The sequence below is a fragment of the Pinus tabuliformis genome, chromosome 4_2 (genome assembly GCF_031772625.1).
Source record: "Pinus tabuliformis cultivar Carrire ecotype Pingquan chromosome 4_2, CPIR1, whole genome shotgun sequence".
In the NCBI taxonomy this organism is placed as follows: Eukaryota; Viridiplantae; Streptophyta; class Pinopsida; order Pinales; family Pinaceae; genus Pinus; species Pinus tabuliformis.
The window spans coordinates 475430781-475502869 of record NC_142304.1 but is presented as its reverse complement, the minus strand read 5'-3'; positions in this window follow the sequence as shown (position 1 = coordinate 475502869).

Here is a 72089-nt window from a genome sequence, read left to right as displayed (position 1 = left end):
AGCTTTTCTCATAGATAGCTACTCTCAAGATAGAACTTGATACATTTAGGAAGAAACTAAACTCAAGGATTTAACACACAATTTTCAAACCAAATTTAACAAAAAAGTAAAGACATTCTCCTCCACTCATAGGAAAGAATCTCATTGTTTATTATTTACATTCCTTCACCATCCCATAGACATTCAGAAATGACAATGGAGGTATACACATCACAAGGGAATGCTTCTCTAATATCTACACCCCCTTACCCCTCCCTCTTTTAGTGCTCTTTGTGCCACACACAAACAATACGAATCCCAGTCCTCATCGCCATCCAGTCCAAGGAAAAAGCACTACAACACATTCAATTCTTGTTACACAATCTGTTGCTAATTCTCATGGTAATTCAAATTTCTAAGAGAGGGGTGAAAATTGAGTGTATGAGAAGAATAATAGAGTAATTCTTATATGAAAGAGGAAAAAATAAAAAATATCCTCAACGAATTTTCATTTTTTTATAGACACACATTGACACTTTGTCTTCCAAACCATAACATTAAGGGAATTATTAATTCAAGTTATGTTTTTCCTCTTAATTCAAGTTTTCTCCCTCCCCAAGGCATCATAATTTGTTGGTTGTACCCTTCCCTTAGCTCTAGTACATCTATTAATAAAAATAAACATTACATCATATAATAGAGCTTGACATCATAACATCAATTCTCTTACCATAGCATTATATGTTCTTAATCATGTTACAAATTTTGGTGTCAAGAGAGGGGTATCCGATGAAGTATCCTATTTAAAACAATTTGGTTAAAATATAGTAAATAAGTTCATTTCACAATAATATGGAGCATCGATGGAATCCACATCAATTGAATCATAATTATCTATATCACATCCATATTTTTTGTTGGAACCTATGGTTCGTATCTTTCCAACCTCATTGGGGTGAACACTTTCAAGTGATTTGTGCCATTTTGGGAAACCTTTTTGAAATGGTCCAATTTTGTTCACTAAATGAAATGGGTTTGAATTAAGTTTTAAACTTATGACTCTCTCAATCACATCACTTAGAGGATCTCCTTCATCTAAATAAATGGGAAAAAATTCATAAGGGGGAGACAATGTTTTAGAAGGAGATTCCATTGATTGATCCAAGATACCAATATCCCCTTCAATATGCAGAATCTTATTATCAAATTTATGATATGCTTTGGCATGATTGAAACTATCCAAATAATCATGTTGTCAATCAACAATGTTGTTATTAGGTTATTCAAGAACAATTACAATTGCATAGAGATTACACTTCTTATTTATCTCACTATAAAGACGATATACCATTTTAGTATATATATTCCCCAACAAAATTCATTTATAACTCCCTACATTAATATTGCTTATTTTTTCCTTGGGATTCAAGGCATAATAAGTAGAACTAAGGACCTTTAGATGCCTTACAAAAGAAATGTGACCATACACAATTTCATGAGTATTATTTATTAGACATGATATGGACATCTATTTTTCACATATAATGCACATGCAATAGAATCAACCGAAACAAATAACTTTACATTTTGAAATAATATCATTGAGAAAACTATACTCAAGACATTCCTATCCATTGTTTCAATCACACCATTTTGCTAAGGATTGTATGGAAAAGTAGTAGTAGGTTCAACCCCATGTTGAAAGATATAGTTTTCAAAATCATTAGTAGTATATACTTTTCCATTATTGGTATGAAGGGAGCCAATATGTGATTTTGAATCATTTTCAATCCGTACATGAAAATTTCTAAAAGTTTCAAAATATTTTGATTTTATTTTCAACAAATATACCCAACAAGTCCTAGTGTAATCATTAATAAAAGTCATAATATATTTATTTTAGTTTACAGAAGGAACATGCAAAGTTCCAGAAAAAGGATAAAGAATTAGTGAATTTTTTATATGTCCTCTGGAAGTATAATCATGAGACGATGATTTGCTATGTTTTCCTAGGATACAAGCATCTCTGCTAGGAATAGTTGATAAAAACATAAAACCATTACTTTTAGTAAACAACTATTTTCATGATTAATATTTCTAAGTATTATATTCCATAGAAGACTAGATAACAATGCACCTTCATTTTTATAACAGAGGTATGTATAATTTTGTGCATGCACAAATACTCCTTCTAGCTTCAGTAGTACTTTCTCCTCTACTCAAGTCATAACAACCATGTTGTTAGAGGCTTTCCTTATTTGTCTATATCTTTGAAGGGTAGAATACACCATGAAGAATAAAATCAAGAAGGCTAGATAGTTTTAGCATAATGGTGCCAATTATTTAGGGCTTGAGATGATTTTTCTACAAAATACATTGCTCCATCAACATTGTATCTAAAGTATTCAAAAAAGTAATTATGGAAGTTCATATATAATTTTACACATGTATGAAAAAAACATCAATATCTCTAACAAGAAAATGAGTTTTGAAACAAATATTCAGTTACTTCAACATTGCAATGAAAAATAATATGGATATAATGTTTTACCTTTCTCTTGTTTCTAGTTTCAACTTTATTTGATTCTCTCCTAAGGGATTTTGAATATTGTTTTATCATGTAAATCTCTATGAAAACAAATGTTTTGATGATGAGGTTGTTCTCCTTAGTGGTGTTATCCTCCCATGCATATGAAATTTTGTCTTCCATGTTCTCTTCTAATTCTAGTTATTTAGGAGAATCATGCGACTAATTCTTCCCTTTCTAAGAAAGAGACATTGCTTCTTTGAGGGGATTAGTTTTTGTCTTCTTCTACCTAAAATATTTCTCTTCTTCTCCATGCTTCTTCACCAAGATGTCAAATGTAATGAATTGAGTTGTGCACTAGCCTGCAAAGTTCAAAGATAATGAGACTATATGTGGTAGAGGGGTTTGACAAAGGTCACTATGAGAGGAGTTTACATCTTAACTCTAGTAGAATCTATATGATGCATGATGACTCTAATTTTCGCGGCAAGGCTAGGGAGTCATTATCTTTCAACTCACGATTGAATGTTTTGACCATTAATTGAACAACGCACAATTATGAGTGTGAGCCATAGATATCATTCATCTTTTTATAGCACGATAAGAATCTGTAATTGAAACTATATGATGACTCACCTCTTCTCTTACATAAATAACAATCAAAGTATAAGCGTTGTTATCGTTGTCCTACAAAATTATTAACTCATTATATGATGTGGGTTTGGTAGGTGCATTATAGTCCCGTTGATGCCCCAAAAATCGTTGTATCAACATTGGGGGATAACCACCCGGTCCGGACCTTAATACAACTCCTTTTCCGTTTGGGATGGTGGCTCCGAGTGGGGATAATGGGACCAGTTTCCTAATAATGAATAAAAGGGGATGGATGAGTGATTGGTTTCTAATAAATGATAATGAATGGATGACTTAATCTAACAGTGAAAACATAAATGACTATTCTATCCCGGGAGGCTTCTATTCTTTTAAGTGCAACGCTTGATGATCTTTGTTCATTGATAGGCATATAGATGACTCTACACAATAAACATAGACATTTATTTACTTAATGATTGCTTTGTTCAAATAGTTGAACAAAGTGATTAAAAAAACATTGTTACACTTATCCTTTTATATTACCGATACATATATGATAAAAGAAAAGCAAGCTGTAAACATCCAATAGTGGAAATTGTAAAGAATGTTGTTGAAAACACACACATATATCCGATAATAGCAAGAGAAATCAAACAACAATTCACATAAAAAGAATGAACTCAGACATAGATAGTAGTACCATATGAGCTGCAAATCATTCCCAACATCAATCGCTATTTCAATTCCTTCTTCCGACGCAGAAATACTTTTAAATAAAGGAAGTAGTGCACATCCACATAAAAGCTTCGTTATCAAAAATTGGAATAATTGGCCCAGCCTTTATAAAAATATGCCTGAAGTACAGTAGTGCAACTCCAGGTTTAAGTCATATACAAAAACTTACGACCCTTTCCAATGCATTGAAAGGGTCTATAAATACTTGATTAAAACTAACTAACTATGAAATTAAAATCCTACTTAATTGGTACAACTTGATTTGGAGTATCTTCCTCATAGCAATCTGGCAGTCGACAGCATGATTCATCACTTTGGCTGTTTGCCTTTCGACCTGAGTTGGCATATTGCTAGCATTGGTTCCACTTTTGGAGGTTGGTTGAGACGAGAATTGAGTTGGGCAGCATAGGTGGAATCTTTTATATAGGGAATGATAAACCCGATTGCATCTGTCAGGCACTTGAGGGCGGCTCTCTGGCTGTATGGTTTTACTAGGAACAACCAATAGGTGTCCCAAGTCAAACTGTTAATACCTGTGATCAATCTCCCATTGTTCTCCAGCTCTTTATAACATGATTGCTCTAATGTTTTAGCCGATAGTAATTTACCTGGGGTACATTGAGAGATCATGTTAGATAAGTAGAGAGTATCATTAATCAATTCAACCAAATTACTTGTGGTTAACTTGCATCTGGAAACCGCTCTCTCTGCCTTCATTAATTAGGACTGTCATTCCATAAATAGGATCTCTTTATGGGATTCTAAGATTTTTGGCAAATTAGCTGCCTGTCCCTCATCAGTGTCTTGCCACTCAAGAAAATTGGTCAAGGTCTCATTGGCCTGCTCCAAGTCTGTTCTAGCATCAACCGATTTATCAATTATTGATGATGTTATGTCACATAAGGGTTCTGCTTGAGCTATTTGTTGACATAACAGCCTTATTGGTGTTACCAATGCTTTGTTAATCTGTTGTGCTTCTACTCTGAACTCTTCTGGCTGCGGAATATTCTTTGACTTTTCTATTTGGGCTGATAATTGAGCAATTTGCTCATCTTTAGATTTCCCCATTTGTTCATGCATTGCTTTTAATTTTGCTAGCGCTTCCGACAGCTCTTTCTGCTTTTGAATGGCACTTGAATCAATTCTTTGTTTCTCTTCCTGCAATTGTTTATTCAATTGATTGTTTATTTGTTGCTGTGTGGACAACTGCTGTTCAAGTTGCTCTGCTTTCTGTTGTGCCTCCGATAACTGTACTTGTAGCAAGGCGATTGCTTGGTCCTTTTCTCTTAATAGATTAGTCACTTTGGATGCCTTGTCCATGGTGACCGCCGAATAGACTCCAGCATATTGGGACAATTTTGTAAGGTCATCAGAAGGATCAAACTCCTCTTTCCAGACCACATTGGCTGTCACTGTTTGTTCAGGGAATAGGGAAGGTTGATCAGTCCTTCTCCTTTTCCGCTGTCGTTTTACTACAGCCCTGTGCTTTGGGCTGTAAAAGACATCCAATGGAGGTATATCCTCCACTTGCAAAACGATCTAATCCGAAGGATCCTTGGGAATTATCTTTATTCCTGTAGAAAGGGGTAGGCCGTTGGTTCCACTTGGAACCTCTTTAGATGTTGTATCCTGTGTGTCAACTGCTTTTGATGTATCGGCTTCCTTTGAGCTCTCAAGATTGCTTATGATTGAGTCGAATTGCTGCCATTCCTAGAGCAATTTCGGGTCAATTTGGGCATCTACATTCACGTCCGTGCTACTCTGCTACTGCTCTTTCCTCTGTATTTCATCTTGCTCTTTTCCCACACTTCCTCATGCTGTTTTGTTTGCACATCCTCCTGCTCTTTTTTTTGGATTTCTCCAGCGATTTCTGATGTAGCAGGAGGTTCATTAGTAAGTCGTTGCTTAGGCTCGCTTGATTGTGTCATCGAGGTCGTTGCTAACAGATCTAGAGGCAGAGTTTGCAACCTCTGTTCTCTAAGTCTGTTAAATTCCACTAACCTTTCATCATGATATTTCATTCTGGCTAGTGATTGAACCTGGAATAGCGACTTGGCTGAGGAGAATAGGTCATCAAAATCATCATCTTTATGGTCAAATTTAGTGAGTTTTGCCTGTTCAAGTGCATTGTAGGCGACTTTGTTTGGATCAAATCGCCTATTAGGAAGAGTGGCGAGATTCAATGCCTTAATCTTATCTACTTCTTTCTCTGCATGTTTAAAGTCATGCAGAGCTTAGACACCACATCTTAGAGGAAAAGAAGGCCAACCCTGCTTCTTTTTATTCCTTAGAGTCTGTGTAACTCCTTCGGGTGTAATCTGATATGCTACCTCTCGGGCTAACAGTTTGTCGGGTATATACAAAGGGAGGACATGAGGCTTGGCATGGCTACTAAAAACTATTACATAGGTGAATTTTTCTTCTCCGAACCATCTCCCTATGGCTGTCAAGTCAATCCCTGCTTGTGAGGAAATCTTAGGAGCAGGTTTGTCAAAAATGGCATAGTGAATGGGTAACATAAAACCATTGCAAACTTGATATAAATGGTGTTTATAGTGGGCTTTCCATAACTTCTGGTGGTATATATGAATGGGCATGGGGTCTTGTGGAGTCCATCTCCACCCCAACACAGGAAATTCGAAATTAAAACACAGGGTGTCCAAGATGTAGGCACTATAGTAAAATGGGGGAATAAACCTTTCAGTAACGCAGGATTTGTTTCTGAATTCAAGAACCGCAGTTGCTAACTTATCAAACAGTATATTTCCCCAATCCATTATTTCACTATTGCATGCTGCCTCCATTAAAGGTACCATCTCTATAGTGAAGTTTGAGGAATCATGTAACCCCCACAACCTACACATCATTACTCTGGCATAACAATAAGGAGAACACAAGGAATCGATAGAGTACTTACCTGAAGACTCATGCTTGTGTTTCGCTAGGTTTTGCCTCCAATCCCGTATGGGTTCTGATTCAATGTCATTTTCATTTTTTAATTTCTCCAGGAATGCTTTGTTGTACTTCTTCTCCGGTGTAGGCAAATGGTACATTTGCCTCAAATCATCAGGTTGAAACGAGCCGAAGATTCTCCCTTCCATGGTGCAAAATGTTCTGTTTGTGATTGGGATTTCTTCAATTTCCCATCTCACCACATCTGTATATGGGAGAATTTGTTCTCGGGCTACTATCTGATGAAGGTAAGAGTCGGCTAAATCCTTTAGAGTAGCATCAGACTTCCGAGTCGGGTCTGCTGTGGCTTGCATTGTTGTTATCTCAGGCTCTTCAGCCTCAATCAGATTGTAGATGCTCACCCAAGTAGTTTTACCGAGTCCTAGACATGTGTTTTCCGATATCAGTCCCTTTTTGCTTGATCCTGGATCGGAAATATGTTGTCCTGTAACTGCCGAAGCGGAATCTGTTAGAGTTTTCTTAGATTTCTTCCCCATTTGCCTTGAATTTGCTGCTTCGGAAGAGCTCTGCACAGGAGAGAAAATGAACGTAATGCGGAGAATTGGTGGTGCAAACAAAAGATGAACGAGATATATTAATCAATGAATAATGGAGGATTTAACTTAAGGTGGCCGCGGATACAATCTCTGAAGAGATTTTAGCCTTACTGTTTCATTAAATGGCCGTTTAAACTTGTCAATCCTTTAAATTCTCATCATATCGTTTATTGGCCGAATGATTCATTTAAGCATGGCTTTGATGTTTTGATGGTTGAGCGTAAGTGAATCACTATCGGGAAGAGAAAGACCTTTAATACTAAATAATCATAATATATCTCAGCCTTATCAATCTTTTTTGAAATATGCGCTTAGCTTTATCACAATCGGCGATCGGGGGAATGCTTAAGTTGTTATATTGGTGTCCTTTCGGAATCACCGGTCTTTTATTATGGTCGCTTGCCTTCCCGATATCCGATAGCCATTTGTGCATTGTCGCATCGGGGAAAATCAATGGGTCTTTAAGTCATGCATCCTTGGTTATTGCGATATGCGATCTTGCGATCGCTTTATCGCAATAATAAAAGATTATTCATTCTTTATTATAAGACCGATTAAGTGATTTATCAAAAAGGTTTATAATGTTTTATTTCTTTTCGGACCTTTTGAATAATGATAAGTTGATACCAAATTAAATGAAAAGGGAACCATTTCATATTATAGTTTTGAAAAATAAAAATTGTATGAAATGGGGGGGGTTGTTGTAGAGCAAAAAAATTGGCGATTCACTAGGAGAAACAGTTATCTCTGAGAGGTAATGAAATGCTTACACTTTCATAAAATAGGAATCTTATCAAAGAGGAAATTTCTAATATAACTAGGTATATATGTATTCCGAATAAAATAAAAGCTATTTTTGCTAATTTATTCTCTTTTTTAAAATTAGATACATTCTAAGTTTTAAATTGGCCTCTATTGGTTGATAATGATAAAAAAAAAAACCTTTCCAAATCAACCTTTTTAATTGACTCCTTTGTCATAGGTAGAGCCTCTGTTGCCAGCAAACGTTCATAGTTTCGACAGGGATACCTTTTAACCATGTTATTGTCCATTATCGCATCCATCTAAGAGTATGATTAAAAGAATGAATTCAAAATTCTTTCATATTTTATATCTCTTTTTACTTTTCTATTATTTTGTAAGATAAAAAGCCATTGTCCTGGTTTTGTGGCCAGCTGAGTGACAATGCCATTCACTGGTAGTAATCTAACCGAAAAAGCTAGCTCGTGATGAGACCCCTTGTCTTATGATTCTAATCCATTAACCTGTTTTGGTATGCAGTTTTGGTAATGTCGGTTAAACTATTTCCCTATGATCATGGTAAGCAAGCTTGTAATAAGACCCCTTATCTTTTATATCAAATATTTTTAGAATTACACTCTAAGTAATCACAAACTTTGATGAAATGGGATGGAAAATTTTCTCCTTAAGAGCAAATGGATGACAGGGTAAGAGTTGAAGATGGTGAAGTTGGATTAGTTTCTGTTTTGATATTGATAACATTTTTTGCGACCAATTTGAAAATATAAAATGATTTACAATACTTCTAAACCTTGAGAAGAGTTCACAAAAATTGAAATGTGGTTTCAGAATGCGAATATACCTAGTTTCCTAGAAATTGTCCCTTTTGTTTAAGGCTTCTATTATTTAAAAGTAAACATCAATACTACTTCTTTGAGCAACTTTTAAATACAGCAAAGTTCAATGGAAGATACCTTACAACTTTATTTCCTAATGGCCCTACAAACGACAAGTTCTACTAAACTAAAAAAAGGAGAAGGGGTTACATCCTCAATTGAAGAATTTCTTTAAGATGAGGCCATTAACAGGAAGATAATCTCTCTTACCTGATAAATCTTGTAATATGAATGTCAAATGGCCTATCTTCTTGCAGATCTAAAACAGTCCAAGCCACATTTCCTAGAACTTGGTGTGTTTTCCTTTATCGTCATGGGATTTGTCCCATTTCAGAACTAGATCACCGACTTGCAACTGTTTTGAACGGATGAAGTTGAATCAAAGGATGACTTGATAATTTGCTGATATTTTGCATGAGTAATTTTGGCCCTTTCTCTTTCCTCTTCTAATTTTAAGATTTGATCATGTCTAAGTTGAATAGAAGAAGAAGGGCTTTCTTCAATAAACTGAACTAGGCTAGAGAAGGAAGGACAAGATTTGTTGGTAGTACTGCTTCTTTCCCATATGCAATATTGAATGGAGAAGAACCTATGGAAGCCTTCTATGTTATCCTATCAGCCCATAGTGTGAATATTAAATATTTGTGCCAGTTTTTATGATTCTGTTCGATAGTTCGCTTAATAATTTTAACTAGATTTTTATTGGTAGATTATGCTAAACCATTACCCTGGGGATAGTAATTGGCAAAATATTTCAATTTAAACCCTCTTTTAATAGCGAAATCAAACATAGCATTCCTAGAGAAATAAGATGCATTATAAAAAACAAGTGCATTTGGGACACCAAACCTGGTAATGATGAATTGATCTATGAATTCCATAATTGCCTTAGAATTTGTTGTCTTTAAAGGAATGGCTTCAACCCACTTAGTAAAATAATCTATGGCAGTAAGGATATACTTATGTTGTTTGGAAGAATGTGGAGTGATTTCTCCAATGATGCCCAATCCCCATTTCTCAAATGGTTGTTCAACGTTGACTGGTTGCAAAGGGAAAGCTGGCTTTCTTTGTTTTCCACTAGAAGTTTGACAATTTCGGCATTTCCTTACATATTCATGAGCATCTCTGAACAGGGTGGGCCAATAGTATCCAACATGAATGATCTTGTGGGTTGTTGTGTCAGCTCCAATATGTCATCCTGCTAGTCCATCATGTAATTCCTGCAAAACCTTTTGTGCTTCAGGTTTTTCTAGGCATCTTAATAAAATTGAATCATAATTTTGCCTAAAAAGTACGTCATCAATGATTGTGAAGTTTCTTGCTTTTAATCTAATGACCCTTTTGTTTTTATAAGACAGGTTAGGAGGTGCATATCAATTTCTCAAATAAGAGATCAAGTATGCATATTGTGATTCAGAATCAGTAATACTCATCTGGTTGATTTCTTCGATATGTTCTGTATCACCTGGTTGTGGAATGTTGGATGCTCCTGCCAATAACCTACAAAAACCTTGGCCTCTAACAATCTTTGATGGCTTGATTTCCAAGTCATATTCTTGAAGTGCTGTAACCTAGTTTTCCCTTTTTTCACCTAATTCACTTTGGATTAATAGTTGCCTTACTGCAGGAAAAGGAACTATAACTTTTGTATGGGGTTTTAAAAGGAAGGGTCTGTAATGTTTGACAGCTTTATACACAGCAAAGGCTTGTTTTTCTACTTTAGAATAATTCAGTTCAACACCCTGCAGGTTTGAACTATAAAATGAAATCGGTGCTTCCAAGTTGTGATCATTAATCTGAGTGAGTACTGTTGCATAAGATGAATCGGATGCGATAGTATACAATGTGAAATGATTAGAAAAATTAGGAGTGTTCAAAGCGGGGGAATTGTTTATTGATTGTTTAATGGAATCAAATGCTTCCTCTTTTGCTGATCCCCATCTAAACACTGAATTTTTCTTAATCATAGTTTGTAGTGGCAAAATGATGTGACAAAAGTCTGGAACAAATCTTTTGACAAAATTGATTTGGCCTAAAAATGACTGCATGGATTTTTTATTATGAGGAAAAGGGATTTCAGAGATTTCTTTAATCCTATCCAGATCAATATAAATGCATCTTTGGAATCAACAAAGCCCAATACCTTTCCTTGATTAAGAGTGAAGAAGGATTTTTTGGGATTGAGTGAAATACCATACCTTCTGCAGCGTTCAAAGATTTGGTTTAAATCATGCAAATGATTGGATCTCTTTTTAGAAAATACAGTAATGTCATCTAACCACTGTTTTATTGATCAATCCTTTGAAAGCTATATCCATCGCTCTTTGGAACGTGGCTCCTGCATTAATAAGTCCGAAAGGAATTTTATGATAAGCATAAGTTCCCCATTTTGTTCTGAAGGTAGTTTTGAGTCTGTCATCAGGATGGACCAAAACTTGGTTATATCCTGAAAAACCATCTAAAAAGGACATCAACTCAGAGCCTGCTACTGAATGGAGTATCTGCTCCATAGTAGGTAATGGGAAATTATCTTTTAGGCTTGCCTTATTCAGATTTCTGAAATCTATACAAATCCTGATGTCGCCATTTTTCTTCCTAACAGGCACCATATTGGAGACCCAGTTTGAGTGCCGAACGGGAAAAATAATCTTAGCTTTCAAGAGTTTATTGAGTTCTGATTTTATTTGACTCTCTAAGTTCGGATGTATTTTCCTGAGCTTTTGTTGAACTGGTTTTTGTTCGGCAAGCATTGGAATGGTATGTTGGATGATAGATGCATCATATGTCTTTAAATCGTCATATTTCCAAGCGAAGACATGTTTATTTTTCCTTAACAGTCTAATGAATGTTGTCTTTTCTTCCACAGAAAGTCCTAATCCTAAATTAATGTTTTGAGGATTTTGCTCAGTGCCAAGATTTATCAATTCAAACCTTAAGGTGGAACTTTGGAGCTTTGTATTGGTCACAGGTTTAAACCTGTCTTTAATGTCATAAAGATCCTCAAGCTTCACCACAGGCTTCAATGTTGAGTTTTCCTCATGCTTTTCTCTCATCTGAAGATCATGCTCGCTTTCCTCTATGATCTGATCATTGTAGGACTTTTTAAAAGTAAAAAATTGTAAGATGTCTTCATCATGATTGAACACTCTCCAATTAGTGACATTGTCAGGAATTGATGGTCTAAAAAGCAACTCTCCTGAAAATCTATCTGGGCTATAATCTTCAGAAGGTAGGAGTTTGGAAGAAACATTGGCTAGCAAGTCGGCTGCTGAATTTTGAGACCTAGGGATGGAAGAAATATTGAATGCTAAAAATTGAGAGGTGAGTTCTTGTACCAGCGACTGATAATGTTTGAGGTGGCTAGAAAGACAATGAATCATATTTCTGACCTATTTAGTAATAATTTCTGAATCGCCAAACACTTTCAAATATTAAACCTTGAGGCCAATCTCTTTGTATAGTTCTTGGACTAAGGCTTCGTACTCAGCTGTATTGTTTGTGCATTCAAACTCCAACCTATAGGATAACATTGTTTTCTCTCCCTGAGGGCTAACCTAGATACATCCTGCTCCCGAGCTTCGCTAGACTTAGAGCCATCAAAATATAGTGACCAGAATAAAGAAATATCAACAATTTTATTTACAGTTTTCTCAGTATTATGAAAACATCTTGACCTATCTGTTTGCGAATAATTTTCGATCTGATATGTAAAATTGTTTACTGAGAAAGGAGATGGTTGTGCTGTGAAATTGCCAAAGAATGACTCAGATGAATAATTCCCCAATATATTGTTATTAAACGCTATTGGTTGATTCTCCTGTTCAAATTCTGTAACAGTATGGGTCATGTGTTTTTCCTAATTGATTTTTATTTGATTTGGCTTTCCCTTGTAGGGTAGCCACATGTGTGACCAATCGGAGGGTAGCCACATGTGTGACCAATCGGTCGAAATATACCCATGGAGCTTCTTAGAACAATACCTACTCAAGATTAAACCACAAAATTCAGGTATATCGGCGATTAAGATATCAATTCTTTGAACTACTCGTGGGTCGGCCGATAACCTGATAGTTACAGAGTTAATTTCTCCTAAAACCTGGACCTTGGTTCTATCTAACTGCACAATGTGGATTGCGGACTTTTGGGGCTCAATGTTCAGTTTGGAACAAACCGAAGCTGGCATTATATTTGAGGATGCCCCTGAATCAATCAAACAATTGTGCAGATTTCGATTATAAATCTCATAGGTTAAGAGGAAAGGAGGAGTATGGGAATTTGATCTGTCTCCAATCAGAATCGTATCAGTAGCTTCAATCCTACTAGAAGGTGGTTGACCTGAATCATTTGCAGCTTTAGCACTGGGAAGAGGTGAATAAGGAACAACATTCAATTCTTTGAGAAGCAATTTCTTCTGATGTTTTAGTTTACTAAGTTCAAACATAGTAATGTTTGCCTTAGTTTTCTTCATATCATCAACAATATTGTAATCCATTGAATCGGATACTACCAATGTTTTAGATGTTGAAGGTATATTTGAGGTTGAAGGTTGGTTTTGGGGAACTATTGCAGCTGGCTTCTTTGTGGATACCTTTTCCTTTGTAGTAGTAGCACCAGCACTTCTTTTCTTTGAAGTTGCCTGGACAGGTTCAGGGGCACCTTTACTCTTAGTAGTGACAGGAAAGTCTTCTTGTTCATTTTCTGTATCAGAGTTAGACAGTATGAAATCCCACATTCCATGGCATTCAACAACTTCCTCTTCTTCATCAGTTGGTGAAATTGTTTCCTCTTCTTCATCTTCTTCAGGATCTGAATCTGCATTAGATATAACATTTGGTGGTTTTGATTCGGTTTTCTTGAAATTTCTAAAGGGCCTTTTAGTTGAGGTTTCTGCTACTTGTTTTTTGATTTCAACCATTTCATTTGAAAAAGTCTTAAGGACTTTTTGCAGACCTTCCATATCATATGGATCTTTAGGGGTTTTCTTCTTTGAATCATCTTTAAAAGAAACTTTTTTGGATTTTCTATCTTCAAGAGCAGCTTTCTTCTCTAGAGCATTAATATGTTTCTCCACAGCAAGTGCTTCTTTCATGTTTTCAGCTAAAGTTGGTTTTCCGGCCCTGTCTATGAAAATAGCTATATTGGCAGGTAGGGCAGTTATATACCATTCGCTTCTGATTTGTTCACTTGGTTTGGAGGCCGTTGGGATTTTATTCAAGAGTTTATTGAATCGCGCATTGAATTCTTTAATTGGTTCCCTATGCTCTATCCTAAGATTGGAGAGATCATTGATTAATGTGGCTAAAGATCTATCATCACCATACTTAGTGAGAAACTGCTCTTGGCAAGTGGTCCAACTGGTAATGGATCCAGAAGGCAAGGAAAAATACCATGATCCTGCTGATCCTTGCAAAGTGTAAGGGAAAAGCCTAACGACAACATCTTCCTCTGTTACTCCTTTCAAATTAACTGATAACATGAAGTTATTAATATGTTCCTTAGCTTGTATTCCATCATCTGGGTTAAATTTGGGTAACCATTTTTCAGGAGCATCCGATAATGCATGTAATGGTGCAGGCATATTGACCGCACAAGGACTATTCCATGGATTTGCCATTGAAACACCAGTAGGGGATGAGATGGATGATGAAATTGCAGATGTTTGGGAAGGACTTGATGTTGAGGATTGAGCAGGTTGGGATGTTGAAGTTCCTAATCCCTGATGAACAATAATGTGTAATGAGGGAGTGAATGGTTGACTTCGCATAGGGGAAGATGAGATGGAGGATGTGGATGAAAGTGCTTCACTATCAGATCCTTCAGTGTTCTTCTTTACCCTTTTCCTTTTAGGTAAGGGCAGCTCAGTGGGTTCAATACCGATCTTTCCGCTCTGAAGTCTAGTGAGAGGATGAGGTAGACTGAATTGTCAAGTCTCACTGCTTTGAGATACTTCAGATTTCTGATCGAGAAGCCTTGAAGTTTATGGATGAGTAATTGAACTTCAGGGGACTCAGGACTTAATCGTTCTGGAGTGTTATGGATTTGAGCAGTGGTAGTTGATCCCTCTTCTTCTTTCTTGGATAATGGAGAACCAACATGCAATTGGGAAGTACGAGGTGATGTGCAGGGAGATTTACTCTCAGAATGGTCTGTAGACTTGAATTTGATCGCCATTCATAGTTATACCCTCCTTCTAGCGCCAAAAATGTTGATGCCCTGAAAATCGTTGTATCAACATTGGGGGATAACCACCCGGTCCGGACCTTAATACAACTCCTTTTCCGTTTGGGATGGTGGCTCCGACTGGGGATAATGGGACCAGTTTCCCAATAATGAATAAAGGGGATGGATGACTGATTGGTTTCTAATAAATGATAATGAATGGATGACTTAATCTAACAGTGAAAACATAAATGACTATTCTATCCCGGGAGGCTTCTATTCTTTTAAGTGCAACGCTTGATGATCTTTGTTCATTGATAGGCATATAGATGACTCTACACAATAAACATAGACATTTATTTACTTAATGATTGCTTTGTTCAAATAGTTGAACAAAGTGATTAACAAAACATTGTTACACTTATCCTTTTATATTACCGATACATATATGATAAAAGAAAAGCATGATGTAAACATCCAATAGTGGAAATTGTAAAGAATGTTGTTGAAAACACACACATATATCCGATAATAGCAAGAGCGATCAAACAACAATTCACATAAAAAGAATGAACTCAAACATAGATAGTAGTACCATATGAGCTGCAAATCATTCCCAACATCAATCGCTATTTGAATTCCTTCTTCCGACGCAGAAATACTTTTAAATAAAGGCAGTAGTTCACATCCACATAAAAGCTTCGTTATCAAAAATTGGAATAATTGGCCCAATCTTTATAAAAAATATGCCTGAAGTACAGTAGTGCAACTCCAGGTTTAAGTCATATACAAAAACTTATGACCCTTTCCAATGCATTGAAAGGGTCTATAAATACTTGATTAAAACTAACTAACTATGAAATTAAAATCCTACTTAATTGGTACAACTTGATTTGGAGTATCTTCCTCATAGCAATTTGGCAATCGGCAGCATGATTCATAACTTTGGCTATTTTCCTTTCGACCTGAGTTGGCATATTGCTAGCATTGGTTCCACTTTTGGAGGTCAGTTGAGACACGAATTGAGTTGGGCAGCATAGTGTTATAGACATTTTTGTTCCTTACAGCTCTAAGCATGAAATGTCCATAAACCAAGGGATCCTAAGTCCCTAAAATTGTTGTTCCTACCCCTAGAGGAACAAGGTCAACCAATTACAGCCTCTCCCAGAAGTTCTCCACCAGAAACTGCTCAGAATCAGTCAAATCATGATCATTTCAGCTGCTCCACTAGCTAGCTGCATTGCATAGCACCCCAGTACACTAGCTAGGTGCGTTGCAACGCACCTAAATGCACTACCAGGGTGCGCTGAGTGGGAAATGACAAATGGCAGTGTCATTCCGCGAGGTGGACAGACAATGGAAGCTTCCAGAATCTTCCCCAATGACACTTGCCTCACTGAGTTCGACCAAGGATGAGTAAGAGGCTCTCGGTCTCCAAGTGGAAGCAAGAACTGACAGAGAGAGGCCACTAGTCAAATCATAAGCTGACTCATCCTCTTTGCATACATCTATATATGGATCCCTCATCCCAGATATCCAGATGCTGGAATTTTGTACTTTGCAGAGAATTGTTGTTGGTTTTGAGATAGAGATCAGTGCATTGGGTGATTTATGCTTTTTTGGAGGTGAAGAGGGGATTCCTTTGCTGGGGGGTTGATGTTGGATCAAGAATCATCGGTTGTAACTCCTCCTGAACCTTCTTGTTATATCAATAAAACTATTTGAGTTTCTCCTACATGCTTGTGTATCAATGATGTTTTGTTATAATTGCATGTTTAGTTTAAGTCTGATCCTAAGCTATTTATGAATGTAAATCCATGTCTTTGTGTAGATTTCCTCTTCTGTGATCTTGCAGGAACTTGGTGAAGCTGGGCAAGTAAGGGAGCAGGTAGCAGGAAGCTGTCAAAGAGGAGAGAGATTGGATCAAAGGACTAGCGCACGGCACAGGTTAGTTCATCCTATTCCTCTTCATTTATAGTTCATAAAGAAGAATACGAAAGTAGTTTTCCTTGTTTGTTTCTAGGGTACTGTCACACCTTAGTGGGATAGGGGCGTTCTGAGTAGACACTTTTCCTGTTAACAAAAATGGCGACTCCGCTGAGGATCGTGTCTAGTTAGTTTGTTTGTGTTTCTCTTGTTGTTTGCTTCATAAACATAGAAGTAGCAATCAAACTGCATTTGCCATTATCAAATGCAAAGTAGACATCTGCTACTTCAATCCATTCACTGGATTTGTTTATGATTTGAACAGCTGATTCACAAATGATCTGATTACCCTTTGTGATAGCTCTTAGACCTCCTTTAAATCACCCTCTGATTGTGCATTACTGATTGCTTTTACTCGGCCAAAAACCATAGATTAAACTGCAAACCGTGACCCATAACCCGGATAGAATTCTCGTTTCTGCCCCAGCGTAGGCACTGTGAAGAGATTCGGCATTTCAACGCAGTTCCCGAGAGGGCTACCTGCGCTGTAATCTAGTTTCTCTGTGTAACAGGTGCGCTGATCAGCCTAGCCCTGTGCAACTGAGGTTCTTTGCTTCATTTTTTCAGTTTTTTCTCTGATTTTGCAGCCTGTGATCAGTGTGTGTCTGCTTAAAAACCCCTTTTCTTTTGCCTTAATTCCACCTCCTTTGTACAAAAAGACTGTAGATGTTCTTTGTGTGTTTGTTACATCATTTACAGTTTTCCATTGAAAGAGTAGAATAGTCATACTGTCGTCCTTGGATTTAGATCTATCGTAAGTGTCAATTTTGATCTTAGGAGAAAGTTTGCTGTTGACAGTCGATTATGCTTTTACTTTTGGTTTTGGTTTGAATTTGTCACTTTCTAGTGTCGAAACGAGTGTTTATTTCAAAATCATAAAGTGTCGTAATCTTCTCTACCTTTTGATTTCGAAAAGAAGCTTGTTTGTGTTTTTCACTTGAAAGCAAATTCAGATTTGTACATCAACTTTCTTTTTAGGCATCAATATTAAGAAAGTGAAAACAAATACATGCATATGTGCATTTGCATATTGATAGTCTGTTTGGCTTGATTTAGGAAAAGTGCATCTATAGTGTGCTCTTTGCTCTTTGAGAAAAGATTGTGTCTTTCTTTTCCCCTTGTAGCTAGGATTTTCATTTTTGAAAAAAGATAAAAGCTTTCTTATCATCTTTAGATTGCATTTTTAGGAATTACATCTACATCTCGTGGTGATCCCAAAAGGCAAACTTCTAAGAAAGATCAACTTAAAATAAATTGAATGAATCTAACAACGCTTTGGAACTTAACGCACAACATTTAGAGGTCTAGGCTAGAGACGTATTCCGGCGTCGTAAAGCCTGGTAACCGTTGTCCTCACTGATGGTTGGGTGATTCCTCCACTTTGAGACGATAAGTGCCAGTACGGACTTGTGCTCCCACGTACCGTCGAGTATATATTGGGAGACCCCTATAGGCTTAAAACCTTTATCCATAGGAAGTTGTGTCAGTCGCCCTACTGATCGCAATGCACCGAACATAGCATTCGGGAAGATTGACTGTCGTACCGTAAAAAGTATTCTACAGTTTTGCAATTGGTTTGGTAATCCCTCTACCTAGACCTCCAGAGCAGTCCCTTTCATTCCTTTTCAGACTCCTTAATGGAAAAGGTCCATCTGAGCACTTGTCACTTCAGGCTCATTAAAAATCGAAGGAGACTAGAGTCATCTTTTGTTTTTTCTCGACTCTTTAAAACTGAAAAAGCGAGTTGTGTCAAAGCGTCTAAAATTTATTTTAAAACGGAATAATCATCACCTTTCCCTCGTTGATCTTTGAAGTTAGTCTCTGTTCATCACAAGTTCTTGTAGAATTGCTAGGAAATCTTTTGGATAGATTAGATATGTCTGAACAACCATCAACATCCAGGACTGTGTCATCTGATGCAGCAGTGGCAGAGCCTCCTGCTGCTACTCCAATGATGTTCAATGGTATACCAACTGTCCCGGCAAGTTATCAACAACAAGCCGTAGTCCAATCAGGGACTGTTTTGACGACATGGTCAGTTCCTATTTCTTCATCCGGATTATCATCTGGTATTTCTTATGTTGAAACTCAACAAGTTGATCCAATGTGTCTTCAAAGGCCAATCTACCCTTTAAGTACTGGATTTCCACCATATGGAGGGCAGTATGCCTTTTCATTGTTCCCTCCCGGAGAACAACCATATGGGAGTTTACAACAAAGTTCAGGTCGAACTGGAATTACATCCAGCGGTTGGGTACCAATATTGCCTCAGCAACCAAGGGTTGCATATTCAATGCAACCAGTCCACCCTGTGTCGAATATTCCCACTATACCTGGTATGGTGATTGCGTCGCAAGTACAAGCGCTACCTGTTGTATGTCAACCCCAAGTTTCTCAGGTTGCAATACAACAACCTCTTGTCTCGACAACTCAATCACAACCTCAGGTTAGTGCCTCCTTATCTGAAGCGACTCAGGCTCAAACAAGTACTATGACTCCTCATCTTGGTCAATCATCCAGTATTGGACAACAGCAAATGGTCCATCAACCAGAGCTGGTTCAATCTCAACAACCGCCATTCCAGCAATCATATCAAGGACCTGAGCAACAAGTCTTTGTAAGTAATGGGCAACCGCATTTCCAAAGCGGTTATCAACAACCATATTATAGTGGTTATGCCCATCAACCTTGTCAAAGTTGCCAACATCAAATACATTATGCTGGTATGCAAAGACCCATTGCTCAGGCGATTCCATCTTATCCTGGGTATGCTTCGCCTAACCTGAATCAACAGTTGCCCTTTGTAGAAACTCTAGAATTACCAGATCTAAACCGGCTGACGAATGATCCAATTGCTTATGCCCCTTGGTGGCCAGCGATTCTGCATAAACTTCCGTCAGATATTCCTAAATTTAATGGAAATCCAGGTGAAGATCCATTGAATCATGTGATGACATTTCATCTGTGGTGTTCATCAAACACCCTAAACGATGATTCGATTAGGCTTCGCCTTTTTCAGAGGAAGTTAACTGGTCCAGCAGCAAAATGGTATATCGAATTGCCTAGAGCTTCATTTGACAACTTCAGTACCCTAGCCACAACCTCTTTAACCCATTTTCAGTTACCAATAAGGTACGAAATGGGAACTGAACTTCTTACCAACTTCAAACAAACGACAGCCACTCACATATCTGATCATATACATGAATGGCGACGTCGTCGTAGAATGGTGAAAACGTATGTTCCCGATCAACTTTTAGTTGAATGGTTTATTAAGTCATTACTGCCTTCCATCACGAAAGATGTGGCAAAAGGGGGATTCGTCACAGAAGAGCAAGTTATCGCTCGTGCGCAATATTTGGACTTGATTTACACTCAGTTTGGCACGCTCTACGATAAAATACCTGACGCCCCTAGACCGGAATTCTCAGTTCCTCCTCCTCCTAAATCAAACAATGACTCTCATGCCATCGATGGTGTGATTGGCACGATAGACACGAAATCGACAAAGGCTACATCTAAAAAGGCCTGTAATATTTCTAGTCAAAATGCAAATGAGGAACTTCTTGCCTCGAAAGTAAATGCTGTGTCGACTGACAAGGGCAAACAACTGAAGCAACCAAGGGGCAAGAAGAAAAATAAAGGGAGAAAAAGGAAGCAGGATGAGTCATCTCCTGAAAAGCCTTCTACAAACCCTTCTGGGCAAAGGAAACCCCATGCGGGGTGTCATATATGCGATGAGGATCATCGGACGAGAGATTGTCCACATAAAGCTGAAGTTAAGAAACTCTTTAAGAGTTCAAAAACCTCAGCAGTATTGACGAATCCGTTTCCAAGCCCGGGAACCAAACTGGTTGCTAATCAAAATGCTTCCCGATCCCAAGTGCTTATGTTGTCTATCTCAAAGTAGCAAAATGATGCTTTGGCAAGGAATAAAGATTACAGGAATCCACAGGTGTCGAATAACAAGGCTAATGAACAACCTAGTAGTTCGACAACAATTTTGACCAAAGTTGTGCCACCCATCATTCCTGAACAAATGATAAAGTCGCCAAAGGGAGTAGTGCACAAATCGACATTTAATCCTCGTGCAAAAATAGCACAGAATTATAATATAATAGAGGACCTGGCCCAATCGCCGTCCGCTATGTCGACACTTGAGGTACCGCAAAATTGCCTCTCCCAAGAGCAAGCTTTATTATCAGCAATAGGTGGGATTGACCCAATGGATTCCAATCCTGTGGCCTTTAATCATAAAGGATATGACCCTCAGTTACCAACTCAACTACCTTTCCTTATTCAAGTGAAAGCCCTCAACAAAACTGTTCATCGAACAATTATTGATGAGGGGGCATCTACATGCATTATGTCAATGAGTTGCTAGAAAAATTTAGGATCTCCAACCTTGTTGCGATCTTCGACGACATTAAAAGCATTCGACGGAAGGACATATACACCATATGGTATCCTAAGTAACTTGAAAGTTGAACTAGGAGGGAAAAAAGTAGAAATTGATGTTGAATTAATCGACGGAAACCTTGATTACAACATCCTATTGGGAAGACCTTGGATATATGCCATGGCCGCAGTTGTGTCGACCTACTTCAGGAAGATTGCATTTCCCTTCCAAGGAGGAATTACAATCATCGACCAACAAACATTTCTCCCCAACAGTTCACAAGTTACAGGAAGCATTCCAATGATCCATGGAAGCAATCATTCGCTCCAAAATATCGGAGTAGGTCTCCTAAAAGACCCTGCCTTAATGGGTACTTTTGCCTTACCGCCTCCGAGTAATCTGGTGGAAGTGGCCACAGTGGAATATGAAACCTTCTATATCTAATGGATTTGGACTCCGAGGACGGTTCTTATCTCGTGTCAACCTCGTTAAAAAATGAAACAAGGAGTCATGAGGATAGTTCTTTTACTGTGTCAACCTCATTAAAAAATGAAACAAATCCCCTTTCCAAGTCTCAAAGGTAAACCTTCATTCCAACCACCGAGTTGAATGCAATGAAGCTTGGGGGGCATGCACCTCGATTTGAGTTATTATGATGGGGGCATGCAAACTTATCGAGTAGTTTTAGCACATAGTTCAAGCTCGTTAAAAAATAAACATAAGACATGAGCAAGTGTTTCCACCTGCATTTAAGCTCATTAAAAAATGAATTATTCCCTGGTAAATAACCACCGTGAATGAAGATTTAAGCCATTAAAGCCTTGGTCGTGTTTGCACCATCACCTCCACTTTTCCATTGGCCGATCATTCACCTCCATTTGATTGTTTACCCATTTTGAGGAACAGTTGCGAAGAGTGATTTCACTAGCCATCCTTGTGACACTTCCGTGATTGGAAAATTCCAACCCTTACCTGGAATCAGCTGCTACCCATTTTATCACTCGTTCCTCAAAAGACGAGTCTTCTTTAAGCTCTTTTCAACTGACTCGTAAAATATGAAAAGGTTGCTGAGTTTTGGCCTTCCAGCTCGTTAAAGCGATCGGAAGTGCTATCCCTCCTCTAGATTTTAATCTTTTTGGACCTGAGGGATTATTGCACAAAAAGATCGAGCGCCTGTTTTGTTCGGCTCGTTAAAACTATCGAAAATTCGTCCCTTCTGTATTGTTTTATACTTTTTCGGACTTAAGGGATTAGATGACGAAAAAGGAATTTCGAAGTTACCTTTATGTAAATTTTCAGACTCTCTAAAAATGAAAAGGACCGAGTTATCTTTGTCGTTAAACTCGTTAAAAAGATTAATAGTGACAAACTTGTCTTTAGACGAGAACGAGTTTCACTATCTCTAGGCTCGTTAAAAAATAGCGATGGGTTTGCCCGAAGGGAAAATTATAGAACAAGCATATGTTTTCCTCCTCAAGTTTGACAAAAATAAAGAGGTACTGGTCAGCAATGACTGGGGAAAAATTGGGAAGAAACTCAAAGAATATTTATTGGTAGCAAGTCGCTCTTGAACATGACACTTCCACTCCGTGCCTGAGTCGGGTTGGGTTGTTTCATTCACCGGTCACATCACCATGGTCAAGCCATACCATCCACATTTGGGGTAAATGCTACCAATCCATCACATAAGTGTCGCCGACATGTTCAAGAGAAGTCATCCAGAGAAGTCACCCGTGTCCCATCCACTACCATACATTATACTTCATTCCTTCGTGATCGCCATCCTGAACCATATATCATCAGATCGTTTTCACCTCCATCAAAATCATTTGCTCCATTCCATGTCATTGATGTGGGATTCATCAAGGCCCTCCTTTGACAGATTGCTTCTTGTCGACATCAGCTCATTATCCAAGAAGTTGGTCTAGGAACACCCCATTCAGTACTTTGAAGCTTGCATGCCTCAATGGCAAGTTTCTCACTTCCGGCGACAGGTATACATCAATGACCTTCGACCGAAAGATTTTGCGTGGTGTTCGATGCCAAGTCCTTTATTCACACCACGTGAATTGTACTGCAGTACCTTGAGGGTCATCATCATTATCGGTGATTCCTATCGCGCTTGTTAACAGTTTACATCACCGACTGGTAATCAAGCGATGTCTTTCCATGTTCGACTTCAAAACATTTCTCACATGGATCGACTTGTACTTCGAGTGAAGATCAGACGAGATTGAAGACCCCAGATCTAGTTTCATCCATCTGGGCTGCGATATATATTCAGGAAAAATAAAAACATTGACATGTACAACATTGCAGCACAGATAATCATCCTACCAAAAGGATGATGACTTCATTAGAATCATCAGTCTACCATCAGACGATTGTCTGTCCTGTGTACATAAAAATGAATTTATAAAGTTGAGCATGGGAATGCCCGCCTCAGCTAGATCATGAAAACAGTATGAAGATAATGTATTGTATTGTATCTTATTACAGGTCTCCTCCCAACATTGAAAGAACTTTGGATCCTCCTAATAAAGCATTTCACCCGATAAACGGCTTGATACTTTAGGGGGCAACTGTTATAGACATTTTTGTGCCTTACAGCTCTAAGCATGAAATGTCCATAAACCAAGGGATCCTAAGTCCCTAAAAGTGTTGTTCCTACCCCTAGAGGAACAAGGTCAACCAATTACAGCTTCTCCTAGAAGTTCTCCACCAGAAACTGCTCAGAATCAGTCAAATCAGGATCATTTCAGCTGCTCCACTAGCTAGCTGCGTTGCATAGCACCCTAGTACACTAGCTAGGTGCATTGCAACGCACCTAAATGCACTACCAGGGTGCACTGAGTGGGAAATGACAAATGGCAGTGTCATTCCACGAGGTGGACAGACAATGGAAGCTTCCAAAATCTTCCCCAATGACACTTGCCTCACTAAGTTCGACCAAGGATGAGTAAGAGGCTCTCGGTCTCCAAGTGGAAGCAAGAATTGACAAAGAGAGGCCACTAGTCAAATCATAAGCTGACTCATCCTCTTTGCATACATCTATATATGGATCCCTCATCCCAGAGATCCAGAGGCTGGAATTTTGTACTTTGCAGAGAATTGTTGTTGGTTTTGAGATAGAGATCAGTGCATTGGGTGATTTATGCTTTGTTGGAGGTGAAGAGGGGATTCCTTTTCTGGGGGGTTGATGCTGGATCAGGAATCATTGGTTGTAACTCCTCCTGGACCTTCTTGTTATATCAATAAAACTATTTGAGTTTCTCCTACATGCTTGTGTATCAATGATGTTTTGTTATATTTGCATGTTTAGTTTAAATCTGATCCTAAGCTATTTATGAATGTAAATCCATGTCTTTCTGTAGTTTTCCTCTTCTGTGATCTTGCAGGAACTTGGTGAAGCTGGGCAAGTAAGGGAGCAGGTAGCTGGAAGCTGTCAAAGAGGAGAGAGATTGGATCAAAGGACTAGCGCAAGACACAGGTTAGTTCATCCTATTCCTCTTCATTTACAGTTCATAAAGAAGAATACGAAAGTAGTTTTCCTTGTTTGTTTCTAGGGTACTGTCACACCTTAGTGGGATAGGGGCGTTCTGAGTAGACACTTTTCCCGTTAACACATAGGTGGCATCTTGTATATCGGGAATGATACACCTGATTGCATCTGTCAGGCACTTGAGGGCGGCTCTCTGGCTGTATGGTTTTACTAGGAACAACCAATAGGTGTCCCAAGTCAAACTGTTAATACCTACGATCAATCTCCCATTCTTCTCCAGCTCTTGATAACATGACTGCTCCAATGTTTTAGCCGATAGTAATTTACCTGGGGTACATTGAGAGATCATGTTAGATAAGTAGAGAGTATCATTAATCAATTCAACCAAATTACATGTGGTTAACTTGCATCTGGAAACTGCTCTCTCTGCCTTCATTAAGTGGGACTGCCATTCCATAAATAGGATCTCTTTATGGGATTCTAAGATTTTTGGCAAATTAGCTACCTATCCCTCATCAGTGTCTTGCCACTCAAGAAAATTGGTCAAGGTCTCATCGGCCTGCTCCAAGTCTATTCTAGCATCAACCGATTTATCAATTATTGATGATGTTATGTCACATAAGGGTTCTGCTTGAGCGATTTGTTGACATAACAGCCTTATTGGTGTTACCAATGCTTTGTTAATCTGTTGTGCTTCTGCTCTGAACTCTGCTGGCTGCGGAAGATTCTTTGACTTTTCTATTTGGGCTGATAATTGAGCAATTTGCTTATCTTTAGATTTCCCCATTTGTTCATGCATTACTTTTAATTTTGCCAGTGCTTCCGACAACTCTTTCTGCTTTTGAATGGCACTTGAATCAATTCTTTCTTTCTCTTCCTGCAATTGTTTATTCAATTGATTGTTTATTTGTTGCTGTGTAGACAACTGTTGTTCAAGTTGCTCTACTTTCTATTGTGCCTCCGATAATTGTACTTGTAGCGAGGCGATCGCTTGGTCCTTTTCTCTTAACAGATTAGTCACTTCGGATGCCTTGTCCATGGTGGCCACCGAATAGGCTCCAGCATATTGGGACAATTTTGTAAGGTCATCAGAAGGATCAAACTCCTCTTTCTAGACCACATTGGCTGTCACTATTTGTTCAGGGAATAGGGAAGGTTGATCAGTCCTTCTCCTTTTTTGTTGTCATTTTACTACAGCCCTGTGCTTTGGGCTGTAAAATACATCCAATGGAGGTATCTCCTCCACTTGCAAAATGATATAATCCGAAGGGTCCTTGGGAATTATCTCTATTCCTGTAGAAATGGGTAGGCTGCTGGTTCTGCTTGGAACCTCTTTAGATGTTGTATCCTGTGTGTCAGTCGCTTTTGATGTATCGGCTTCCTTTGAGCTCTCAAGATTGCTTATGATTGAGTCGAATTGCTGCCATTCCTAGAGCAATTTTGGGTCAATCTGGGCATCTACATTCATGTCCGTGCTACTCTGCTCCTGCTCTTTCCACTGTATTTCCTCTTGCTCTTTTCTCTACACTTCCTCCTGCTCTTTTCTCTGCACTTCCTCCTGCTCTTTTGTTTGCACTTCCTCCTGCTCTTTTGTTTGGATTTCTCTAGCGATTTCTAATGTAGCAGGAGGTTCATTGGTAAGTCCCTACTCAGGCTCGCTTGATTGTGTCATCGAAGTCGTTGTTAACAGATCTAGAGGCAGAGTTTGCAACCTCTGTTCTCTAAGTCTATTAAATTCCACTAACCCGTCATCATGATATTTCATTCTGGCTAGTGATTGAACCTGGAATAGCGACTCGGCTGAGGAGAACAGGTCATCAAAATCATCATCTTTATGGTCAAATTTCGTGAGTTTTTCCTCTTCAAGTGCATTATAGGTGACTTTGTTTGGATCAAATCGCCTATTAGGAAGATTGGCGAGATTCAGTGCCTTAATCTTATCTACTTCTTTCTCTGCATGTTTAAAGTCGTGCAGAGCGTAGACACCACATCTTAGAGGAAAAGAAGGCCAAACCTGCTTCTTTTTATTCCTTAGAGTCTGTGTAACTCCTTCGGATGTAATCTGATATGCTACCTTTCGGGCTAACAGTTTGTCGAGTATATACAAAGGGAGGACATGAGGCTTGGCATGGCTGCCGAAAACTCTTACATAGGTGAATTTTTCTTCTCTGAACCATCTCCCTATGGATGTCAAGTCAATCCCCGCTTGTGAGGAAATCTTAGGAGCAGGTTTGTCGAAAATGGCATAGTGAATGGGTAACATAAAACCATTGCAAACTTGATATAAATGGTGTTTATAGTGGGCTTTCCATAACTTCTGGTGGTATATATGAATGGGCATGGGGTCTTGTGGAGTCCATCTCCACCCCAGCACAGGAAATTCGTAATTAAAACACAGGGTGTCGAAGATGTAGGCACTATAGTAAAATGGGGGAATAAACCTTTCAGTAATGCAGGATTTGTTTCTGAATTCAAGAACTACAGTTGCTAACTTATCAGACAGTATATTTCCCCAATCCATTATTTCACTATTGCATGCTGCCTCCATTAAAGGTACCATCTCTATAGTGAAGTTTGAGGAATCATGTAACCCCCACAACCTACACATCATTACTCCGGCATAACAATAAGGAGAACACAAGGAATCGACAGAGTACTTACCCGAAGACTCATGCTTGTGTTTCACTGGGTTTTGCCTCCAATCCCGTATGGGTTCTGATTCAATGTCATTTTCATTTCTGAATTTCTCCAGGAATACTTTGTTGTACTTCTTCTCCGGTGCAGGAAAATGGTACATTTGCCTCAAATCATCAGGTTGAAACGAGCCAAAGACTCTCTCGTCCATGGTGAAAAATGTTCTGTTTGTGATTGGGATTTCTTCAATTGCCCATCTCACCACATCTGTATATGGGAGAATTTGCTCTCGGGTTGCTATCCGATGAAGGTAAGATTCGGCTAAATCCTTCTGAGTAGCATCAAACTTCCGAGTCGGGTCTGCTGTGGCTTGCACTGTTGTTACCTCAGGCTCTTCGGCCTCAATCAGATTGTAGATGCTCAGCCAAGTAGTTTTACCGAGTCCTAGACATGTGGTGTCCGATATCAGTCCCTTTTTGCTTGATCCTGGATTGGTAATATGTTGTCCTGTAACTGCCGAAGCGGAAGTTGTTCCAGTTTTCTTAGATTTCTTCCCCATTTGGCTTGAATTTTCTACTTCGGAAGAGCTCTGCACATGAGAGAAAATGAACGTAATGCGGAGAATAGGTGGTGCAAACAAAAGATGAACGAGATATATTAATCAATGAATAATGGAGGATTTAACTTAAGGTGGCTGCAGATACAATCTCTAAAGAGATTTTAGCCTTACTATTTCATTAAATGGTCATTTAAACCTGTCAATCCTTTAAATGCTCATCATATCGTTTATTGGCCGAATGATTCATTTAAGCGTGGCTTTGATGTTTTGACGGTTGAGCGTAAGTGAATCACTATCGGGAAGAGAAAGGCCTTTAATACTAAATAATCATAATATATCCCGGCCTTATCAATCTTTTTTGAAATATGCGCTTAGCTTTATGCACTTCGCTTAAGTTGTTATATTGGTGTCCTTTCGGAATCCTCGATCGTCGATAGTGATATCGCCAATTCGCATCGGGAGTTTTAAACTAGGGCTTTAGATGCATGCATGGTACATCTCTGATCGCCGATAGCGATATTGCATTGGAGCAAAGAGGGGTCTTTTGTTATGGTCGCTTGCCTTCCCAATATCCAATAGCCATTTGTGCATTGTCGCATTGGGGAAAATCAATGGGTCTTTAAGTCATGCATCCTTGGTTATTGCGATATGCAATCTTGCGATCGCTTTATCGCAATAATAAAAGATTATTCATTCTTTATTATAAGACCGATTAAGTGATTTATCAAAAAGGTTTATAATGTTTTATTTCTTTTCGGACCTTTTGAATAATGATAAGTTGATACCAAATTAAATGAAAAGGGACCCATTTCATATTATAGTTTTGCAAAATAAAAATTGTATGAAATGGGGGGGTTGATGTAGAGCACAAAAAGTCCTTTGCTTCACATATGTGTTTCCATAAGTCATTAAAAGCAAGGGCACACATATTTCTTCTATAACATTCTTTATGGTTATCAACACTAATGACCACTACAGCTACAATGGAGATTAGAGAATGCATCTCTGAGGAGTTCTAAGATGGGTTTTGACAAGATCAAGAATAAGAACATGATAGTAAATATGTTATGGTAGGCTTAACAAAAACTTAATTATATGATATCAAAAATATGTCAAGGAAGGGAGTGGTTAACGACCTAAGGAACAAATTAACTAATCAAGGAAGGAGGCCATTAAGGGACCAATGAACATTACATTTTTTAGAAACATTAAGACGTACTAGCCCTTCCATAACAAGGGTATATTCCTTCAAAATATGTATAAATTGAACTATAATGATAACCATATTTCCTTCCATAACGCACACCCCAAAAGCAGTCTCATCGAGAAGATCTAGCAATTTGTTGGTGATCCCCCAAAAATGACCAACCCAAAAACACAATCGCTAATAGATAAGTATCCACAGAAGTCAACTACAAATTCTTGGGGTGACTTTATGCAATTATTGGCAAGTTGAGCCTAGATTCCCAAAGTATGCTTCCTGTTGGTTATTGGGGCTGTGTGTAAATCAACAAAGTTGATGGGGAACAAATTTTATGGGAAATCCTAGAAAAATAAAACATCAAATGCCATGAATGGATAATGATCACTTTTATAAGGTTAATTTAATAAATTAACTAATATTGTAATGACTAATATTCAATAACAAGACTCAATATGACCTAGGAAAGCTAATAAGTTGTTCTATAGTACAAAGGGGAATCATACCAGCAAGAAAAATAAAGAAATTGAAATGAATCATATAGAAAACAAAAGTCTCTTCTAAGCACATATGCAATTTCATCTTAGAGATATGTATACAAATATATGGATGACATAGGGTTATTCGACAAGTGAGAGAACATGGTCCACAATGACTCTTGAGGAGGTTAATGTAGAGCATCAAGGATAGTAAATCAAGAGATGAAACTGTTTAGACAAAATAGTAAATCTAACGAGTTGAGTCAATGGAAGAGGGGAAAATGAACTCCAAATTCCGAAATTCAAGTTGTTCCAGAAAGTAGACTCGACAAGCTTTCCAACAAGCTATCCTGCACCTAATTTGGATTCCAGGAAGGCTTCCAAAATTGGCCTAGAAAAAGCATTGTGCATTAAAATTTTGGCGATGCGCAATAAATTGATTTTGCCAATTTTGCCTGATTTTCCAGATTTTTCCTAGTTTTCTTGGGAGATCATTTTTTCCTCATTTCTTGGTAAATGTATGCATGGTAAATGATGTATTTGATGTAAATATGGATGAAAAACACCTCATAGGGTAGATACATCAATTTTCAAGTGGTTTTGATGATGAATAAATTGGTTTCCTAAACTTTAGAGGCAAGCTGTTCCACTGTCTACTTTTGTATTCCTAGTTTAGATATGGTTGAAACCACTCCTCTTCTCATGGTTTCGACCCATGATAGCTAGCATGAGTTGCTTTTTGGCCTATATTTTGTACTTTTTTCAGTCATTTGTAAAGGTTAGACTCTTGTGGAAGCTCTGAACTTTATTGTATATCTCTGTAAGGACTCTGGACACCACATATCTCCACAATGGTTTGATATTGTCCACTTTCGGCCTAAGACCTCATGGATTTTTTTTTGGGCTTTACCCAAAAGGAATCATACCAATGGATATATTTGTCCCTCCTTATATACCCATGATCCTCCCCACTTCTAGTCAATGTGGGACTTTGGTCGTATACCCAACAATCCTCCCCTCGAACAAAGGACCATTGAGCCTCCCCTCAAACGATTATCCATCCGTCCACTCTCTACCAACCAGGATTCTCCACTCCAATGTGTTGGAAGCACACGCCTTACATGGAAGCACCACCTACCTCGAGAGCTTGCTCTATCCCAGGTCAACTCCTCTTCACCGTGTTGGGACCAGGACACGTCCATGAAGAATCCGGAGCACACCGCCTGTTTAACCGAGCTCATCCACGGATCCCATCGTGATATTACCGGGGCCCACCACCTTCGTTCGGCATTCCGAGGATTCATCCACTTGGCTAACTTTGAACCTTAGCTCTGATACCACTTGTAAGGACTCTGGACACCACATATCTCCACAATGGTATGATATTGTCCACTTTCGGCCTAAGCCCTCATGGATTTGTTTTTGGGCTTTACCCCAAAAGGCCTCATACCAATGGATATATTTGTCCCTCCTTATATACCCATGATCCTCCCCACTTCTAGTCAATGTGGGACTTTGGTCGTATACCCAACAATCTCTACAGCAGTTTGGCAAGGAATAAAACTAGGTTTCACAGCTATTTTTGTGGGATTATTGTGACAGTGAGTTTATGTATTTTTTCTTTATTTGTAATGAGTTTTTATTATGTTTTATATGTATCCAAATCTATCTTTCTCTACTAAAACTAAATCAATCAAGGTGAATAGGCAAAATACACTGTTGTGCTTTGTCTTGGGAATGCATTTGGTTTTCAATGTTTTCAACTGTTTGAAAAGGACTCATAGTTTCTTTATTCCCTCCTCAACTCCTCAGTTGTCTTAAAATACCATCTTAATCCATTTCTAGTACATAAACCCTTGTCTACCTCTCCCCATAGAACATGTCTGTATCCCTAATTTTATTTCCCGGACCCAACTTTTCTGCTCCATTTGATCCAGCAACCAAACATAAAAAATCAACCAAAAACCATAGAGCTACTATACCTATCCTAAAATCTACATTAAATTCAGTCATCTTAAGCCCTAGTTACCAATATCCTAATTGATATTGACAAGGAGAGAGCCCTCTCCCAACCTGATAGGGCTAGCTACCAGGTTAAGTGTGGTTTGATGTTACCCTAGACCTACATTCCTTCAGCCTGAGGTCAATCTAGGCTCTAACTTAGTGGCAACCATACTGGGGAATGTAGTTTTATGTTCTTCAGCAAAATGCATCAAGTTTAGATCTGATTGTTGATGGTGGACAACGATCAGACACCGGAAGGCTGAAATCATTCACCTGGAGGCTCCAGTGTCAAGGAATCCCAAGGTTCAGAATTTTTATAGAAACTCTACTCTTCAAGAACCAGTAGCCTGAAGAATTCATTGTTATCAAAATGGATTCGCTTGATCGAAGGTATGCTCCCATGAGCCAAGATCACATTTTAGGTTTCCAAAATAAAATTCCTAAGGTAGATTGGCAAAGGAATTTTCCTACGTTTAAAGATGATGATAGGAATGATGTTGCTTTACATCTGGTTAGATTTCACATGCATATTCACAAGTTGAAGGTTGATTTTCTTGAATATTGCTTGATGAAGATATTCATGACCACTCTAGAAGGTGAAGCCCGATCTTGGTATGAAATTTTGCCACATGCTTGTATTTATTGTTTAAAATATTTTCATACCATGCTTTGAAAGGTATAAAGAATCTTGTCCATCCTTGATATTAGTTCAAAACTGTTGTAAACATGTTTGTTGTTTTATTGAAAATCTTGAAAAAGTTTATGAAGATGATGACTTCATGGATGATGAGATCATGGAAGCCCTGTATGAAAATCCATTTCAGTAGCATAAAGAGAGCTTAGAGGATACTTGTCAAGATGCTCAGGAAAATTTGTAGCAGGTTCAAGATCTTAGTACAATGGAAAATGATCGAAGACAAGGTTTTATTTCAAATGTGCTCATAGCAGAAGATAGTATGCAGGGAAATCAAGTTTCAAATTCGGATTATGATAAAGTCAGGTTGGCTAATTCAGATCTAGGTTCTGATTGTGATGATGAAGACTACCTTGTTTTGAATCCCATGAAGGAGAGCTCTACTGTTGAGATCATCTAGAATGAAGAAGACAGAGTTATTGACCCAAGCATTCTCATTTCATTAGAACAAAGCCTTCGTGAGGAGGTAATCCAGTCATTTTATGAAAAACAAGATGAGATCTTTGTTCAAGTAAGTGAAAAATCTTCTTTTGATAACTTAGTGTTAAATGATAATTTGATTGCCATGTCATATGAAGATGATCAACAAAGTTTTCAAATTTCAGAAGACTAGGGAATTGAGGACTGTCATTCAGGCTTTTCATGTTTTGAAATGTTATTTCAAGAAGACAATAATTGCTTGAGCAAAAAAAAATAGAAAGTATTATCTCCTCTGTCTGAATATGAGATAGATCAACTCCTGAAAGGTCAGGTTACAGCCCAAGCTAATGCAGGTTTGTAGTGTTCGAATCGTCAAGAAGGTAAAAGCTTAGACTATGAAATTGAGGAGTATGAGCCTGAGAAAGACAGTATGCCAGAAATCAATTCATAATTTCTCATGGTCAAGAAATTTACAACCAACACTCAGATACCTGAAGCTTATACTGCTCTATGCCTTCCTATCAATCAGCAACCAAATCTTCTTTCAAATCATAATGAAGGGAGTACTTGTATTTTTGTTGCTATATCTCAAGACAAGCTAATGCTTCAGGACTTTCAAGATCCTTTTGGCATTCTTTTGCAAGCACTAGAGAAGATGAATGTTGCCTGGTTCATTAGCATAAGCCTTGGTTTCAGTTTTTATTATGAGTTGCCTACATTTACATCGTTCTACCTGCTCAGGGAAAGTGAGGGAAAAATTTCATTGAGTAGCCATCTATTGGATTGGTTACATTGGAAGGTTCACTTCACATGATTGTACATATTTAATCAGTAGGAAGGTGGTTGTCATCATTATTTTAAGCTCTCAAATCTCGATGGTCTATTGCTGTTAAAAAGGTTTGTAAGTACTTGTTTCAACTGAGTGTCTAGTTTTAGCTGAGTGTTTAGTTTCAGCTTTTGAGAGTCTTATTTCAGTTTTGAGTTAGTCAGTTCTTAGTCATTTCAGTTATAAGTTTTGAGTCTTGAGTCTTGAGTTTTGATGCTTTTGTTGCCAAGATATTGATTCCATATTGCCTAATGGATCAGTCTGCTCTCCCAAAGATCTGCGGTTCTTGGCACCTCCAAGGAGCTACCATCACCATTGGAGCCAATGTTAGTGTCAGTATCTTCACATTACCATCAGCGATCAAAATTGCTCTTTCTCGCATGCATGTTAGGTGTCTCATTCAATCAGCTGCATCCCATTAGGTCATGGATCAACTAATGGTAGTGGTTGCATTTCAGTTTCCCTCATGTCATATACTTGTTGGCTTGTTCAAACCTCTTTTCAGTCATTTATAGTCATTTCAGTTCATTTCATTTATAAAAACCAGTTTTAAGGTTTAGTTTCACTAGGTCTTAGAGTTTGTCATCATGGTCATCCAAGATTGAATAAAAAGGTCAGCAGACACATGAGGAGGATAAAAAGGTTCATATAGTCATGAGTATACTTCTGATATGCTGAAATAAAGCTCTTTCACCTCCAAACTTTGTTTTGAAGTGAAATAGAGCATTTGTACTTGATGGTTTCATTTCATGTAAATTATGTAATTTTATTGTTCCTATAAGTAATAAGTGCTCCTAGTGACTTGGTAACAATGTTAGCTTCTGCCACTGCAAAAGGTCCATGAAGAGAGTAAGTCCACCTGCAAAAAGTCAAAATGTCCAAAATTCAGAGAAACCGAGTATTGTTCAAAAGTGACAAAGCATTAGGAAAGAGGGTTTTTGTTTATGAAAAATCAAAAGAGGGAAAAGTATAAAAAGGCCAATTCATATCTTCTAATGTTTCATTGTTGAATTTGAGAGTTAAGGAGACCTGTAAAACACGATTTTGAGCCAAAGGGATAAAACAGAGGAAAAATTTGCAGCATCTTCCCAGTTCTGCGCATTAAATCGGTGCTGCACACCTATTGCAGTTGGGTAGTGTATTTTTGGTCTGGCGTTGTGCATTAAACTTGTGCTGCGCATCTGTTAGTAGGCGCTATGCACCTGTTGGGGAAGCTCAAAACACTGCAAATCGTCCTCAAACTCCTCAAAAACACCTTGACACTTGTGCCAAGTAAGTTCACCATCCTCCTTGCTAAAAGAAAGCTGTCTCTTGATTTCTTGAATGTGGTTGTCATCATTTCATAGCAAACCCTATTGGCAATGATATTTCTCTCATAAACCTTAAATAAGCTAACCTACCTCTCATAAGCCACTAAGGGTCATTGGCTACCTTTCTCCTCCATTTACACTTGGTTTATCAACTCTTCCTCACTATCCATCACTCATTAAGCTTCATTCCATTAAACCATAATTTTTACATTAAACCCTAGCCCCAAATTCCCCATTCCCAAACTCCCAAATCCTACATCCTCATTACACCTACTTCATTAAAAAACTCTAATCTCACATTTGAAAGCCCTACTCCCTCCCTTATTTCCCCCATTCCTTCATAAATCATTTACCCTAATTCCTTCAAACATTCATCCTCACCTTACATTTCACTTACTTTCTATTTCAAAATCTCTTCATACTCATTTGTTTTCACTACAAACTTCATCACCCATCATATTACCAAAAGCATGGAGAGAGATTCAGATTATGAGAGGGAAGAGGAAACTCTCCATGATTCTTCCAGAGAATCTCATGTGCCAAGAAAGCCACACAAAGGGGGAAGATCATCCGGGAGGAGCCCACCACTCTTATAGAATTGCTTCCCTGCCCTCTTTCTGTAGCTAGCTTTAAACACCAATCTTGTTATCAGTTTTGTGAAATGGTAGAGAGGGTAAAATTTCATCATGAGCTTTCTAGGTTGTTTTTTATCCATCTCCATAATGGCCAAGTGAACCTTGCTAGTGTCTCTTTCACCTTGACACCTACCACCATTTCAGCAGCAACAGGCATCCCTAATGTAGGTGAGTAATGGAATAAGGGGTAGTATGTGGGCAGAGAACATTATGAGCCTTACATTAAGGCTAGATATCACAGTCAAATTAGCAGGGTTTTTCCTTTCAAATACTTGTAGAACATTTATGCTCCTCTCATGAAACTCATCATCCAGTATTTCCCCTATGAAGGAAGGTTTTCCTGCCTATATGCATATCATATCAGGTTGTTGATGCACTTCACAAGAGTAAGGATGATGAACCTCCCTTACTTTATATACAGGAATATTGAGAAGATGGCTCACTATGTGCAAAGGAAACCTTTTCCTCAACAACTCAGCAATATTTACCACTTCTCACTGATCAAAATTGTTGTCTTGCATCAGCTAAGCTTGTTGAACATACCATGGGATACCTTTATTTCCCATGAGATTTTCAAAGGACCTCAGGTGATTCCATCAGTTTCTCAAGAGGAAGGAGGGCCATCAAGATAGCCAGGTGTTCATGAGATCGAGACTACACGTGTGCCAGTGTTTTTCACCTATGAGAGAGGCACTAGGATGCTCTTTGTAGCTGCCAAGTGAGTAATATCTCCACAAGGGGTGGAAGGGGTCTCGTTTTCTTCACCAGACCACAGGCAAATGCTATCTTCACTGGGGGCGAAAGAGGCTTTTCCTTCTTCTCCAACTTTACAGGTTGGCCAGCATTCAAAGGGCAAAGATAAAGGAAAGAAAAAGATGCATGAGAAGAGCCCTCCTAAAGGGCAAGACAGGGGTTTTATTTTGATTGATGAGGATATCACTGATTTGGGCTCTCAAAGCTCAAGACTCAAGGAGGACATGATTATCAAAGAGAAGGAGGCTGAAATACAAGCCTTATCACTTAACCTTGAGAGGGCCAAATGGATCATCAACTTTCTTGAGAATGAAAACAAGAAATTGGCAGATAAGCAAGCTATTATGGAGCTGCGAATGATTAGGGAAGATAGGAAAGAGGCAAAGAAAAAAAGATCGAGATGACCTCCCTTGAGCAAGAAATTCAGAATGACCGAGAGCCATGGTTGGAAAGGGTGAACATTCTCCTTGAGAAGTTTCTTGAGAAAGCCAACAAAGAGAAGAGAATGTTGTGCCATATGGCCTATCACTAACTAACACGGAACAAGATTTGCAAAACAAGGGTAAAGATGCTAAAAACTAAGCTAGAAAGAGTTTTGAGGAGGAAAAAAGAGCAAGATAAACTCAACATCTTGGCAGAAGCATCATTGGCCCATAAAAGCAGCTAACAAGGATCATTCATGCCAAATTTCAAGAAATTTGGTGGAAATTTTGACATTTTTGAAATTGAAGAATAGGGTTTTCCAATAGGTTCGCAGTGCCACTGGCGCTGCGCTTTTGATGGGGACATCCTCTTGCAAAAAGGCTTATATATTTGGAATCATCATGGAAAAATAAGTAAGCTCAGACATAGTGAGGAATTTTTGACAAGTTCTAGGTCTCCTATTAGAGTCGCTCTTGTCAGTCCTCCTCAGAGATCAAACTCTTTTTGCATTTCATTTTTAGGTGTCCCATTCTGCTTGATCACCTGCATTCCATTTAGGAGCATTCCATATTCTGATGGAAGGACCTGGTCACTCATTTATCCCTTATGCCATGTCCTACTGGCTCAGCTTTGTTTGTTAAAGTTCATTAAGACAGTCTCAAAATAATTTACAGTCTTGTTTTTATCGCTTGATAAGAAAAGAGTCAACTTGGTCATTAGGTCTAGGGTTTGCAAATTGTTGTTCTCAAAGTGCTTCAATAATACTTACAGGCTAGAGGAAGGTTCAATAATTCACTCAAATGATGTTTTGAGCAAGAAATTGAGAGAGGTTTTTGTCCAAAATAGGCCAAGGAAGAAAAACCTCCTTCACTTTTTACACAGGTGTCATGGTTCTAGAGAAATGTCAAAAATACAATTGCCTCGGGAGAATTGATGCACCTCTAAAGTGACCTTGGGAAAATCACTTTTTCTCCTATCTTGGTTAGCCAAATGACTTGCTTTATAAGTAAATTGATAACCAAACATGAAGGTCTTTCCAATGAGCTATCATGAACTCAATTTGGAGTTGAGTAACATCTTCAAAAGTTGACTGCAACAGCACTCTGCCTTGAGGCAGCCTCATTTGGCACATGTTGATCAGTCTTGGGAGATTTGATTTTTGACAGGGCAAATGAACTCCAAATTGAAAAGTTCTTGTTTTATTGGAAAGTATACTCAAATAATTTTCCAACGAGCTATCCTGAGCCCAATTTTGACACCAGGAAGACCTCCAAAAGTCTTCTACAAAAAGCACTATTCACAGGCTCTATGCGCCGCGCCTCAAGCCCAATGCGTCGCGCCACTTCCCTATGCGCCGCGCACGTGGCGCGCGCTTTTGCTAGGGAACTCCAAATTGCAAAAATTTTACATCATTGGATTTGTCATGAAAAATCATGACTGACGGTGCATGGCCAAGAAATTTGGGCAAGTTTTGAGTCCCGAGACCTCACCATTGATCGTTTGGGTGGAAAATGTAACGTTGGCAAACGGTTGGCTCTTCAGCTTCAGTTCATTAATGATGATTAAACGAATCCCTATCTTCATCGATTTTCTTTCCCACTTCTGAGCTTATTTAGTGTATTGAACTTCATTTGTAAAGGGTTGGAGTTTCTGGGAATAGCGTGGAGAAAGGCTCAACACTTTCATTGTACAGTTTTGGCTTGGAAATTAATGGAATGATGCAGCTCTAATTCAGAGATCCCTATGGTGTGAGTTTAGAAAATGTGTTTTTCTTTCTATGTTTCACATTTATTCTGTTATGTTACCATCCATTCATAATCATTTATGGTTGTATGCTCTTAACTAGAAGAGGTAGAATTCAGTTTATGCTCTGCCTTGTAAAGCATTCATATTTTGTGTATCTTCTTTTGTCTGAAAAGGATTCATGCATATGCCCTTTTTGTCTTTTCTCAACAGTATTTCCACTCCATTTTATTTAAATCTGATTGCTAAACCTCCCGCCTATCTTTCCTCAAGAAATATCCTGTGTCTTTGATTTAATTTCCCAGCTCATGTGATCCTTTGGTCCCACACAGCCCAGAAAATTCAGTCATTCAAAAATCACCTTTTCCCATATCTATTTACTAGCCTAAAATCAGTATTCAGTTTAAGTCATCTCAGACCATATTGTTTATTCCTCACTGAGCGTGACCCGGAGAGAGCCCTCTCCTGTTCTAGTAGGGCTAGCTACCAGACTGAGCGTGTTTTGTGGTTACCCTAAATTTTGCCTTCTTTCAGCCTAAGGCAGATTTAGGCACTAACATAGTGGCGGATCCACTGGGGATGAAAATGGTTTTCTTGAAGATTGTTTTTCCCCAGTACATATCTCAAGTTCAGAGCTGATTGTTGATGGTGAACATCGATCAGACATAAGAAGGCTGAAATCATTCACCTAGCGCCTCCATTCACTGAAGAATCCAACAATCAGTCCTTCATGGTGACTCCACTGCAGAGAGATCAGTAGCTTTGAGATTTTCAAAATGGAGCAGGTTGCAAGAAGATACGCTCCCATGAGCTGAGATCACATCCCAGGTTTTCCGAATAAAATGCCCAAGTTGGATTGGCTTCAGAATTTGCCTATGTTCAGAAATGTGGAAGGTAATGATGTTGCTCTTCATCTGGTGAAATTTCACATTCATGTGCATAAACTAAAGATCAATTTTCCTGAAGACTATTTGATGAAAATGTTTATGGCTACTCTAGAAGACAAAGCCCAATCTTGGTATGAAAGTTTGCCACCTGCTTCTATTCATTGTTTAAAATATTTTCATACAATATTCTTTGAAAGGTATAAAGAATTGTATCCATCCTTGGCTTTAGTTCAGGACTGTTGTAGCCATGTTCATAGTTTTATTGAAGATCTTGAGAATTTTTATGGGCGTGATGACTTGATGGGCGGAGAAATCATGGAAGAATTGTATGAAAAACCACTTCAGCAGCATAAAGACGATCATGACAATTTGCAACAGAATCAAGATTTTAGTACAATGGAAGATGAAGGGATTTTGCATCTTGACAGTCAACAGGAATTACATGAAATGGATCAGCAATATGAGGAAAATTTGTATACTCCTTCACTTGAAATTAATGAAGACAATCAATGTTTGAGCAGAAGAAAACAAAAAATATTATCTCCTCTGTCTGAAGGCGAGATAGATCAACTCTTGAACGGTCATGTTCCAGCTCAGGTTAACGCAGATATGCAGTGTGCACATGGTCAAGAAGGTGATGGTGGAACTTCTTCCTCTTCTAAAAAGGATGACAGCCATGTAAGCAACTTTATGGATCAGCGGGTTAAAGATTTCCATATGGCTGAAAGTGATGAAAGAGAAAGTGTTGTTTTAGATCTATCCATAAAAGAAGACAACATGCAGAGAAGTCAAGTTTCAAATTCAGAATGTGATATGTTAAGAGAGCCATTTCAAATGTAGATTCAGATTTTGATGACCAAGAAAACCATGTACTAAGTCCCATGAAAGAGAACTCTGCTACTGAAATCATCTGGGATGAAGAAGACAGAGTTTTGGATCCAAATGTTCTCATGTCATCAGAACACAATCTTCATGAAGAGGTAATCCAGTTAGCTCATGAACATCAAGATGAGTTCTTTGCTCAAGCAGGTGAAAAAGTTTCTCTGAATGAATTTGTGGTAGATGATATAAATGATAATGTTGGGTTTCAAGAATCATTTGAAGTTTCTTTTCTCATGATTGATGAATGCAAAGACAATCTGGCTGTCATATCATATGAAGATGATCTACAATATTTTCAGACTTCAGCAGACTAGACCATTCAGGATTCCCTTTTAGATTCTTCCTCATATGTCTCATGTTTTGAAATGTTTTTTGAAGAGAAAATCTACTCATCCACTTGTTTAGAAATTTTTGAGGACCTGTACCATACTTTTTCTGAAGTACATTATGAAGGAAGATCAGAATCAAAAGAAAAGGACATCTTGTTTCCTCACCAGGAGGGAAATCTTCATGATTTTCATGATCCAATGGAAAATCTGTTGCAGTCAGCAGTGAAGGTGATTATTGTAGTATTCAGTGATGAAGGAGATCATGGTCAACTGTGTTTTTGGATGCCCAGTTACCAGTATCTGTTGTTGACCAGAAGATCTGATCAAGAGAATCAATCAAGGAGGCATCTACTTGATTGGTTACATTGGAAGACACATTATACATGATTGTACATATTGCATTAGTACATAGGTGGCTGCCATCATGATTTGAAACCCTCGAATCTTGATGGACTGCTGCCATTGAACAAGTTTTGTAAGTTCTTGTTTTAGTTAAGTCAGTCATGAGTCATTTCCTTTTGCATTGAGTCAGTTTTTTCAGTCATGTTGGTTCCATAATTAAGTCAGTCTAAGTCCGGTTTCAGTCAATAAATTGAGTCATGTGGAATTTTCAAGTCATCGATTCCATAGCCCAATGGATGAAGGCACTATCTGCTCTCCCAAAGATCTGCAGTTCTTGGCACCTCCATGGAGCTACCATCCCCCATTGGAGTCAATTTTAGAGTCGGTATTGTCAGTCCTCCTCAAAGATCAAAACTCTTTTTGCATTTCATTTTTAGGTGTCCCATTCTGCTCGATCACCTGCATTCCATTTAGGAGCATTCCATATTCTGACGAAAGGACCTGGTCACTCATTTATCCCTTATGCCATGTCCTACTGGCTTAGCTATGTTTATTAAAGTTCATTAAGACAGTCTCGAAATCATTTACAGTCTTTTTTTTATCGCTTGATAAGCAAAGAGTCAACTTGGTCATTAGGTCCAGGGTTTGCAAATTGTTGTTCTCAAATTGCTTCAATAATACTTGCAGGCTAGAGGAAGGTTTAATAATTCACTAAAATGATGTTTTTGAGCAATAAAAGATGAATTTTGGAAACTTGAGAGAGGTTTTTGTCCACAATAGGCCAAGGAAGAAAAACCTCCTTCACTTTTTACACAGGTGTCATGGTTTTAGAGAAATGTCAAAAATACAATTGCCTCAGGAGAATTCATGCACCTTTAAAGTGACCTTGGAAAAATCATTTTTTCTCCTAGATTGGTTAACCAAATGACTTTCTTTATGAGTAAAATGATAACTAGACACAAATATATTTCCAATGAGCTATCATGAGCTCAATTTGGAGTTGAGGAACACCTTCAAAAGTTGACTGCAACAGCACTCTGTCTTGAGGCAGCCTCATTTGGTACATTTTGACCAGTCTTGGGAGATTTGACTTCTGACGGGGAAAATTAACTCCAAATTAAAAAATTCTGGTTGGGTTGGAAATTAGACTCAAATACCTTTCCAACGAGTTGTCCTGCGCCTAATTTGGACACCAGGAAGGCCTCCAAAAGTCTCATGCACAAATTGCTATGCACAGGCTCTATGCACCGTGCCTCAAGCCCAATGCGCCGCGCACGTGGCGCGCGCTCTTGCTAGGGAGATCCAAATTGAAAAAATTTTACATCATTGGATTTGGCATGAAAAATCATGACTGATGGTGCATGGCCAAGTAATTTGGGCAAGTTTTGAGTCTCGAGACCTCTCCATTGGTTGTTTGGGTGGAAACTGTAACGGTGGCAAACAGTTGGCTCTTCAGCTTCAGTTCATTAATGATGATTAAATGACTCCCTATCTTCATCGATTTTCTTTCCCACTTCTGAGCTTATTTATTGTATTGAAATTCATTTGTAAAGGGTTGGAGTTTCTGGGAATAGCGTGGAGAAAAACTCAGCACTTTCATTGTACAGTTTTGGCTTGGAAATTAATAAAATGATGCAGCTCTGATTCATGAGATCCTTGTGGTGTGAGTTTAGCAAATGTGTTTTTCTTTCTATGTTTCATATGTATTATGTTATGTTTACCATCCATTCATAATCATTTCTGATTGAATGCTCCTAAGTACAAGAGGTAGAATTCAGTTTATGCTCTACCTTGTAAATTATTCATATTTTGTGTATCTTCTTTTGTCTGAAAAGGATTCATGCGTATGCCCTTTTTAGCTTTTCTCAACAGTCTTTCCACTCTATTTTATTTAAATCTGATTGCTAAACCTCCCGCCTGTCTTGCCTCAAGAAATATCCTGTGTCTTTGATTTAATTTCCCAACTCATGCGATCCTTTGGTCCCACACAGCCCAGAAAATTCAGTCATTCAAAAATCACCTTTTCCCATATCTATTTACTAGCCTAAAATCAGTATTTAGTTTAAGTCATCTCAGACCATATTGTTTATTCCTCACTGAGCGTGACTCGGAGACAGCCCTCTCCTGTTCCGGTAGGGCTATCTACTTGATTGAGCGTGGTTTGTGGTTACCCTGAATTTTGCCTTCTTTCAGCCTAAGGTAGATTTAGGCACTAACATCTCCAAAAGGGAAAAAAACACCCAAAAATTTCCCTCTCTACCACTTTTTTGCCACATACGAAGTAGTCTTAGGAGAATCAATTTTTGGAGGGGCAAATGAACTCCAAATTCAGAAATTCAAGTTGTTCCATAAAGTAGACTCGAAAATATTTCCAACGATATATCTTGCACTTGATTTGGACTTCGGTAAGGCTTCCAAAAATTTCCTATAAAAAGCATCGTGCATTAAAATTTTGGTGCTGCGCATTAAATTGATTTTGCCAATTTTGCCTGATTTTTCTAGATTTTTCCTAGTTTTCTTGGGAGATCATTTTTTCCTCATTTCTTGGTAAATGTATGCATGTTAAATGATGTATTTGATGTAAATATGGATGAAAAGCACCTCATAGGGTAGATACATCAAGTTTCAAGTGGTTTTGATGATGAATGAGTTGCTTTCCTAAATTTTAGAGGCAAGTTGTTCCACTGCCTACTTTTGTGTTCCTAGTTTAGATATGGTTGAAACCACTCCTCTTCTCATGGTTTTGACCCCTAATAGCTAGCATGAGTTATTTTCTTGCCTATCTTATGTACTTTTTCAGTCATTTGTAAAGGTTTGACTCTTATGGAAGCTCTGAACTTTATTGTATATCTCTACAATAGTTTAGCAAGGAATAAAACCAGGTTTCACAGCTATTTTTGTGGGATTATTGTGACAGTGAGTTTATGTATTGTTTCTTATTTGTAATGAGTTTTACTTATGTTTTATATGTATCCAAATCTATCTTTCTCTTCTAAAACTAAATGAATCAATGTGAATAGGAAAAATACATTGTTGTGCTTTGTCTTGGGAATGCATTTGGTTTTCAATGTTTGAAGAGGACTCATAGTTTCTTTATGCCATCTTCAACTCCTCACCTATCTTAAACTACCATCTCAATCCATTTCTAGTGCATAAACCTTTGTCTACCTCACCCCATAGAACATGTTTCTATCCCTGATTTGATTTCTTGGACCCAACATGCTTGCTCCATTTGATCCAGCAACCAAACATCAAAAATCAACCAAAAACCATAGAGCTACTATACCTAACCTAAAATCTACATTAAATTCAGTCATCTCAAGCCCTAGTTACCAATATCCTAATTGAGATTGACAAGGAGAGAGCCCCCTCCTGACCTAGTAGGGCTAGCTACCAGGTTAAGCATGGTTTGATGTTACCCTAGACCTGCCTTCCCTCAGCCTGAGGTCAATCTAGGCTCTAACTTGTCCTACCCTTTCCTAGCCTACATTAGGATAGCTTAGCCTACTCTATCCTTCTCTAGCTTATCCTAGCCTAACCTACTCTTACTTATCATATCCCACTTTTGCCTAGCCTAATATAGTCTGGCCTACTCTTTCCTAGCCTGACCTACTTTAGCTTAACCTAGTGTGCCCTAACATAAGCTACTCTAGCCTGGCATACTCTAGCACAGTCTCCCTAACATACATTTTCTTCTAATGTACTGTAGCTAAGAATATGTTAGGCTATTCTAGCATAGTAGAGTCTGCTCTAATCTAGCCTAGCCTAACATAGGCTAATCTATTCTAGCTTAATGTACTCTAGCCTTGCCTACTCTACAGTAGCCTAATTTAACCTATCTAACTGCACTCTTTCCTATTGTAGCCTAGATTAGTCTAGCCTAGCCTAGCATACACTAGCACACCTTACTCTAGCCTAACCTACTCTAGCCTAGCCTAGCCCAACATTATTTACCCTAGCCTATTCTAAGTATTATATGCCATAGAAGACTCGATAACAATGCACCTTCATTTTTATAAGACAAGTATGTATAATTTTGTGCATGCACAAATATTCCTTCTAGCTTTAGTAATACTTTCTCCTCTACTATAGTCATAACAACCATGTTGTTAGAGGCTTTCCTTATTTGTTTATATCTTTGAAATGTAGAATACACCATGAAGAATAAAATCAAGAATTCTAGATAGTTTTATCCTAATGGTGCCAATTCTTTAGGGCTTGAGATGATTTTTCTACAAAATACATTGCTCCATCGACGTTGTATATAAAGTATTCAAAAAAGTATTTATGAAAGTTCATATAGTAGTTTACACCTGTATGAGGAAAACATGCATCTCTCCAAGAAGAAAATGAAATGTGAAACAAATCTTCAGTTACTCCAACATTACAGTGAGAAATAATATGGATATAATGTTTTATCATTTTCTTCTTCCTAGTTTCAAGTTTCTTTGATTCTGTCCTAAGGGATTTTAAATGTTGTTTTATCATGCACATCTCTATGGAAACAAATGTTTTGATGATGAGGTCTTTCTCCTTAGTGGTGTTTATCCCCCATGCATATGGAATTTTGTCTTCCATGTTCTCTTCTACTTCTAATTCTTTTCAGAGAATCATATGATTAATTCTCCCCTTTCTAAGAAAGAGACATTTATTCTTTGAGGGGATTAGTTTTTGTCTTCTTCTACTTGAAATATCTCTCTTGTCCTCCATGCTTCTTCACCAAGATGTCAAATGTAATGCATTGAGTTGTGCACTAGCCTACTATGTTTCAAGATAACGAGACTATATGTGATAGAGGGGCTTGAGAAAGGTCACTATGAGAAGAATTTCCATCTTAACTCTAGTGGAATCTACATGATGCATGATGGCTCTAATATTTGAGGCGAGGCTAGGGAGTCCTTATCTTTCAAATCATGGTTGAAAGTTTTGACCATTAATTGAACAACCTTATGAGTGTGAGTCATAGATATCATTCAACTTTTTAAGGCACCATAAGAATTTGTAATTGAAACTACATGATGAATCACCTCTTCACTTACATAAATAACAGTCAAAGAATAGGTTTTGCTTTCATTTTCCTACAAAATGACTAACTCATTATATGATGTGGGATTGGTAGGTGGATTATAGTCCTTTACTTCACATATGTGTTTCCATAAGGCATTAAAAATGAAGGCATGCAAAGTTTTTCTAGACTATTCTTTATAGTTATCTACACCAATAACCACTACACCTACAATGGAGATGAGAGAATGCATCTATGAGGAGCTCTAAGCTAGGTTTTAAAAATATCAAGAATAAGAAAATGATAATAGAGATGTCATGAAAGGCTTAACAAAAACTTAATTACATGATATAAAAAATATGTCAAGGAAGGGAGTGGTCAACAACCCAATGAACAAATTAACTAATCAAGGAAGGAGGCCATTAAGGGACCAATGAACATTACATTTTTTACAAACATCAAGAGATACTAGACCTCCCATAACAAGGGTCTATTCCTTCAAATTATGTATAACTTGTACTATAATGATAACCATATTTCCTTCCATAACACACTCTTCAAAAGTAGGTTCCTCGAGCAGATTTAGCAATTTGTTGGTGATTTCCCAAAAATGGCCAAAACTCATATAGGATGTGTGTATATATGTGAGGAAAGTATATTTAGCTTAATAAAAAACATATACCCAATTCATATTCATAACCCACAATCATATACTTTCATATAGTTATATCCTTTGTCTAATTCTTCCAACATTGGCATTATGACCACTACCCCAAAATAAAAATACTTAATAGAGAAGTATCGGCTGAAGTCTACTACAAATTATTGGGGTGTCTTAACACAATTATTGGAAAGTTGAGCCTATATTCCCAAAGCATGCTTCCTCTTAGTTATTGGGGTTGTGTGCAAATCAACAAAAGTGATGGGGAACAAATTTTATTGGAAAATCTAGAAACATGAAATGTCAAATTCCATTAAAAATAAAATTTACAAAAAATGAATGCCATGAATAGATAGCGATGACTTTTATAAGGTGAATTTAAGAAATTAACTAATATTGGAGGATGACCAATATTCAATAACAAGACTCAAGGTGACCTAGTAAAGCTAATAAGTTGCAATAGAGTACAATGAGGAATCATACCACCAAGGAAAATAAAGAAATGGAAATGAATCACATAGAAAGAAAAATTTATTCAAAGCATATATGCAATTTCATATTAGATATATGTATTAAGATATATGGATGACATAAGGTTATTGGACAAGTGAGAGCACATGGTCCACAATTACTCTTAAGGAGATTAATGTAGAGCATCAAGGAGAGTAAATGAAGAGATGAAACACTTTAGACAAAATATTAAATCTGACGAGTTGAGTCGATGGAAGAAGGAGGAGCTACACTAAGTGGAGAAGAGATTTCTAAACTTGTGGCTGATATTATGTCAAGACATGTGAGGTCACTCCAAAAACTCTAATGCCTTTCCATTAATCAAGCTCACATATATATACAATGATGTCATGACCTTTGATTCAACTTCCAACATTCGGTGTCTCTTCATATTTTAACAATTTATATTTTTCATATTTACATATTTATGAAATATTAACAAATTATGACATCAATATTATAGCAGTAATTGTGCATTAAATATGCAATGGGTAGAAGTGGTGAAGTGGTTGAGAATGAAATGGACGAAAGCATTGAAGCAATTTACTAGACTCATAGATTTAGTTACAATTAGATGATATAATAAGTGTCACATAAATTTTTCAATTTCTCGTGCCAATGTTTTCCAAACTACGGTTAACACAAATTTTGGAAATGGAAAGTATGACATCAGGATGCATAAAGTCTCCAATAAGACCACAAATCTCATCTCCAATAGTAATCCACCAAATAAATTTTAAATCTATTATATAAATATAAAATATTATGTTCCCATTTTAAACAATAACGAATGTACAAAAATGTTAGTTAAACAATAGATTAATTAATAAAAAATATTAAAAACAAATAAAATTCAAATTAAAAAATAACATTTTACTCTAACCTATCCTTTCCAAGCCTACAATAGCAAAGCTTAACCTATCCTTTCCTTTCTTAGTCTAACCTAACTTACTCAATCCTAGACTACTATAGTTTGGCCTAACCTAGCCTAGCCTCGGTTAGTCTACTCTAGCCTAGCCTACTCAAGCATAGCCCACTCTATACTATCTTAGCCTAGCTTAGCCTATTCTAGCATAGCCTAGCCTAAACTATTTTGGACCTACCTAGCCTATTCTAAGACTAGCCTAGCCTACTCTAACTGATCTTAGTTTTATGTAGGATAACCTACAAAATAAATATATACATTTACCTCCAAAAAGTCAAGATGTTTGAAGCATATCCTGGCCTACTTTAACCTAGACTACTCTAGCCTATCCTAATATTCACTACCCTAGACTAGCCTAATCTACTATAGATTGGCCTAACCACCTATAGCCTATCCTCGAAAAGCCTAGTCTAGCCTAGCCTTCCCTAGCATAATCTAGCAAGCCTTGGCTAGCCTTTCCTTATCTAGCATAACATAGTCCACTCTATCCTAGTCTACGCTAAATTAGCGTAGCCTACCTTATCCTAGCCTAGCCTAACATATGTTAGCCTACTATAGCTAACCCTACTCGAGTGTAGCCTACTCTAGCCTAACTTAGTTTAATCTAGCCTAGCCTAGCCTAGATTAGCCTAGCCTAGCCTAGATTAGCCTATCCTATGCTAGCCTAGCCTAGCCTATGTTAGCCTAGCCTAGGCTAACCTAGATTATTCTAGCATAACATATCCTAGCCTAAACAATCCTATTTTAGCCCAGCCTAGACTAGACTAGCCTATTCTAGCCTAGACCAACCTACTCTAACCCATACTAGTTTACTCTAAGCTAACCTTTGCTAAGATATCCAACTCTAGACTAGCATGGTCTAACTCTAGCCTACTCTAGCCTATCCTAGCCTAACCTACTCTAGCCTATCCTACTATTGCCTAGCCTATCCCACTGTGGCCTAGCCTAACCTAGCATACCCTAGCATAAGCTACTCTAGCCTAGTCTCCCTAACATACACTTTCTTCTAGTGTACTATAGCTAAGCATAGCCTAGGCTAGTATAGCTTAGTGTACTCTAGCATTGCCTACTCTACTGTAGCCTAATTTAACCTAGCTAACCATGCTCTTGCCTAGTGTAGCCTAGATTAGTCTAGACTAAGCCTAACATACTCTAGCACAACTTACTCTAGCCTAGCCTAACCCAAACATTATTTAGCCTAGCCTACCCTACTAAAGCGTAACCTAGGATACTCTATCCTTACCTACCCTAGCCTACTCTATCTTAGTCTAGCCTAAATCTAGCCTAACTTAGCCTAGCCTAGCCTAGCCTAGCCTAGCCTTACCTACTCTACCCTATACTAATCAATCCTACCCTACTAAAGCCTATCCTAGCCTACTCTAAGATAGCCTAGCCTAACCCACTCAAGCATACCCTACCATTAGATTATTCTAGCCTAGCATAACATAGCCCACTCTTATTTATCCTAGCCTAACCTAACCAACTCTAGCTTGGTGAGGCCTAACCTAACCAAGTCTAGCATGGTGAGGCCTAACCTACTCTTTCCTAGCATAACATATCCAACTCTAGCCTATCCTACCCTACTCTAGACTACCCAAACCTAAGATGCACTAACCTAGGCTAGCTATGCTAGTCTATTCTATACTACTTTAGCCTACTCTAGCCTATGTTAACCTATTTTAACCTAAACTAGCCTAGCCTGGTCCACTCTAGCCTAGAATACTCTTTCCTAGCCTTCTAGCCTAACATGCTTTAGCCTAGCCTAGCCTACTTAGTTTATCCTAGCCTATGATAACCTATGCTTACCTAACAGACCATAGTCTAACCTACCCCAGCCTAGGTTAGGCCTACTCTATCCTAGCTTAGCCTAGCCTAGTCTATTTTAGCCTATCATATTCTAGCCTAGCCTATCACCCTCTAGCCTAGGTTGCTCTGGCATAGACTAGCATGCTCTAACATAGCCTAGCGTAACCTAGGCTAGCCTACTCTAGTCTCACTTACTATACATAGCCTAATTTAGCCTAACCAACCCCACTCCTGCCTAACATTTCCTAGATTAAGATAACCTAGCCCATCATACATTAGCACAATTTACTCTAACCTTGCCTACTCTAGCCTCGCCTAGCCTACTGAAGCTTAGCCCAAGCTACTTTATCCTTTCCTAGCCTAACTTACTCTAGCTTAGCCTAGACTAATTGAGCTTAACATAGCCTAGCCTTGCCTACTCCAGCCTAGCCTAATCTAGCCTACTCTACTCTAGCCTAACCTAGCCTAAGCTACACTAACCTAGGGTAGCCTATTCTAGTCTATCATATTCTAATTTAGCCCATTCTAGCTTATCTTGGCCTTCTTTAACCTAAACTAGCCTAGCCTAGCCCACTGTAGCCTAGAATATTGTTTCCTAGCCTTCTAGCCTAACATACTTTAGCCTACCATAGCCTAGTTTAGTTTATCCTAGCCTATGATACCCTATGTTGGTCTAATAGACCATAGTCTAACCTACCCCAACTGAGGCTAGGCCTACTCTATCTTAGCTTAGCCTAGCCTAGCTTAGTCTACTTTAACCTATTATACTATAGCCTAGCCTATCACACTCTAGCCTAGGCTACTTTACCGTAGATTAGCATGCTCTAGCATAGCCTAGCCTAACCTAGGCTAGCCTACTCTAGCCTCGCTTACTCTACGTAGCCTAAGTTAGCCTAACCAACCCCACTCTTGCCTAACATTTCCTAGATTAAGCTAACGTAGCCTATCATACTTTAGCCCAATTTACTCTAGGCTTGCCTACGCTAGCCTAGCCTAGCCCACTAAAGCCTAGCCCAAGCTACTCTATCTTTTCCTAGCCTAGCTTGCTCTAGCTTAGCCTAGCCTAATTGAGCTTAACATAGCCTAGCTTTGCCTCCTCTAGCCTAGCCTACTTTAGACTAGCCTAACCTAACCCACTCTAGCATAACCTACACTATCTTGACCTAGCGTAGCCTAACCTAGCTTACTTTATCTTACCCTAACCTAGCTTAGCACAATCTACCCTAAACTACTGTAGTCTAGCCTACTTTAACCTACCCTAGCCTACTCTAATCTAACCTAGCCTATGATAGCTTACACTAGCCTAGGATGCCCTTTTCTAACCTAGCCTAACCTATCCTAGCCTACTCTAGCGTAGTTTAGTCTACACTAGCCTATCATACTCTAGCTTATCTTACTATAGCTTACTCTAGCCTAGCCTACCCTATCCTAGCCTAACCTAGCCTAACCTAGTCTAGCCCACTCTATCCTTTCCTAGCCCAGCCTACTCTAGCCTACTATTGCCTAGCATAGTGTACTCTAGCCTAGCCTAACCTACTCTAACATAGTCTACTCTAGCCTAGCCTACTATACTACCGACTCTAACATGGTCTACTCTAGCCTAGCCTACTATACTGTATCCTACTCTAGCATACTCTTTCCTACCTTATTGTAGCCTATCCTAATCTAACCTATTCTAGTCAAACCTAGCCTAGCCTAGCCTACCTTTGCCTAGCATAGCCTTCTCTATGATAGCCTAACCTATTATAACCTAACCTAGCCTATTATAACCTAGCCTGGCCTAGTCTAGCATTCTCTAGCCTACCCAACTCTATCCTAGTCTAGCTTACTCTTGCCTAGCATAGTCTACTCTAGCTTAGCTTAGTTTAGCCCAGCCTAGCTTAGCTTAGCCTAGCCTAACCTAGTCTAGCCCACTCTATCCTTTCCTAGCCCAGCCTATTCTAGCCTACTATTGCCTAGCATAGTGTACTCTAGCCTAGCCTAGCCTACTCTAACATAGTCTACTCTAGCCTAGCCTACTATACTGTATCCTACTCTAGCATACTCTTTCCTACCTTATCGTAGCCTATCCTAATCTAACCTATTCTAGTCAAACCTAGCCTAGCCTAGCCTACCTTTGCCTAGCATAGCCTTCTCTATGATAGCCTAACCTATTATAACCTAACCTAGCCTATTATAACCTAGCCAGGCCTAGTCTAGCATTCTCTAGCCTACCCAACTCTATCCTAGTCTAGCTTACTCTTGCCTAGCATAGTCTACTCTAGCTTAGCTTAGTTTAACCCAGCCTAGCTTAGCTTAGCCTAGCCTAGCTTAGCCTACTCTAGCCTAGCATAACCTACTCTAGCCCGAACTAGGCTAGCCTAGTGTAGCTTACTTTAGCCTAACCTAGCTTACTCTAGCCTAACCTAGCTTACTCTATCCTTACTTCTAGCCGTTTCATAGTTAATTATTCTACTAATAATCCATTTACGGACAAGGTTCCTAGTTAATTATTCTAATAATCTAAGTCAACCCAATGGATGGATGGGCGACCTGAACAAAACACACCAATTATTTCACGGATTGATAAAGAAACTAACCCTGGGTTTCCGTCATTACAACATAAAAAGATCAAACTAGCAGAAGGAAAATGAAATAATAAAACTGACATGAGTAGAATAACAGAGCAGAGAAAAGCAGATATAACACGTACCTGAAATTAAAATAAGCCATTACTGAGAGAGATCCCTCTACCGCCCTTCCAGCAGCGGATGATCGAATTTCCTTGTCTCTTATTACATACATGGCGACTGGCTTGGCACCTACATGGCGTCAGACTTTCGTATAAGCACAAGCACAAAGATAGACTCAGAGATAGATTCAGACGTCCAAGTTCCAACCAAGAAGTGAATGTGAAATTCCGGCAATGTATAACTTTCTTTATACAACGTACTTTACTAATCACATAATATATACATATAGCGTTCATTTCAACGGATACATTGAGAAAGTTCTTTCAACGGATACATTGATAACGTTCGTTTCAATAGATATATTTCCCTCTCTATTTAACAGGCAAAGGCAAATGCGTCGAGATTTTTAAATTTGTCCAACCCAGCAATCTAGAAAATGCAGGTATAATTAAAAAGTAGGCATATGCATGCTTTTCTTTTCTTCAATTTAGAATTTTGTGTTTTTCTTTTACAGTTCCGTTTTTAGAATGTATATTTTAGCTTTTAATTACTGTAAATTTGTGATATTTTTCCAAATTTATATTAAGTTTCATACTTCTTCGAAAGAAATTTATTTGACATCTATGGATCAAGCAGAGTAAAATTAAGGTGCTAGGTAAAATTAAAGTGGATTTGCAATTCAGACTTTTACATTACATAGGCAAGATATGAGGACTAGTAGTTTGATATAGGATTTTACACTTTAGTTACATAGGTAAGATAAGAGGACCAGTAGTAGTTTGATATAGGATATCATTATTTTGTAGGTAGAGTGTTAGTTTTTAGATTTTCTTGTGAAGCATAATTTAATTTTTGGAACATGGAAGTCAAGTTATAATTGAGAGACTTACACTAGAGAATGAAATTATAAGCCAAAGTCATAAGGTGTAGATTTTTGTAAGAAGCAACAAGGTGGTTTCTTTTATAAGTTTTTCAAAAAATTCTATAAGGTAATTGTGCATTTAAATAACTTAGATGAGAAATCAATTTCTTTTGTCTTCTCTCTTTTACTATCAACTTCTAACTCCAACGCCACTTTTTCTTTTACTTTTTAAAAATCCAATGATATTTTTGGGAGAAACTCAACCAGTGCTTCTTACATCAAACAATTTCTTTTGCCTCATCTCTCTTAGCATCAACTTCTAATTCCAACACCACATTTTTTTTTATTTTTTTTTTAAATACAAGGAAAACCTTTTGGAGAACTCAAGGAGTCATCACCTCTTATGTATGTAGAGGGAATCCCTAATAAAGTTATTGGCATAGCCTAGTATGCCAAACATATGTGGATTTAACCAAGACACATGTTGACACAAACCTAGAAAAATGCCTAACAAAATTAGGAACAAACAATTGTGCTAACCACGTGGACTAGTTTCAACTCTACTTGATATGTTCTTTATGATATTTTGCTTAAATGTATCCATTATATTTCTCGACACATTTCCTTTTTTGAGTTATTCTTTTAGCCTTTTGTGGCTTTCTTTTAAATATTAGATCTTACTTTTCTATTATTGGTATGGCTATAGGAGTTGTTGTTGCACTCCTATGTTTTTGGTATGTATTACACTAGTTGTAATTTGTTCCCATGGAAATATTGTTTTGGTTTTTCATTGGATATTAATAAAGTTATCTTGTTTTATCTTACTACCTATTAACGATGTTTTGTAGATTATTGCTTACTATTTTTTGTTAGTTTCTGGTGAAAATTTAGAGATTTTGAATGTCATTGTCTATTATTTTGGACATAATTTAAAATATTGGTGATTTTTAGCTTTATACATATATTTATAGCAATCTAGAAATCATATGGACTAATTAAAGAGATTAAAAAATGAAAAGCTACGATAACAAACATATCTTGTTTTGTTTTGTACCCTAATGACTTATTGTATATGTATATTTATACACTAAAATCACATATTACCTTGTTTTTGAGTCTCCATGCTTGTTTATGTAAACCCAAAATATGCCTCTTTCACAATATGCCTTTTTCACTGTGCGAGCTTTGAAAGTCTTGATTGCATTAATTTAGAGAAAATGTCATCACTCAGTGGATTAAAGAGTCCAGACATAACTTCTTTGATCTCCCTTAGCTCCTCGTTTAAGTGTCATCTTTTTCCTTTTCCCATCTCCACACTCTTTGTTTGAGAAAACGAAGTTTATGCATGATTATGTTCATTCGAAAATTCCTCCTCACAAGTATGATCCATAGACTAACAATTTCAAATGAGTTGACAAAAGTTTGGTTCGGATAACAAAGGTTGTTAAATTTAATGGGAATTACTTTCCATATATGATCCCCGTGCCAGTGTAGGAAGATCAAATCATGGTCTCGCAACGTCTAAGAAGAAATCCACAATCACATATGCCCAATATGCCCAAGTTGTTTGAGGAGATTTTCATGGATGAGAAATTTGTCTAGTTATTTACCTATGAAGCTAGGACTAGCTAGGGGTGAAGGTCGAATATCCACCAGAAAGTTCTCTTTGAAAACATTTTTTTAAAAGAGTTCATAAAATCCATTTTGCATGGTTGCTCCCAACATTCACCAGAAATGCTGAGATTCAAATCATTCACAATGATAACAAATCCAATTTTCAAAATACCACAAACTTCTAAGTTTTGCCAATTCGAAATGACCTTGAAAAGGAGCAGATATGTTAATAAGATGAATATGTTGTGGAGAGCCCCGAATGCCTCATGGCGAGGCAAATTACTATCTCGAAAAACATATTTACTTACAACTTGATGAATCAAAATATACATTATAACCATAATTTTTTGATTATTAGAAAAGCTAAAATTATTAAATTATATTTTTTAATATACTATAGATTTTATCATCTTATAAAATATATTTAACACAGTTATATAATTTATTTGATATTATTACTTAAATTAATAAATAATTAATAATATAATTAAATTTCAAATTATTATTATTATTTTATAAAAGAATTAATCAACCAGTAAATAATATCAACCATCTTTAAATATGAATTAATATTTTAAATAAAATATTAAAAATATTTATTAAAAACCATAAAACCTCCTCTCAATTCAAATAAATAAAAAAATATTAAATAACCAAAAAAATGTATTTAAATGAAATACAAAAAAAACTAAATACGTTTTAATTCTAGTTAAATGATTTATTTCATAAATTAAACAAAAATCGTTTTCAATGTTTTTTATTCCTGCTCCATTATATCTTAAACAAGGTAAGGTGCAAGGCAGCAGATCCCTGCATTTAGTGGGTAGTTGCTCAAGTAGAACCTACTGTGGATTTATTGTTGAAGAGTTCTTGAAGCTCCATAGAAAGCATATGGTTAGCAAATCTGGAATTTGTAACAACATATGCATTCTTGTGAGACTTGCAATTTGAACCTTGAATTTAAAAGAAGCTTTGGGCTTGGAGGGAACAGTTTAATTCTTTTGTTTTGAGGCAGTCTAAAAGAATTATATTTTATAGCCAAAGCTATGATAATCCTTTGAGAAGATAGGTGGTCATGAATCTGTGAATCTCTTCTGATCTTTTCCAAACACCATGACCTAAAATGTTCTACCAGGGCAAGGTTTCTCTGTTGTTCATGAAAAAAATATTCAAAACCAAAGCTCCTCAACCCATAAGCTAGAGCAAAGGAATTAAAGGGAGGGGCACAACCAGCAGAGGTGAAGGCATCTTAGAAAGCACCATAGATAGGGGCTACTCCTCTGCTCGCGAAAGAGAGAAAGAATTCCGACTAGTGAGCTTGGAAACTGCTACTTCGAGAATATATTCCTCAATTAGATTGATTGCTCTGACCTATCTAGGAAAAGAAGGGCTTCATTGACACCATTACCACTCGGTTTGATTGATTGCATCAACATGAATAGCTCTTTCAACACATTTGAACTCAATCCATTTATCTATTACCCCATCATAATGGAACGAGATCACTCTAAAGTTGTCTGCAGGGAACTAGCAAAGGAATTGTGATGAACTATCATAGATTAGTAAACTATAACTCAAACCTGAACAATTGATTTTTATGTTGTAATTGTAGTTCAGGAACACTGGATAATTCCATTAATTAAACAACCCAACGTATACCCTCTGAATCATTTTATTGGCATTGTCCTTCTGTTTTATTCCTACTAGAATTGTAAGCAAGTTGTGTGAGGTTCTCCTTTGTCCCTGTCATGGAGGTAATGATACTATAATTCATGATATGTCCCAACCAATTAACAAATAATGGCTTAACAGATAAACAAAAGAAAAATATTTATTTTAAACTAGAATACACAATCTGAAGACCACACCATATAACACCACATCTAAGGTTTAAACGAGAAAGGTTTCTCTGTTGTTCATGAAAAATAATATTCCAAACATGGTACAAGAACTGTTGTAGCATTTGATCCTTCAAATGCTATTCTATGTTAGGACTCCATTTTAGTTGCAAACTTTACATTGTCTATGACAGGAAAAACCTTTTAAATACAGAAACAAAACATAAATTTTGACACTATTCATCAAACATCTATGTAAAAGAATAGAGAAAAACCCACCTCTAATGTGACTATCAACACCAGTCATTTCTTGCGGGGGGGGCCTAAAGTTAGGTTCTGAAGAGGAGGGACCATACCATCCATTAGTTTATGTAGGAATAGAACCTAAGTTCAAATGATATCATTTTTGGTACACTATATTGACAAAAGAAAAATATATATTTTACTAGAATACACAATCTCAAGACCACACCATATAACACCGCGTCAAGATCATTAGAGAAATTACACTAAGTTTTAAACCATACATCTAATAGAAATTCAAACTGAGATGTAGGAAAGATCAGAAATTAAGGTGAACAGAGATGTAGGAAACATAAAAAAATTTGGTCATGAATCTGTGAATCTTTTGTGATATTTTCCAAACATCATGTCCTAAAATGTTCTACTGAGGCAAGGTTTCTCTCCTGTTCATGAAAAAAATATTCGAAACTGAAACACCAATTGTTTACCCATCAACTAAAGCAAAGGAATTAAAGGTAGGGGCACAATGACTAGAGGCGAGTTGTAACAGTTTGCTGAGAAATTCCAGTAAATCCACCCTTTATATAACCATGATTCAAGCATTCGAATATCTAAGTATGTTGCTATCTGGGGAGCCAAGCCGATTAGCGAAGCCTAGTGGATTAGCAAGTCGAGGGATGCCAAGGTGGGGAGCGAGTGGAAGAATTATATTAAGGGATTCCATTTGAACTCAGTCCATTTATATATTACCCAATCTTAATAGAATGACATCACTGTAAAGTTGTATGTAGGGAACTAGCAAAAGAATTGTGATGAACTATCATAGATTAGTAAATAATAACTGAAACCTGAACAATTGATTTTTATGTTGTACTTGTAGTTTAGGAACACTCGATAATTCCACTAATTAAATAACCCAAGGTATAGCTTCTGAATCATTTTATTGACGTTGTCCTTCTATTTTATTCCTACTGGAATTGTAAGCAAGTTGTGTGAGGTTCTCCTTGTTGGCATTATGATACAGGTGTTGTCCTTTATGGCAACACACTCAGATGAAATATCACAATACAACAGGTTAACAACAAAGAATTATAGATCAGACTACAAAGAATGAAGAAAGAGAAGTATATGCAGGTTCACTGAATACAAGTTGTGTATAAGTACACACACACTTTCACAAAAGGAAAAGCACGTATATCTTGGAAAACTAAGTTTTTGGTCCAAGGTATTTGGTCCATGGTATTTTGATCAATGTTATTGGTCCAAGGTATCTAGTATGAGGTATTGACCCTAGTTATTTGGTCCAAGGTATTGGTCTTAAGTGGTTTTGTACCATGGTATTGAGAAAGGCCTAAAACTATAAAAGGAGGATAAGATCATTAGGCTAGGTGTGCAAGTATCGAATATCTGATGAAGTGTGAGATCTAGTATGTAGGTTATTGGCTTATGGTATTGTGATTTATCTAAACCAAAGATGAACCTCAGTGGTTGGTGAAGGATAAGATCTAATGATGGATCAGGATCTTAAGGATTGAAATGAATTATCATTAGCTGGTTTGATCATGTATAGTCTAGATTTGAATATTGACGCATGTGTTGTTCTGTAAATATTATGATCTGGGTATGACTGAAGTCTGGAACAACTGCAAAATTATGAATTAATATTTGTAGACATATACACTGGTTGAATTTGATAAAAGCGCATATACACGCTAGTTCAACACATTTAAGTAGCGTATACATTATGTAATATGATATTTGAAGTTACAGTTGGATCTGGTTGTTGTTGCAATATTTTGGCGTCTCCTCTGTGTTCTGGTGACTGTAGTTTGATGACAGTATACTAAATGTTCAGATTGTTTGATTGTGATTTGCTCCAGTGACAATGGGATTTCAATGATTCAGTTGTGGTTGATTCAGAGATTTATGATTGAGCTTCAATGATAGGTTAATGTAGATGTATTTGATGTTTGTAGTCCAGTGTTGATTGATTTGGGCTTCAATGTTGATAATGGGTCCAGTATGAAAAATGGATGAAACGAGGCCTTCATGTGGATTGTTGTGTACGAGGAGCATCCAGTCTGAAAATTTATGAAACGTGGGGAGTGGAGTTTTCTATAGGTTGTCGCCTACGTACTAGTCAACATATCAGCTAGTACAAGAGCTAGGGGGTTGTAGGTCCTTTCCAGTAGAAGTTAGAGAATGAGAGAAGGTAGAAACCTTCTGCAGGTAGAAGCCTGTGTACTAGTATGAGTCTGCACCACTACAATGTTGTAAACATATTTTCTTATTATTAAAAGAAGATAGAAATGACAACAGTAGGTGGTTTTCACCCACATTTGGTTTCCACCTTAAATCTTGGTGTTCATGTGTGTTGCTTATGTGTGATGGTTCTGTTATCACTTAAGAGAAATTTCAAATTCTGAGCATCAATGTTTTTCAAAAGATTGGTGTCAGCCTTGGTCTGGTTTTTCCATGTCGTTTTAGAGTCTAAGATTTTGAATAGATTCTTGTTGGTATGGTCAAAAGGGGTCAATTCTTTGTACTTGCCTATCATTGGTCTCATATCACACATAAACTCCATATTTCGAAACTTGTTTCAAGGTTCTTATGCGCTATGAAACTGTCTAGGAGTTTTCCTAGCACAAAACCCAATCTAGGTGTTTTCGTTGCGCAAAACCCAAAATTTGCACTGGCTGCACTTCGAAATCGGGGATTCGTGCATATCTGTAGCAAATCTCATCCAGCTATCAAATCTATCAAAATCCGTTATCTTTACATCATCAGCTGTCAGTACTGTTTTTGGGAAAAGTATCTATTCAGAACGCCCCTATCCCACTCTAAGGTGTGATAGTGCCTTAGCAACAAACAAGGAAAACTAATTGAGTATTCTTCTTTATGAAATGTAAATGAGGAGGAAGGATGTAACTAACCTATGTCTTTCGCTATTTTGTTGATCCAATCGCTCCTCTCTTCAATAGCTCCCAGCTCCCTGCTCCCTTACTGGCCCAGCTTCACCGAATTCCTACAAGATCACAAGAGAGAGAAACTACACGAAGATATAGATATACATTCATAAAAAGCTCAAGATCAGATTAAGCTAAACATGCAAATATAACAAAGCATCATTGATACACAGCGTGTAGGAGAAACTCAAATAATTTTATTGATATGATAAGAAAGTCCAAGAGGAGATACAACCAAGTGAGTTCTGATCCAGCATCTACCTCCCAGCAAAGGAATCCCTTCCTCTCCTCCAACAAAGCATAAATCACCCAATGTACTAATCTCAATCTAAAACCAACAAAAATTCTCTACAAAGTAGAAAATTCCAGCCTCTGGATCTCTGGGATGAGGGATCCATATATAGATGTAAGCAGAGAGGATGAGTCAGCTTATGTTTTGACTTGTGGCTTCTCTCTGTCAGTTCTTGCTTCCACTTGGAGACTGAGAGCCTCTTACTCATCACTTGGTCGAATTCAGTGAGGCAAGTGTCATTGGAGAAGATTCTGGAAGCTTCCATGGTCTTTCCACCTCGTTGAATGACTCTTCCACTTGTCATTTCCCGCTCAACGCACCTAGGTAGTGCATTCAAGTGCGTTTCAACGCACCTAGATCGTGTACTGGGGTGATTTGCAACGCAGGCAGCTAGTGGAGCACTTGAATTGATCTTGAATTGACTGTTTCTGAGTGGTTTTTGGTGGAGAACTTTTGGGAGAAGCTGTCATTGGTTGACCTTGTTCCTTTAGGAGTTGTAACAACATCTTTGGGGACTTTAGATCCCTTGAATTATGGACATTTCATGCTCATAGCTGTAAGGCACAAAAATGTCTATAACAGTTGCCCCCTAAAGTATGAGGTCGTTTATCGGGTGAAACGCTTTATTAGGAGGATCCGAAGTTCATTCAATGCTGGGAGGAGACCTGTAATAAGATACAATACAATACATTATTTTTCATATTGTTTTCATGATCTAGCTGAGGCGGGCATTGCCATGCTCAGCTTTATAAATTCATTTTTATGTACATAGGACAGACAATCGTCTGATGACAGACTGATGATTCTGATCAAATCATCATCCTTTTGGTAGGATGATCATCTGTTCCGCAGTGTTGTACATGTCAATGTCTTTATTTTTCCTAAATATATATCGCAGCCCGGATGGATGAAACTAGATCCGGGGTCTTCAATCTCGTCCGATCTTCACTCTGAGTACAAGTCGATCCATGTGAGAAATGTTTTGAAGTCGAACATGGAAAGACATCGCTTGATTACCAGTCAATGATGTAAACTGTTAACAAGCACGAGAGGAATCACCAATAATGATAATGACCCTCAAGGTATTGCAGTACAATTCACGTGGTGTGAATAAAGGACTTGGCATCGAACACCATGCAAAATCTTTTGGTCGAACGTCATTGATGTATACCTGTCGCCGGAAGTGAGAAACTTGCCATTGAGGCATGCAAGCTTCAAAGTACTGAAGGGGGTGTTCCTAGATCAACTTCTTGGATAATGAGTTGATGTCGACAAGAAGCGATCCGTCAAAGGAGGGCCTTAATGTATCCCACATCAGTGACACGGAACGGAGCAAAAGATTTTGATGGAGGTGAAAACGATCTGATGATATATGGTTCAGGGTGGCGGTCATGAAAGAATGAAGTATAATGTATGGTAGTGGATGGGACACGGTTGACTTCTCTAGATGACTTCTCTTGAACATATCGGCGACACTTGTATGATGGATTGGTAGCATTTACCCCAAAGGTGGATGGTATGGCGAGACCATGGTGATGTGATCGGTGAATGAAACAACCCAACCCGACTCAGGCACGGAGTGGAAGTGTCATGTTCAAGAGCGACTTGCTACCAATAAAGGTTCTTTGAGTTTCTTCCCAATTTTTCCCCAGTCATTGCTGACCAGTACCTCTTTATTTTTGTCAAGCTTGAGGAGGATAACATATGCTTGTTCTATAATTTTCCCTTCGGGCAAACCCATCGCTATGTTTTAACGAGCCTAGCGATAGTGAAACTCGTTCTCGTCTAAAGACAAGTTTGTCGCTATTAATATTTTTAACGAGTCTAACGACAAAGATAACTCGGTCCTTTTCATTTTTAGAGAGTCTGAAAAGGTACGTAAAGTTAACTCCAGAGTTCCTTTTTCGTCATCTAATCCCTCAAGTCCGAAAAAGTATAAAACAATACAGAAGGGATGAATTTTCGATAGTTTTAACGAGCCGAACAAAACAAGCGCTCAATCTTTTTGTGCAATAGTCCCTCAGGTCCAAAAAGATTAAAATCTAGAGGAGGGATAGCTCTTCCTGTCGCTTTAACGAGCTGGAAGGCCAAAACTCGGCAATCTTTTCATATTTTACGAGTCAAATGAAAAGAGCTTAAAGAAGACTCGTCTTTTGAGGAACGAGTGATAAAATGGGTAGCAGCTGATTCCAGGTAAGGGTTGGAATTTTCCAAGCATGGCAGTGTCACAAGGATGGCTAGTGAAATCACTCTTCGCAGCTGTTCCTCAAAATGAGTAAACAATCATATGGAGGTGAATGATCGGCCAATGGAAAAGTGGAGGTGATGGTGCAAACACGACCAAGGTTTTAATGGCTGATAATGTTACATTCACGGTGGTTATTTACTGGAGGATATTTCATTTTTTAACGAGCTTAAACGCGGGTTGAAACACTTGCTCAATCTTATGTTTATTTTTTAACGAGCATGAACTATGTGCTAAAACTGCTCGATTATCCAGTCATATGATAAGAATGTCTCATGTAAGATGCCATTTTTTATGGAGCTTGCGCCTTAAAAAGCTATGCCCCGCATCCTTTCGTTATGCAAGTTCGGAAACGACTAATCCTACGAGTTTAAAGGGTTAGACCTACAGGTTTAAAGGGAGGACCTAAAAATTTTAAAAAATAAATAGCTGCCCCTTGCTTGCACTCCAAAAGGTTTGCATGCCCCCAGGTATAAAGTACGATTTCAAGGTTACCTCTACTTCACTTCCGCCAAAACAATTGTTTTACCGAGAGAGGCCTACCTCTTTCAGGTTACCCAAAGATTGTTCTGTTAATCTTTCAAACAAAACACTTCTTCGGCGATGTTTACCGAGATAAACAAAGGTGAGCGACGATGCCCGCCAACTCACATAACTTTGACAAAAGAATCTTATTCTAGAACAACCCCTCTTCTAATCACGGACGGGGTACGGACTAGTCATATTCTCCCGCGGAAACCTACCCTATACCCAAAGTTTTCCTACCGAAGCAGACCAGGACGCATGCCTCCTCGGTTCCAGTCATATCCCTCCGAATTACTTGTGCTCATCGGGAGCACGGACCGTGGGTTGAGACATTTCTTGCGTGAAGAGACCATTTAGGGATGGTATATGACTATTTGCGATGCATGATCCGGGAAATGAACACTGGTCCACGAGCTTGACCACTCTTCCTTCGTGCGGAAAACACATTACTCTAAAGAGTGAGGAGACGATGGCTCCCATGCAATATATATAGTCTCGTCCAAGGAGTAGGTTATAATCCAAGGGTCCTTGAACGACCATCACGTTCATTTGAACGGTCTTCCCTTTCAATGTTATGGGCACATTGGGGAGGATCCCTAAAGGTCGACTGGTTCCTTTATCAAAGCCCGTCAGATTTCTCATTTCAGGGAAAAGCGATGGCGAACCAAGCGCCTTCCAAGCAGTAGAGGAAAGGATACTCACAGATGCCCCCTCATCAATGATGGTGCCGGCCATGACCATTCTGTATATTTGGACTATAATTCTGAATGGTATGCTTGCTGGCAAACGGGGTCTGCCTAGTTGGTTCCAGTCGAAGGATACAACTAGGTTGCTTGGTGGTGGGACCGAGTAGACGGCCGGGTATCACTCTGACGAACTTCCTTCCTGCGATAAAGGAATGGGTGGGTTGCCCCCGTGTTCATCGGAGTATGTGTTGATGAAGAGAATTTGGATGGTGTCATCCTTGTTCTCTTCAGTGACTGTGTCATTCGAAGATAAATCCTCTGAAGGCAAGACCGGGTCAACTGCCGCCTCGACCTTTTGACTTTCGTCGGGTATGGATTCAGCTGGTTCATCTTTAATGACCAGCGCTTCAGCTGACCACTTGAGCGGGCCAGCTGGATTCTCAACTAACGAAGGACTCGGCAAGAGTTTTTTATATCCAGGAGGGAGTCGTAACGGTGAAACCGGACGATCATCCAAGACTCTTTTAGCCTAGTCTAAGAAGGGACAACGGTGGATGGCGTGATTGCCTTCGCACAATTTACAAGGAGATCTAGCCCTCCCTTTTTGTCCTGGGACTTCACTTTCGCTAGTTGACGGTGTGCTTTCAACATGGCTATCAGAGGTTGACGCCACCGGATTGTGCAAACGGGGAGACCAGTCCCTTAGTATCCGAGGGATGCAGGGACAATCTCTGTGAAAGTGGTCTCCCTTGCAAATGACACATGGCGATTTAGGCCTGGTCAGTGCAGTGTGTGGATTTTCATTAGACGACACTCATTTGCCCCCAGTCGCTTTTGGCTCCTTCTTCTTCTTCTCTTTCTTCTTCTTTTCCTTCTTCTCCTTAGGAACTTGACTTTTGGCTTTGCCAGCCCCATCAAGCGAAGAGGAAGGAGGAGAGGAAGAATTAGAGGAAGTAGAAGGCTGGTGGGTAACTCTGGACTGGTCTAACTGCTGATTCGATTGTTCAGGAATAGTGGTGTTCTGAACGACATTGGTTGAGAAGAGCCAGACTAGCAAGCCAATTGTCAGTCCTGGAAGCGACAATGTGGCCATATGGGGCGCACCAACATCTCCCCAAGAGGAGAAAGGACTAGGATTTCCACCCAGGGGAATTCCTTGGTTGGTACGCTCCATTTTCTCACCTAAATATCAACGCAGGAAAAAAGGTATGAATATTCCGCTTAAAATAAATTTTAACGACGCTTGGACACAACTTGCTTTTTCAATTTTAAAGAGTCGAGAAAAAGCAAAAAATGACTCTAGTCTCCTTTGATTTTTAATGAGCCTGAAGTGACAAGTGCTCAGATGGACCTTTTCCGTTAAGGAGTCTGAAAAGGAACAAAAGGGACTGCTCTGGAGTTCTAGGTAGAGGGTGTGCCAAACTTTTTGCAAAACCACAGAATACTTTTTAAGGTATGGGTGGTCAATCTTCCCGAATGCTGTGTTCAGTGCATTGCGATCAGTAGGGCAGCCGACACGACTTCCTATGGATAAAGGTTTTATGCCTATAGGGGTCTCCCAATATATACTCGACGGTACGTGGGAGCACAATCCGTATTGGTGCTTATCGTCTCTCAGGAGGAATCACCCAACCATCAGTGAGATCGACAGTCACCAGGTTTTACGACGCCGGAACACGTCTCTAGCCTAGACCTCTATGTTGTGCGTTAAGTTACAAAGCGTTGTTAAGTTCATTCAATTTATTTTAGGTTGATATTTCTTAGAAGTTTGCCTTTTTGGATCACCACGAGATGTATATCCAATTCCTAAATGCAGTCTAAAGATGATAAGCAAGCTTTTATCTCTTTTCAACAATGAAAATCCTAGCTACAAAGGGGAAAAGAAAGACACAATATTTTCTCAAAGAGCAAAGAGCACACTATAAATGCACTTTTCCTAAATCAAACCATACAAACTATCAATATGCAAATGCACAAATGCATGTATTTGTTTTCACTTTCTTAATATTGATGCCTAAAAAGAAAGCTGTTGTACAAAATTTGAATTCGATTTCAAGTGAAAACACAAACAAGTTTCTTTTTGAACTCAAAAAGACGATTACGACACTTTATGATTCTGAAGTAAACACTTGTTTCGACACTAGAAATTCGCAAATTAAAACCAAAAGACAAAAGTAAAAGCGCAATCAACTGCCAACAGCAATAAACTTTCTCCTAAGATCAAAACGACACTTATGACAGGTCTAGATCTAAGGGCGACAGTATGACTAGTTTACTTTTGTAATGGGGAACTGCAAATGATGTAACAAATACACAAAAACAAATACAGTTTCTTTAATACAACTAAGGTGGAATTAAGGCAGAGAAAAGCGGTTTTCAGATAGGTACACACATTGATAACAGGCTGCAAAAAACAGAGATAAAACTGAATACAAGGATTCAAAGAACCACAGCTGCACAGGGCAAAGGCTGATCAGCGCACCTGCAGCACAAAGAAACTGAATTTCAGCACAGGTAGCCCTCTCAGGACCTACGTTGAAATGCAGAGTCTCTTCACAGAGCCTGCGCTGAAGCAGAAACGAGAGTTGTCTCTGGGTTCTGGGTCACGGTTTGCAGTTTGATCTGAGGTTTTTGGCCGGATAAAAGCTATCAATAAGGTAAAATTAGGAGGATGATTTAAAGGAGGACTAAGAGCTATCACAAAGGGAAGTTAGAGCATTTGTGGATCAGCTTGTTCAGATCATAAACAGGCCCAGTGAATGGACTAGAGTAGCATATCTCTACTTTTCATTTGTAAATGGCAAATGCAGTTCGATTCAGCACTCCTAAGTTTATGAGAAGAACAACAATAGAAACACAAATAAACTAACTAGATACGATCCCCAGCGGAGTCGCCAATTTGTTGTTGGGAAAAGTATCTATTCAGAATGCCCCTATCCCACTCTAAGGTGTGATAGTGCCTTAGCAAAAAACAAGGAAAACTAATTGATTATTCTTCTTTATGAAATGTAAATGAGGAGGAAGGATGTAACTAACCTATGTCTTTCGCTAGTTTGTTGATCCAATCGCTCCTCTCTTCAATAGCTCCCAGCTTCCTACTCCCTTACCAGCCCAGCTTCACCGAATTCCTACAAGATCACAAGAGAGAGAAACTACACGAAGATATAGATATACATTCATAAAAATCTCAAGATCAGATTAAGCTAAACATGCAAATATAACAAAGCATCATTGATACACAGCATGTAGGAGAAACTCAAATAATTTTATTGATATGATAAGAAAGTCCAAGAGGAGATACAACCAAGTGAGTTCTGATCCAGCATCTACCTCCCAGCAAAGGAATCCCTTCCTCTCCTCCAACAAAGCATAAATCACCCAATGTACTAATCTCAATCTAAAACCAACAGCAATTCTCTGCAAAGTAGAAAATTCCAGCCTTTGGATCTCTGGGATGAGGGATCCATATATAGATGTAAGCAGAGAGGATGAGTCAGCTTATGTTTTGACTTGTGGCTTCTCTTTGTCAGTTCTTGCTTCCACTTGGAGACTGAGAGCCTCTTACTCATCACTTGGTCGAATTCAGTGAGGCAAGTGTCATTGGAGAAGATTCTGGAAGCTTCCATGGTCTTTCCACCTTGTTGAATGACTCTGCCACTTGTCATTTCCCGCTCAATGCACCTGGGTAGTGCATTCAAGTGCGTTGCAATGCACCTAGACAGTGTACTGGGGTGCTTTGCAATGCAGGCAGCTAGTGGAGCACTTGAATTGATCCTGAATTGACTGTTTCTGAGTGGTTTTTGGTGGAGAACTTCTGGGAGAAGCTGTCATTGGTTGACCTTGTTCCTTTAGGAATTGTAACAACATCTTTGGGGACTTTGGATCCCTTGAATTATGGACATTTCATGCTCATAGTTTTAAGGCACAAAAATGTCTATAACAAGTACATACGCTTTTCCTATCATATTCAACCGCTTATCCTCATCACTAGGGTCAATAAATGTCTTGGTGCTCTCAGGTTGCAAGTTTCAAAAAGAAGCCAAGTAATCATAGTCATAATTATGTTTGGGTTCATGCATGAGGAGAAAATTGAAAAGAATTCAATTATAATTCCTTGAATATCAAGCGAGGTAGTTTTAAAGCAGGGTAGCTTTCAAGTGAGGCAGTGATCGAGATTGAGATAGTGCAAGTTTTTTCAAATTTTCATTTTGTTGGGGTTTAATGGAGGGGTCTGCAGAAAGAAAAGATCATAGGTCAGGTAGATGTCTGAGGAATGAACCTGAGGGTTTAGATATCATCTTAAAGAATAATGAAGTTGAACAAGCCTTCAAACAGGTTGGTTGTTGGAGGTTTTGCGAAAAACTTCAAGGAGGCCATATGCAAATCAACAGGGAATTTGCTTTAAATTTCACAGGATTGAATTTGAAATTTGGCGTGCTTGAATTGCCAATCTCTCTAGAGGTTATATCTACAGTGACTGAGATTCCAAGGGGATAGGAAAGATGGTTTAAAAATTTCAAGTATGATATGACCCCCTGCAAAGAATTTATGAAACCGGAGTTCATTGATTCAGACTTGAACAGGTCAATGCCCAGGAGTTTTGTCAAAGATTCATATGCTAATTTACTTACCTGCATACAGAGTACTTCACCTACGAAGTGAGGTATCATAAGGTGTATTCCTACCACTTCAAGCCTCTGCTTCATTTCACTGGAAATATATCTCTTGATTTTCCTTTCTATTTGTTTCGTAGCCTAGGCAAAATATGTGACAAGGTTCAGTTGAAGAAGGAAACCTGTGAAACCTCGTTGTTTTATCATGGCTTAATCAAATTGATCGCTTTGCATGAGCTCCAGAAAATAGATAGGGAATGGTCCATGTTCATGTTTATGTCTAGCTTCAAGAATGAAACTGGTCTCAGTCCTCAGGCTACGAAGAGTTCTCCCCCAGTAGTTAGTCATCATGCAGAAACAAGATCGAGGAGATTTGTGAAATGGAAGGCTAGGAAACAGGTAAAGGAGCCCACAAGACCACTAGTAATCCAAGGCACACCCCAACAGTCACAGAAAGAGAAAGCACAGATCAAAGAGGGTGTACATGGGCAATCTACAGGTGAAGCAGTTCAGAGAAGAATAACCAAGAGCCAGTTAGCTAAAGAAAAAGGCAAGACAGTGGTTACTAAGGAAAGCCTGGTTTCAAAGGGAAGTCTAAATGACTTGCTGCAAGATATTGATATTGAATAATCTCCTATGGTTCGAGCAGACTTGATAGAATCAGGTAAAGAAAAAATCCAAAGGGCCAAAGCCTCTGAAAAGCTCAAATTTGATGATCAGGTCTCTAAATTTGTCTTTAAGCCAAGAATACCTTTGACGAGGCGTTCAAAAGAGGTACAAAAGGAAGCTGCCAGAAGCAAGTGAAATAGAGGAGGTAGCAAAATCTCATGAAGGACCTGTGACTTCATCAGAAACATCATCTCAACTACATAAAAACAATAGAGGTAAGGCAATTATCTCTCAAGAGGAATGTAGTGTTGAAGAGTTGAAAAAGAAATTGCAGTTAGCAAATATTGAAATTTCCAAATTAAGAAAAACCTCAAGGAAACATGCAATCAAGGAAGATCATTTTAATAAAATGGAGGCTTTGTGGGAAGACAAAACGATTTCAATACCCGAGGTGGTCAACTGTCATGCTCAATATTACACCTGGTCAGTTCCTGCAATAAAGGAAGAAAAATACATCAGAAAAGTCAATACAAGGCTGAGAGCTGGGATCAGAATTATGAAGAGGCAAATCGAGGATTTGAAGATACAACTAAGCCAGTGGGAAGGACTTCCTTAGCTAAGGAAAATCACACAGCAAGTAAGGCTAAGTCCTAAATTTTGATAATTTACCTTTTTGAAAATTTCCTTGAAGAATGGTGTCTTTGCATTCAATTTTGAACAGCTTCAGGGCAGATGAAAAAGGCATTGCAAGAAAAAGAAAGCTCAAGATAGTCAAAATTTTGCATTAAAACTGTGTTTTTGAAATTACACAATAGTTTCGTAGCGCGCTACAAAACTGTTGTAGCTGCATATTATGATTTGGTTGATCAATTTTGAGAGACAAAGGGAAAATCTTTTTGAAAGGAAGTTTATGAAAAGGATCATTTACGAAGTGTAAGTATACAGCAAGGGCAAAAACAAGCAGAGGAAAGACATATATGAACTCTAAGCTATTTGTTAGAAAAGGATCATTATTTCATAGCTAAGTATTGTTCATAATGCTTCAGGCAGCATTAAAGGGCGTTTGTCTTCACACGTGTATATGGTCAAGGTCTACAATACATGAAAAACAAGATAACCCAATACATTTTTGTGTAATTAAGCAGAACAACAGGGATAATTGATTTTGAAGATCCTTGTGGAGACCAAAAGCAGAAAAACAGGGGCAATTTCCTAGTTTCCAGGAGCAGTAAAGGGATGAGGCATCAAGGGCCAGCAAGGAATTTCAAACCTCCACCAAAGCTAAAATGAAGAAGGCCATTTGTCAGAGAACAAGTTTGGATTGTAATAAATGCTACTACCAACATGATTTGGAGTTATACTCCTAATTGTTTTAGGTCTCTAGAACTTCCAGTTAGCAGTCAGTTGCATTTAATAGTTAGTTTAAAGTGTCAATAGGTGTCATAATAGGAATAATTTTAGTTCCCCTCATGCTGGAGGAGGAATTTCAGTTATGTAAAGAGCTCTATATATAGTATAAAATATGATGTACAAAGGCTCGGAAAATTTCAGAGAAACTGGAATATTGTGCTTTGTGTAAGACTCTTTTAAGTAATACAGTATTTGGCTTTGCTTCTTAGGAATCAGAAGGAATTCAATGTTCAGAATGCCTTGTATTGTCATCTTCTCAGTATTTGCAGTGGTATGAATGTGTGATTACTTAGAAATCACTGATTGTGCTCTAATTTCCTTCATACATTTATAAACTGTGTTGTCCTATATGTTCCTGGTGTGTTCTAAATGTGTTGAATTCTGGATGCCCCGACTTCTAAGTAAGGCTAACAATATTGTTATACTGAAATGATTTTGACTCCATAAGCCCAATGGATATTTTCTAATCATGTTTCCACCATTTACACTTCTTCAGTTGTTTCATAGAGTTAGCCATCTTATTCATTATCAAAATCTTTAATCATTGTGAGAGAGCCCTCTCAGGTTAGGGAGGCTAAGCCTCAACGAAAAGTAGGTTTGAAACAGTTACTCAAGGTCTACCTGATCAATAGCCTTTCAAGGGTTGATTTTGAGATAATATGTTCATTGTGTTATTAACTACACATGGTTACTGTTTAATGTTTAATAAAGTACTGATGCACAGATTAAAGATCAACATATGATGAATTAACTGAATCATAATTTTGCTGGATATACAATGGTTTCCTTAAACGCAGTTGTGTGTACACACAGGTTACCTTCATTAATGTAGCATATATATATTTGAGTATGAAAGGAAAAATATTATTGACTTGATTAATACTGATTCACCCTCCCCCACCTCTCAGTATTATTTCCAACTATTGGTATCAAAGCAGGTCCTTTGGTAGAATCTTGATCGCTTGAAGGAGATCTGTAGAACAATGGGAAAGAAGCTAAAGAAGAAAGCGCCTCAGAAGAAGAATACATCTCAAAGGAACTATGACAGTGGGAGAGTTGATAGGGGATTGTGTGGAAGCAACTCCTCAAATTCAGAATCACCTCAGAATGAAGATGAATAAGCGAAAGAACTATCAGGTATGAATTTGTTATCCTCTGGTGATACATTTATTGTCCATTTGAAGATGATGAAAGTGATAGTGAAACAACTGAATTTTCTCTTATGGGTGAAAGAGAAAGATATCAAATAGAGGCAAAATTTAAAAGGCTCACAGACAAAATTAGAGATCAACAAGATCTATTGGACAAAAGGGAGTGTGCCTTAAAATAAGAAGCTACCAAACTAAATGCTCAACTAGAGGAAGGAAACAAAGTAATGAAGCAATTCAAGGAAAAGGAAGATCAATGTCAAAAGCTGCAGGATGAAGTGACATCATTAAGAAAAGAACTAAATGAAAGG